Raw genomic sequence first — 72,089 nt, 5'->3', positions numbered from 1 at the left:
TCTCTGAGTCAGAAGATCCTTCCTCAGAGGAATGGGCCAGGGAGGGACTGTCACAAGGAGCATGAGTTCTGGGAACCAAGTTCAGGTGGGCCAATATGGAGCCAACAGAAGGACCTGCTCCTTGTCCTTCCTGATTTTGCACAGTGTCTGCGCAAGTAGGCTCATTGGGGGAAATACATATTTGTGGAGACCCCGGGGCCAGCTGTTTGCCAGTGTGTCCTTGCTGAGTGTTCCCTCGGTCAGGGAGTAAAACAGCTGGCAGTGGGAGGTCTATAAGGAGGCAAACAGATCTACCTGAGCCTCCCCAAACTCTCTCCGGATCAGCTGAACCTGGGGGTGGAGTCGCCATTCTCCCTGAAGCACAGCTTGTGATAGCTCTTCGGCCATCCGGTGGAGCATGCCAGGACAGACTTGGCTCGAAGCGTCCTCAGATGCTTCTGACTCTAGAGGAGGAGATGGCGGGCGAGATGCAACATGCGACGGGAGCGTAGACCACCTTGTCGTTTGATGTACGCAACGGTCGCTGTGTTGCACTTAAAAGCACGGACCAGCACGTTCCTGCCCTGTAGCTGCTTTATTAAGAGGCTCAGAGCGAGATGTACTGCTAGCAACTCAAGGCAATTGATGTGCCAATGAAGTTGGGGGTCCGTCCACACCCCTGACACTGTATGCCCGTTGTATGTGGCACCCCAGCCGGTGGCAGAGGCATCTGTGAATAACACAGCATGCCTGGATACCTATTCCAAGGGTACTCCTGCTCGCAAGAATGAGGGATCTGACCACGGGCTGAAGGTCTGGCGGCACGCCGGTATGATTGCCACCCCGTGAGTTATTTCACCCATCTCGGGACTCGACCGTAAAGCCAGTGCTGAAGCGGTCTCATATGAAGCAGGCTGAGCGGGGTTACCGCTGCTGCCACTGCCATATGCCCCGGGAGCCTCTGAAAGAATTTCAGTGGGACCGCCGTCCTGCCTTTGAACGTGTTCAAGCAGTTCAGCATCGACTGAGGCGACTGCTCTGTGAGGCGCGCTGTCTGTGCGACCGAATCCAACTCCATACTGAGAAAAAAGATTGTCTGCATAGGGGAGAGTTTGCTCTTTTCCCAGTTGACCTGAAGACCCAACTGGCTGAGGTGCCTGAGCACAAGGTCCCTGTGATCCCCAGTCATCGAGATAGTTGAGGATGCGAATGCCCTGTTCTCTCATGGGAACAAGGACTTGTCCGTGACTTTCGTGAAGACACAGGGGGACAGGGACAGCCCGAAAGGTAGGACTTTGTACTGAGATGCTCGACCCTCAAATGCAAAGCACAGTGGTGTGGTGTGGAACACAGCCTGTGGCACAGCCTGTGGTGAGGAAGAATCGAGACATGACAGTACGCGTCCTTCAGGTCGATCGCTGCAAACCAATCTCGGGGACGGATGCATTCGAAAATGCGTCTCTGCGTGAGCATTTTGAACTGTAGCTTGTGGAGGCTCCGTTTCAAAACTTGCAGGTCCAAGATTGGTCGTAACCCACCATCTTTCTTTGGTACAATGAAGTAGGGACTGTAGTGCCCTGACCTCATATCGGCTGGAGGTCCGTTGCGGCACAAAGTTCTTGGAGAACTTGTGGATCATGACCACCCTCGTGCAGGTCCTTTAGTGCCTTGCCTGATGAACCTGCAGTAACGCCATGGCGTGCATGGCAGAAGCAGCTTCCCCACAGGCCTTTTATGCCTTGTCGAATAGGTCCGACGAGAACCTACAGGCCCGGGATGGAAGACACAGTTCTCCTGGCCAAGTGGAGTTAGGGCACAGCTGCACTGCAGCGGGCCGCATCACTGGCAGGATACGGGTGTATCCCTTAGCTGCCCCGCCATCAAGGGTGGTGAGGGAGGAAGAGCCACCGAGACGGTTTCTGGCAGTAAAAGTCCATGTCCCTGTGAGCTCCTCGTGCACTTCCGAAGAAAGGCACTGGGGTGGGTTTCTGAGAACCAACGCGTGGCACCCTGTGATACCAATCATCCAGCCTCAGGGGCTCAGGACATGGTGGAGAGTTCCACTCGAGCCCGATCCGGTTGGCGTCCCAGGAAAGCATGGCCATCATCTCTGAGTCCCACTCGGGCACCGCTGACACACCCGAAGGAGGCAGGGGTTCCGAGCCTTCGTCCACGGAGATGTCTGACCCACCCTTCGATGCAGCGATCGACATCTGTTCGTCGCGGGGAGTACCAAAGAAAACGACTGGTACACACCTCGAGGATGGTCCACCACGTTCGGTTGGTAACTCAACTGGCTGCGGAGCGTGAGAGGGATGAGGGTTCCTAGGGGGTTGGTTCCCCAAAGGAACCGTGCTCACCGTGATCCTCAGGTCTCCTGTGTTACTGCCCGAAGGCAGATGCACGGGGACTCCGCCCCTTTGCAGGAACGAGAGTCTCGACCGCAGCTCCGAGATGGCCATCTTCCCACAATGGGTACATGACTCATCCATAAACACTGCCTCAGCGTGTAAGAGGCCCAGACACATGAGGCAGCGATCGTGACCATCCCGTGACCCCAGGTAACGACCACATCCAGAAACACACAGATAGAACGTCATCTTGAAAAAGACACGAACTGTCTGTGTAAGCTCTTTTAGAGACTGCTCTCCTTGGTGCTGAAGCACGTAGGGAAACGGTCACCGCGAACACAGACAGGAATGTGCACCTGTCTGTGCGCTGTTCCCTCTCGCTGGTCTTACCAGGCGTGAAAACGGCTGTTGGACGCTCTCACCACGCAACTTACCAGCTGTGAAAACAGCCTTTTTTGTTTTTGCTCAGTTTTTAAAACAAATAAAACAAAAAAGAGAAGAGAGAAGAGAAGACCGCTCACGCTGCCGTGCTCTCACGCCTGCACCAAAGTGGAGAGATCCAGAAGAGGTTGGCAGATTCACTCTGTGTAGTCAGCATACAAAGTACTTGGCTCCGAAGAAAAAAGCTGAAGTGAAATTGCAGCAGCTGCTCATTATATACCCGCGCTTGCGAGGCCACACAGCTGATGCAAATGATTGCACGCCAATGTGTATTGGCTTGTTTAGTTCCACTCGAAGTAAATTGACCTCTCTAGCGAGATTCCTATTGGTCAGTCATGACCTACGTAGTAGGGAACCTTAGTTTTACTGTGATAGGTGTAGTAAAAGGATAGTAACCACAAAACCTACCATGCTTTTACCTCAGTATTTGTAGTTTTAAAGTAATATTTGTTGTAAATGCATGGTAACCATAACACTTACCATGCTTTTAATGCCTAATTTAAAATCACAAAATTGTAAGGTAAATCTGTACTTTTTCCTTTAAATAATCCTATATGTTATACATAATGATATTTTCTTTTCTCTTTTTTCTGCTGAAAAGAGCAAAAGGGCCTTTCGGACTCAGTCAGCCTATTATTGTTTGAGGAGAAGTAAACGGAGGAGACGGAAAGCTGCAAAGGCAAATATTCGCAATGGTATGTATGTGTTGGTTTTAACCCTTAATCAAACATTTTATCAAGCTAACCCTTAATCAAACATGTTATCAAGCATTTGTTGTTGTCTTACAAAACCCATAGCCCAAACAGTACAAACATAGTCTCAAAGTCTTAATAATTCACAAGATTTAACAAGTTGTCAAATTCGTACGATACTCATACATAATCCTGCAGCTTTTACTCCTACTGCTGTCATTGGCTACTGCCTCAATTCCTGTACATATTTATCGCGATATTTGTAAATCAGTTGCGCCCCTTCTTGGAAAGTAGTCGGATATCCTACACACTGTCAGAAAGTTTATATTAATCGCATTGTATTCTTTAAAATTATTACAATTTGGACCCTGTCTGTTCATGTTCCAATGATACACGATGTCTCTCCACACTTCATAACCTACCTCTGTTTGCAAGAGTGGAAAAGCTCATTTGACTTCTCACATGGCATCAGATACTCAATTATTTTGTCATGATCAGATCAGTTACACTGCTGATAACTGTCCAGTTTGCATTTAAACCGTGTTATTTTTAAACAAGTTCATTATTGCTTGCTATTAAAGACATACTTTTAATCATGCCCACATATCAGTGAACTTATTGCATAAATGCATTTAACATTTAATTATGCAAGACTCTTTACAGAAAAATATCCCAAAGTTATGGATAAACTCACAACATCATCATCAAGTCCTGTGCTGGGCACATTGGGTAACAAGTGTCCTCCAACGTACTCGATCCGTGGCCAAGTTTTTCCACATCTTCCCATGGGTCACTGACATTCTTCAGGTCTTCGTGAAACATCTGTCTCCATGTCTTCCTTGGTCTTCCCTGTCTCCTGTATCCTCCTGGTGGTGTCCACATCATAACTGTCTTTGGGTGTTGTTGTTTGGGCATGCGTAGTATGTGTCCTTTGCTCTGTCTCAGTTTCTGAAAGTCTTCATGTGGAGTCCCACTCTTATGATCTCTTTGATATATGCAGAACAAATATTTAAAATAGCAATATATCTTTTTCCATATTGTTAAAGCATTTTGTTTTCTCTTTTCAGTTTCATAAACTGTACTTGATGTCTGCCTAATGCCTTTATCAAAAAAGTGTCAGTGCTCATCAGGAGTTTTGGTAAAAGATATATTCATTGCCATCCATTAGTTCTAGACATGCAGGGACTTCATGATGCAATAGTCAAATGTATATTTCTGCAAGCGTATATAGCAGGTGTTTGTCCGAACAATTGAAGATAAAGAGAGTGTTCAGGAAAACCTTTTGTTACCTTAACATTTAGATGGACTTAATGTCTTGCATTTAGCTTCATTAAACCTTTTATTAGAGTGGTCACTATAGTACACCATAACTACATCTATGGAATCATTATATCACTGCCTGGTTAATGTAAATGTAATATACCCGTGAATGTATTTTGTAGAAGCATGTTGAACGTGCTTGTTGTCATTTATAATCATTAACTATTTTAAGTTGCCTTTCATTTAGTTACAATAAAAGTGAACAATAATCACAAGGATATAGAATTAAAGTTAATATTTTAAAATGTTGTGCTTAAGTTTTTGACAATTTGTTCTTTAAAGGGAGGAAGAAACAAATATATTTTCATATAACAAAGCTGAATCTCATCTTTTAATTTGTAAAATTATTACTGTGAGTAATTTATTTAAAAAAACGTATTACTACATCATACCAATTTTTTTTAACGTCACTATAATATATTGCCTCTGTATCTGGCTATTTTTTTTATATAATTAACTGTTTTTTACACTGTTGTACAGTAGTTTTGGGACTACATTTGTCTTTAAACAGTTTGACATTAAATATTAGAATATGCTTTCAAAATGGTGTGCATTCATTATGCTTGTGTTACATTTCTTTGAATTCCAAGAGTTCAAATGGTGGAGAATGGCATAAAGAAGTGATTACATTTATACCTTTGATATACTATACATACACTGTAAATGTTAGAAGCACGTTAGTACATGTAATTATCTTTAATTAAAATGTTGCAAAACTACCCCTGCTGTAGGCCATAGCTTAGAAAAAAGTTTATCTTTCAAATTTATTTATGCATCAGTCTAATCAAATAAACAAATTTGTGTCATTGATCATGTGAACCTCGTTTCTGGATGGTAACCACACAAAGGAGTCTTTTGTTTTTAAATGGGAGTTTTATTATTTAATTGGAAGGAATACATATTTCACAGCTCAAATATTAAATATTTAAGGAATCTATCCATGCAGCCGGAATCAGAAGAGATCTGTCTTCATTTACCATAAATGGGCAAGTAAGTGTGATGCATCTGTTCAGCTGGGTTGTCACTGGCTGTGACTTTATCGCAGAACTTGCTGTGATTGGACTATCTTTTAACCCATATAAAACGGCGCTTCAAAGTATGTTTTGGTGTTATTATTACGTTAGTTATACATTAAGTTAACTGTAAAGTGTCTCTATGTTGTGAGAAATTACTCCTTTACCGAGATCCCAACCCTAACCCTAAGCATTTCTGCACATTTCAATGAACTACAGGACCATGTTTCCTGTTCCATTGATAGAATGTCAGAGAAAAGTGGGTACGTTTAGCAATGAAACAATAAATGTTAAATAAATAATATATTTAATTGACAACTGGATATCTAAATATGTTCAAATCTTTATGACATATATGAGGGACAGGCTGACATTAGATATTTTACTGTGAGCACTTAAAAAAAAAAACATTATGCCTGCTTTCCACATATGTCTGAAAACTATGCCCAACATTATTTAGTAAACATAGCATAATCAGATGTCCTGCATATTTTCTCTTTGATACACTCACCGGACTTTGAGTTACAGCCATTTGAAATGTATATTTGTTTGCTCTTCCGGGGGCCATTGCTGGGCCCCTGAGGGTGGAAGGGCAGTACAATCTACACAGATCTATTCTCCTCATCATGGACAACAAACATTGTTGAGTCACATTTAAATACCAGAGTATTTTATCTTTCCCCCCTTTTTCTATTCCAACATCATGCTTGTATTATGTTTTAATGCGTATTGTGAGACCTTCAGATATGGAAATGTTTTAAAGAAATGCTGTAATATACAACAACAATAATAATTATTATTTCTTTTCATTTTTTAAATGAACACCAATAAATATAATGGATGAACCTGCAACAACTTGCCATTATCCAATTTCCAGTGTTGGCAGTAAACAAAAATCAATATTTTTACATTTCACTATTTTCACATTACACAAGGATAATGCACCATTCAGTAAAACAACAAAGAAACAGTACCAAACTTTCCTTTTCATCCCCTCTGATAGCTTCTTATATGCCTGACACTAGTAATGTCTATGCTTTCATTTTAAATGCAGTAGTAGATGTTCTAGAATGATCAACATGGATCATCTTCAATTATGCTTGAAGTGTTTGTAGCAATATAGCCCACTGCAGCCTCTCATAATTCACATACCTTCCCGTTATTTCACTAAAAACGGGCATACTTCTCACAACATGCAAGTATGTGCAACTTTTGGTGCATTGTTGTCCCAAATATCATTAACCAGATCAAAAAGGTTTATGTCCTAAGTAAAAGAATAATGGTAATTAAGTATATGTAGTTATTTTTAAATTATGAACTAAACTAAGAAATAAGAAATTAATAAGAAATAATAATTAATAAGAATTAATTTCTCATAAGAAATAAAAATTTCTCAAATAAAATTGTATATTTATTGTACCAAACACCACTTTCAATACACAATATTCACCATACTTTATTACACAACTCGTTATTGGAGGACACAGCATAAAGTAGCATAAAGACAAATGCGATTCAAGATAAATACAAAATGGGTCTTCAAAAATACATTAACATCATATTAATCAATTCACAGCTGCTGAAGCAACAAAAATGAGTGCCACAGAATCCTATTCAGTCACTTATGATACAGAAAACAAAAATGTAGTATTGTGTAGGAAAATAATGATTCATTATTTTGAACTGCGCATGCGCGTGCGATCTGTGTTTGTGTTTGGAGCTCCGTCGAATTGATTCATTAATCCCTGATTTTCTTCTTTACCACTCATTTATAAACAAGCACTTTCTATTTTTATATCATGTGAACTTATCCTCGACACTATTCCTTATAAATATAGATATCGCTACTTAGATCCAACTTTCCGAATCTCGGCTACTAGCCTTTAGCCCGCTAGCATTTCACGCGTGGCCTCGCGCCTATCGACCCTCTCATTTTACACCCGTTTCACTGAAAGGATACGGGTTATATCCATCATTTCAGTCCTAAATTAGTAGTGATATTGGTAGTATCACTACTAATTTACTGTTCATCTGTTATAATGGCGAACATATCGGATGTGTGTCTAACGTTACATCTGAGTGCAGGTGAGGACACATTCGAGCTGTTTTCGGTACGATTGGAGCTGGAGTCGGTGGAGAAGCAGATCCGTGTTCTGCTGGTGAAGCAAGCCGAGCTGCGAGATCGGCGATCAGCGCTTGAAACATCACGCGCCGATGCTCACAAGTCAGTGGTTAGTAACTTTTTGACTCCGACTTCGTCTACTCCGTGCGTTTCTCTGCCCAGGAGGACGCGATCATCTCTGCCTTCATTCACTCCGGCACCGAGGCAACACCATGGACCCTGGGTGATCCCACAGCGGAAGACACGAGCCAGGACCAGACCAAGGACTTCCCCGCCCCTCCCGGTCTTCGAGATCTCCACCCGGAACCGCTTCTCCCCTCTTCGCGAGCCGGAACGTGACGCCGCCGTGATCATCGGCACTTCCATGGTCCGTCATATCCGTGCTACCTCAGGTAAGCGTAAGGTGCGCACTCACTGCTTTCCTGGTGCTCGTGTTCTTGATGTCGCTGCACAGATTCCCGAGATCCTGAACGGTGACGAGCACGTCGGAGCTGTGGTGCTACACGCGGGGACGAACGACATCAGGCTGCGGCAGACGGAGGTTCTGAAGAAGGACTACAGAAGCCTGATCGAGACGGTTCGCAGCACATCACCTGAAGCAACGATCATCGTGTCTGGACCGCTTCCCACGTACCGACTAGGACAAGAAAGGTTCAGTAGATTATTTGCTCTAAATGAATGGTTAATGTCATGGTGTAATGAACAGAAACTGCTCTTTGTAAATAATTGGAATCTGTTCTGGGAGCGACCTAGGCTCTACCGTGCTGATGGCCTGCACCCCAGCAGAATCGGAGCGGCTGTTCTGTCGGACAACATCTCCAAGACGTTACACACCATATGACTAGTAAGTCAAAGTCCAAATCACAGTCTTTGCTGTCCCAACTTAATTGATATAAGTAGTGTAGAACATTATATAGAAACTGTGTCTATTCCTCGCTTAGTGAGGCCAAACAATAAATCTAGTGTAGGATCTAGCAAAAATCTTATTGTAATTAAACCAGAAAATCTAAATATCAGTGAACAAAAACAATTTCTAAAGCTAGGTCTTCTAAACATTAGATCGCTCACACCTAAGGCGGTTATTGTAAATGAAATGGTCACAGATAATAGTTTCGATGTACTTTGCCTTACTGAAACCTGGCTTAAACCAAATGATTATTTCGGTCTAAATGAGTCTACTCCACCAGGATACTGTTATAAGCATGAGCCCCGTCTGATCGGTCGTGGCGGCGGTGTTGCAACAATCTATAGAGATATTCTTAATGTTACTCAGAAAACAGGTCACAGGTTTAATTCGTTTGAAGTACTTGTGCTAAATGTTACGCTCTTAGATTTAAAAAACAAATCCATATTATCTCTAGCCTTGGCTACCCTATATAGACCTCCAGGGCCCTATGCTGACTTCCTAAAAGAGTTTGCATACTTTCTCTCAGATCTATTGGTCAATGTCGATAAAGCAATAATTGTTGGAGACTTTAACATACACGTAGATAATACAAATGATGCGTTAGGGACTGCGTTTACAGATTTATTAAACTCCTTTGGGGTCACGCAAAACGTCAGTGGTCCCACTCATCGTCTAAATCATACACTAGATTTAATTTTATCATATGGAACCAATCCAACTGATATAAATATTATACCGCAAAGTGATGATCTCACTGATCATTACATGGTATCTTGCGTAATACGTACTGCTGAAATTTGTCAAGTTGCGCCACGTTATCGACCAGGCAGAACAATCCTTCCAACCACTATAGATAGATTCTCAAATAGCTTACCTGATCTATCTCAGCTGCGCAGTGCACCCAAACAAACAGATGAACTAGAGGCACGAAACACAATTGTAAATATACAATCCTCTATGATGTCTTATGATTCAGCCTCAGTTATGGCCCTTCTAGAACAACTACACCGCTTTACAACTATAGGACAGGAAGAGCTAAATAAACTTATCATTGCATCTAAACCAACAACATGTTTATTAGATCCAATACCCACTAAACTACTGAAAGAAGTGTTACCTGTAGTGGAAGAGCCTCTCCTTAATATTATTAACTCGTCTTTATCTTTAGGTCATGTTCCAAAAATATTCAAGCTGGCAGTAATACAACCTCTCATTAAGAAACCGCAATTAGATCCAAATAACTTAGCAAAATACAGACCCATCTCAAATCTTCCATTTATGTTTAAAATACTAGAAAAAGTTGTGTCCGCTCAATTGTGCTCTTTCTTGCAAGAAAATGATATCTATGAAAAATTCCAGTCGGGATTCAGACCGCATCATAGCACAGAAACTGCGCTAGTTAAAATAACAAATGATTTACTTTTAGCTTCTGACCAAGGCTGTATCTCAATACTAGTTCTACTCGATCTTAGCGCTGCGTTCGACACTATCGATCATAAAATACTCTTGGATCGACTACAAAACTACACTGGTGTTCAGGGACAGGCATTAAGCTGGTTTAGATCGTACTTATCAGACCGTTACCATTTTGTCTGTTTAAATGGGGAAAAATCAAAGATAACGCCAGTAGACTATGGAGTGCCGCAAGGATCGGTGTTAGGCCCTCTGCTATTCTCAATATACATGCTGCCACTTGGTAATATTATAAGAAAACATGGAATTAATTTCCACTGTTATGCTGATGACACTCAATTATATATCTCATCACGACCAGATGAAAACACTAACTTATCTAAATTGACAGAGTGTCTAAATGATATAAAATGCTGGATGACGTGTAATTTCCTGCTATTAAATTCAGATAAAACGGAGGTACTACTTATTGGTCCAAAAAACTACCCACAAAATCCCTTACAATACAACTTTAATTTAGAAGGATGTCCTGTTACTTTATCCACTACAGTAAAAGACCTGGGTGTTATACTAGACCGCAACTTGACTTTCGAAAATCATATTTCATATATTACAAGAACAGCCTTTTTCCACCTTAGAAACATTGCTAAGCTACGTAACATGCTATCTGTTTCTGATGCAGAAAAGCTAGTTCATGCATTCATGACATCGAGAATAGATTACTGTAATGCTTTATTAGCTGGTTGTCCTGCATCATCAATAAACAAGCTACAGTTAGTGCAAAATGCAGCCGCTAGAGTTCTTACTAGATCAAGAAAATATGATCATATAACACCTATTTTATCATCTCTACACTGGTTACCTATTAAGTTACGTATCAATTACAAAGTATTCCTACTGACCTATAAAGCCCTAAATGGTTTAGCTCCTGTGTATTTAACAGACCTTCTATCGCCATACAATCCATCGCGCTCTTTAAGATCACTAAATTCGAGGCTTCTGGTCATTCCTAGGATATCTAAGTCCACTAAAGGAGGGAGGGCGTTCTCGCATTTAGCTCCTAAACTCTGGAATAGCCTTCCTGATATTGTTCGAGACTCAGACTCGCTGTCCCAGTTTAAAACTAGATTAAAGACGCATCTCTTTAACCAAGCATTCACTTAATGCTTAACCTTTAATACTACTGCTGAATCAGTTCGAATGCATTAACATTATGAACATCAGCTATGCTAATTATTTCCCATCTGCCTTTCTGCTGTTATCTCGGGACGCTAGTCCCGAGGTAAATAGCGTTCGTCAGCTCCAGTTTGTATCCAGCCTCTCACGGAGACTTCAGATGCCCCAACGCCTGTGAAGAGACGACTCGACGCCTGTCAAGAGACGACTCAAAGCCGGCGATATGTTATGCCATAAATTAATACATGATTAACTAACTGTATTTTTCTATGTACATTTCCGAAATGCACTTTCTGTAAAGCTGCTTTGAGACAATGTGTATTGTGAAAAGCGCTATACAAATAAATTTGAATTGAATTGAATTGAATTATCACAGCTAAACTGGTTTCTTGCTCTTCCCTGTACATGTCTCTATCATGTTCATATTCTTCTTAAACAGTTTGTTTCAGTTGTATCCTACAGTACAACTGATGAACAAAAGATGTGATCACTGATGTGGTGTAGCTTTTTCTCAACCAGTTGTCTCAACATCCCATTGTCAGGTGTTCCCCAGTCCTGGTCTGAAAGTAAAAAAAAACACAATCAATTAAAATTAGGTTGTTTAATGGACAGTCAGGTCAGCTTATGTTCTGCATTATTTAAAGCAGTTATGGTATACTCTGGCCCTCAGCGTCCACTGTCCTGCAGATTTAGCTCCAACCTCAAACCCACCTGCCTATTGTCTACAAGTAAACCTGAAGACTTTGGTTAAAATGTTCATGTGTGCTTCGGTTAAACTCTCCACCTCAAAAAGGAGAATACAAAAGGGCCAGAGTTGCCCGTTCCAGATTAAAATTTACAAAGCAGCAGTCAGTACATTATATAATATACAAATTTAAGTATTATATATATAAAACTGCAGCACAAAATATAAGCTAAGTACTGAACACAAACTGCTTTACGCATATCAACAGCAACCGGTTTTAAAAGATCTTTTAGAAAGGCATGGTCTCTTTTGAGCCTTCACCAGTGATGCTCGATTTCTTTCTAAAACAATACTCTTCTGCCACTTGTTTCAAGAGCTTCACAAGTGATAACCTTTTCAATGTAACATTATCAACATCAAATTATGTACTACATATTGCAGCAATGTTTCAATACAAGACATACCAACGGACTCACTCAGCTTTCTGTCTTTGGGAACCAGATGTTCCTTCCTCACCCAAAACAAAGGACTTATTCGATTAGCTTGTTTTGATATAAGGGCTGGTCTTCCTTCTCTGCCGTAAAACAAGAAAGTCTTTACTTACTCTATGTGCAATTACTATTGTTCTTGAAACATATAAATTAAGACAGTTATAAATAAGTTAATTTACGATACGATTCAGGAGAGAGCATTTGATGAGTAAATACTGATTGAAATATTCTAGAAACTTTACCTGGGAAGAGCTGACCACGGCAAGATTCACTGTGACTCACTAGTAGCTCTTGTGAGGGTTGGTTCTTAAAAGAGCTGTTGAGTTTGATGTGGTAGAGATCTTAAAAGAAGGACTAAGTAATCCTGCAAGACAGAAAGGAAGGTAATTTTATTACATTTTATGCAAGTAGAAAGTTTATATATATATAACTTTATTTCTGTAAAGAGTGTTGCATAATTAAATGTAAAATGCAATTTTATGTAATAAGTTTACTGATATAATGGCATTTCAATCAATAAATGGACTGCATTTATATAGCACTTTAACAGACCCAATGGCCACCAAAGCACTTTACATATTGCCTCACATTCACCCATTCACTCACTCATTCATACACCGACGGCGGTGTCAGCCATGCAAGGCGCCATCCAGCTCGTCAGGAGCAGCTGGGGTTAGGTGTTTTGCTCATTGAGACAACTCAACACTTGGTCAGCTGGAACCGGGGATCGAACGACCAACCTTTCAGTTTGTAGACAACCTACATGAACCACTGAGCCACTGCCGCAATAAAAGTATGCTTTTAATAGCAAGCAATATTCATATGAATTTGTTTAATAATAACACTATTTACATCCAAACGGGAAAGTTATCAGCAGTGTAACCGATCTGATCATGACAAAATAATAGAGTATCTGATGTAATGTGACAAGTCAAATTAGCATTTCCACTCTTGCAAACAGAGGTAGGTTATGAGGTGTAGAGAGACATCAGGTATCATTGGAATATGAACAGACAGGGTCCAATTTGTAATAATTTTAAAGAATACAATGCAATTAATATAAACTTTCTGACAGTGTGTGGGACATCCGAATACTTTCCAAGAAGGGGCGCAACTGATTTACAAATATCGCGATAAATATGTACAGGAATTGAGGCAGTAGCCAATGACAGCAGTAGGAGTAAAAGTTGCAGGATTATGTACGAGTATACAATTATATACGAGTATCGTACGAATTTGACAACTTGTTAAATCTTGTGAATTATTAAGACTTTGAGACTATGTTTGTACTGATTGGGCTATGGGTTTAGTAAGAAAGGGTTTAAGAAAGAACAAATCCTTGATAAAATGTTTGATTAAGGGTTAAAACCAACACATACATACCACTGCGAATATTTGCCATTGCAGCTTCCTGTGTCCTCCGTTTACTTCTCCTCAAACAATAATGGGCTGACTGAGTCCGATCGGCCCTTTTGGTCTTTTCAGCTGAAAAAAGAGAAAAGAAAATATCATTATGTTTAAAATATAGGATTATTTAAAGGAAAAAGTACAGATTTACCTTACAATTTTTGGATTGGAAATTAGGCATTAAAAGCATGGTTAAATGTTGTGGTTACAATGCATTTACAACAAATATTACTTTAAAACTACCAATACTGAGGTAAAAGCATGGTAAGTTTTGTAGTTATTATACTTTTACTACACCTATCTCAGTAAAACTAAGGTTACTGTGGTAAAAGCATGGTAAGTGTTGTGGTTACTGTCCTTTTACTACACCTATCACAGTAAGACTAAGGTTACTGTGGTAAAAGCATGGTAAGTGTTTTTACTGTGCTTCTACTGCAAATACCACTTTGGAACTAACTGTACTACTTCGAACCTGATATGAACATGATTAACTGGTCTAGGCCTTGTAGCGTCTGGACCAATCACACACACAAATTATTCATTATATTTATTGAATAGTCCGGCAAACTCACTCTCCCCAAAAAATATCTGTGTAACTTCCCCCGAAGCTAACACCACTGGCAGAACCCGGACACTCACAGTGTCCTGTTACATGGATAAGAAGCTTTTTACGACCTCAAAAAGGGAATTCCTGAGAGATGTGACTCTTAATGAATTCTTACTGAGTAGGAGAAATAAACCCTGCTAATCCTATATATTCCATATAACCACTTGAGAAATGTATAAACATGTATCTTATTTTCCCCCGTCTCATGATTTTCCTCTTATGTGTTTTTTTTCTTGTAAACTCTAATGGGTTAATGTTTCAGACTTTGCATATTATGGAAACCAAAATCATACATGTGGCATATTTGGTCTCTATAAACTCCAATCTTCGTTCCCCATTTGTTCGTTTACATTACATTTTGCTAACTTTGTGACGCATGGGTATTATAAGAATCTTGAAGATTATTTTTCTTAAACACCCAATGAAATTACAGATTTAAATGCCTTGCTCGAACACAAAGAGCCGTAAAATCTCCCTCCAAAGGGACAACTTCGTATTGGCTCACACACCCCCAGAGGGTTTGACATCTTCACCCTTTTAAAAATCACTGATCAAGATCAGCCTCTCTTTCTCTCTCTGGACTCTCCCCTCTCTCTGGAAGCTCTTGGCTTTTTGACTCCCTTGAGTCTCTTAGTCCTTGTGGCGGTTCTACCAACCGCCAACACCTAAAGTGGCGGTAATGCATTTATTTTTCTTTGCAAATAAATCACAAACACATTTTTTTCTAGATATTTTTATTCCTTTCACAATGATGCTAGTTCCCAATCTGAGTGCACACATTTTGGTTAATAGTATTCATTTGAGAAGAATTGTTTAAGGATTTATACCTGTCTTTTGTTTCTCCACATGCGGCTGCTGAGTCATCTGCCAAAGGGGGTGCTGGACTTTGAGAGCACTTTTATACTCCACCACAGGAAGTGGAAGGAACCAACTCCTCGCCGTGGGCAGAGGGACTCTGAACTACAAAGTTTTTAATAGCACAGCAGCATGTGGATATTTTGTTTGTTAGGTTAATATTGGGTTTCAGTAGTGTTTGTTTGTACAGTATATTCTTATGGTTGCTGGTTGGATTTATTTTGGGTCTTTTTAATTGTAGTCAATTAAGTTTCCCCCCTTTGTGTTTGGTGTAGGTTAGCCTGTGTGTATATATACCCCCATTTTGTGTCATTCATTAGGTCAGATTTGTTACGTTCCGACTTATGTTGTGGTTCTGTTATGTTGACCTCAGTTTAGTTGAGACCTGCTTTGATTAATTCTGTTGTTACTTTTTTTTTTTTCCTAATGATTTGAAACTTTGTTTGATTTGTAGGCTAAATAAAGACATTTTTTTTGCAAATCCTTGACCTTGTGCCTTGGCTTTACTGCTTGTCCGTGACAGTCCTGATGTGAAGATGATGCTAAACTAGAAGTTTTCTAAGGACCCTAAGCTTGTGCCAGGCTGTGGCCTTGTCTTTCCATTCACCAAAGATCCTCTGACTTCAACTGGTTCTCTCTCATCAAAACAACATCAGCAAAGATCAACTGGAGCCTCAACAAATTGCATCAGGACAGTTTAATTCAAATGGCCGAGACATGCAAGTATCAAACCTAGTCTCATTATTTGATACATTAAGTATCCTTACACCTTAAAGGATGTGTTGGAACTAAACTGGTTTGCTCAAGGCTGTTGATCTGCAGAATTTCAAACAATGCTATAACTTCTTGTTTTCCTGTATTCTTCAGCTCTCTTTCCCTTGGTAAACTGTATGTATGTGCAATAAAGTCTTGCTCCTATCACACATAAAGTTGTCCGTGCCTCAAGCTCATATTTGGAGTCACTAATCATATAAGATCTTGACTATTTGCTCTTAGTAGTACTTAGTAAGAAAAACATTTCCCATGCCCCGGAAATTTTACATTTCTATTAATTAATAACCAATATTGAGGGTCCACAGAATGAACTGAGTAATTGGTTGTAATGTTAATGTAGCTACATCAAGTTAACCCGATTAACTGACCCAAATATTCATAATCAATTATAACAAGTTATGATTGGTTATTAATAATTGATAGAGCTAATTCGCTACAGCCTATAGCACGTCACGTGACAGACAGTGTTTAATCACGTTAGTTTAGTTAGATGTTTTGACTTAGAAAGCAATGAAACGCAAAGCCTCCGTGGAGATGACGGATATAATGCAGTGACTGAACTTGAGAGCTAATCTGATTAATATCGACAAACAGAAAAGACATTATAACAAACATTATTTGGACAGCGTATTAACGACTATTTACCAACATCGGCACACGTGAACCGATGCCAAATATCGCAATGTGTCCGGCATGAGACTTCTTCAGCGCAATTTCCTGCTGATAAAATTCATGTCTGTTGTTGACGCCACAGTTTTCCCATTGAAAGCAATGGAGTTCCTAATTCGTCCAGAGTTACGCCGAGGGGCGCCTTTGGCATCTTCATTGTGACGCTTGACCATGCTTCAGTTTTTGACGCCTTGGGAGTGAGAATGGGTTGTTTGTTAATAGTAAAAATCAACATAAAAATAAATATTAGATAAACCTATTACAGACACAGTTGAACAGTTGTTAAACAGTTGTCAATTAACACAGCAAATTGTTTGGTCCATTTACATAGAATTCAGCTCAAGTACATTAAAGTCACAAATCACTTAGTGTGCTGAATGGATCCAAATTGTGTCATTAATTGCACATCACAAACAGTTAATTAATGCTATATGTATTCATAGCAGCATTGGTTTAAATGAAGTTTGTGTCAAGACACATTGCTAAAGACAAAATGAATCATTAATCTAGGAGGGAATTACCATGAGAGATATCAGCAGTGTTACTGAAGGGCATGGTTAGTAGAAAAGGAATTTTGAGCACTTTTTCTGTTCATAGTTCTTGGTAATAACACTGAGGTATTTTTGCACCTGTATTAAATTTGGAAGTGCATAACCTCTCAGGTTAAGCAAGATTAGTGTCTTGCTCCAGCAGAAAACAGCGCAAAGCTAAATCTTTTCCTAGAAGCTAGCTTCAGCTTTTGACCTGGTGTACGCTAATGACAATCATTGAACAGGCCATGGGACGATAATCTCTGCTTATTATATGAGCTGCTCGAAATACTTGACATAAGCTCATAGCATGCTTAACCTGCACAGAACTGTCGATCTGTTGGTAACAGAATAAAACGATATGGGGCCTCATTTATAAAACAGATTTTAACAGATTTGAATGGATGGTAAAATCCACGGCAACGTCATATTTATAAAAATGGTCTTTGACATGGAAAAATGCTTAGCACCACATTAGAGTCTAACCAGATGTACACACCTTTCCTTTATAAATTGATAAAATGATCTTGAAATAAAATTATCTTGAAATTGTGCGCAGCTGAATGGTTTCAGATCTCGGCCTAATTAATGTCACTAACATAAAAAAAATCCAAATCCTTTACTTTACTTTTACGTTGACAGGTGCTCTTCATTATGTTAATGACATGAATTAGGATGTGTTTACAAGGCGGATATCTGAAACCATTGCCACATTTTCAAGATCATTTTATAAATTTCACATCTGGAAGAGTATGCACGTTTTTTGTGCGTACATTCGTTCTCTGAGTCACACACGCATTTGAGAAATGATCATACGATCAAAAGTAGGACGGTTATTATGCAACATTTTATAAATGAGGCCCCATATGTGTCAAGTTTTCATTTACATATGGTTTTGGCATATATTTAGATAGTTTGCTATTAATTCACCTGTTTATTATAGTAAAGACTTTGGGTTAATTCACACAAATGTACTTTCTTTTTTTACACACAGACACACACACGGTGAAATGTTGAAGAATGTACTGACTGTTCTGTTACATACAATTAAAGTAAATGGAGTCTTTGGCTATGAGTTCTAAAATTACAAAAAATCACTGTAAAAGTATCATAAATGTTGTGTGCTATTTTCCAAATCTTCTGAAGCTAAACACACTTTTTTTCTCTCTCATAAAGTTATCATATACCGTCAGACCACTTGTAATTATAAGTCATAGCAAGTCATATAGACTACTTTTATGGTACTTTTTCTGCCACCCTTTAATCACTTTCATTAAAAAACTGCAGCAAGGTCTAAATATGTTTTTCATACTGTTTTAAAATTACACTGAGTGTGCGTATATGTTGGCTAAAATTCCTTTACTGTATTTTTGCTCATTAACCCCTAAGTAGACTCAAAAGTTTATTGCTTCATCCTTTCCATAAGGGATTTTTAGTAGATATTTGTTCTTATAGATATAGGAGCAGCACTCAAATATCATAGATATGCCTGGCAAACCATTAACAGCTTATTGCATAAGAGTACACTAATGGTCTGAGCTGTTTAAAGTGCACTTTGAACCTTTATCTTATCTTCATACCACACATCGGAACCTCAGGACCCTCAGTTGAGTCAAAAGCACCCAATCCATTCAATGCCAGTGGGAGTCAATATTAAAATGCTGGCAAAAAAGTCTAGAAACTGATACATCTTGGCAAATGAAATGAAATTACTTTTGATTTTACTTTTTTGCTGAATTACGCTTGATTTCCAAACTGTGAATTGCTTTTTGAAACCGAAAGATTGTTATAAATGCTTTTCTCAGCATTCAAATCAGACTTTTTTGTGAACCCATTCTAGTCTAGTTACTGCCAAGTAAATTCCTTGTTCTTCATTAACAAAATTCGGCTGGGACAATGGTCAGGCATCATAACACATACATAAGACACATGGGCCTCATCCTTTATCACACAAACCAGTGTCAGTATTGCTTAGTTTTTACATATCCATTTATCCATTCTCTTAACTGCTTGTGCAAGGGTTGCCGGGATGCTGGAGCCCATTTATTATAATAAATCAATCAATTCGGTAAGACTTTCTATGAAGACCATGTTTATAATATATTTTAGCTCCATTTATACTTATAAGTATTACTATTTTATAAATATATTTATAAAGACACATTAAGCCCTATACTGCATTATAAGAACAGTTATAGTTCTAGTTATATTTATATTTTATAATTATAAGGCATGCATTTGCTTTTTAAATGCGCGTGCTCATAATCCATTATACACTGATTTATAAGTATTAATTAGTCTTATGGTTCCATGAATGTATTTATAAAGATGCAGCCTTCATTGCTATAATGTTATTATATTATAGTTACAATGACTTTTTAGTAATTCAGATTTATTTCTGTACAATAAGTGAATGTACAACTTGATCTCACGGCAATTCATACATTTACAAGGTGGCTAATTCGTACAAATTCATATGACCCCACTTGTACGAATTTGTAAGATTTTTGTAAAATCGTACATAATTTACGAGTTGCCCAATTCATAAGAATTTGAACGAATGACCTAATCCTGACCCCGCCCCTAAACTTACCCAACACGTGCGTTTAGACAAATCGTGCGAATTCGTATTAGTGAGGTCGCACGAATTCGTAAAAATTAGCCAACTTTTAATCACTGGTACGAATTCATACGAATTATATATATACAGTAAAAAAAGAGTTTGTGGGTGGGCAGCGTGGTGTGTACTACCTATATTTCCCAATCGATAAACCTCTTATCCGTGTCCAGCTCCTTCAACACTCCCTCTGGCACAGATGTTGCCGGCTCACACATCTGGTCAGACTCACTGTGGGGCTTCGGCTCCAGGCACATCCTGCTGTCCTGCTGTCCTTCGGCTGCTGTCCTCATCACAAGCACATCCATTGCGGCAGGCATTATCTCCCCGTCTGTGGTGGGCTCTGACTTATCTTTGGTGCAGGGTGAAGGCTGACTGGGCTCTGGGCTTGGTGCAGCAACTGGTCCATGACTGGTCCAGGTGGGTTGGCATATATGAATTCCACATACTGGAGAATTGCCTCTCTCCAATTACCTTCTGTCATATTAGGTAAGTCCAAAGGAAAATAATAGTTAGCTCCAATCCAGTAAAGGGATTTGAGATCTTCATTATTCAAAAAGAAGTTTGCTAGGCAATTTGGCAAAAATGACAGGCGTATTCCACAAAAGGAAGTTGGAAAATGCCACAGCAATCTCCATATTTGTCTTATCTTTGTGGATTCGGTTCTTCTGTAATACCTCCAAACGTGGTATAGAAGGCAGGACGAAGAAGATTTATTCAAATAGACTTTATCAACAGAACGGAAACCTTAACCAAACTCAGAGTAAAAGTTAATGAGAACAAACGATACAAACAATACAAATTCGGGAACTGATGAGTTACCATAGAGACTAACTAGAAAATAATGAGTAACCAAGGAGACAAACTAGTGGCTGGAAACTGAGAAGAAGGAGACAGGAAACTGATGAGTGCAAACTAAAAGTCCATGAAAATGAAACTAACTGAACATGATGGTGACAAATCAATGGCACAGTCATTGCACCTAAAATATACGCTGCGCCTTTTTTAATGTTAAAAAATGTACATGCTATTTGTCAACAACCTTTGCACAGTGTGCTTATTTTTAGTGATTCATTTTCCAGTACATCTGTCATGTTTGTGGTTATATATACTGTAGAAGTATCAGTATCAGTAAAAGTATTTTCCTGATCTTGCCTAGGGCCCCACACATCAATGGGCCCTGCGAACATCAATGCTATTATAGCAGAATGGCAGAAGCCCAAAGCAAAATTACAAAATGCATTGTGCCAGTGCTGCTTGATTTGTCAAAAGAGCATTTCAACCAGCAATCACTGGCATAGCAAGTCAACCCCCCCCCCCCCCCCCCCCCAAGTCAACACACACACACACACACACACACACACACACACACACACACACACACACACACACACACACACACACACACAAACACACACACACACACACACACGCACACGCACACACACACACACACACACACACACGTGTTGGCTGACACTGGATGATGTGCTGCTGAATTCAAGTTGGTGTTAAAAGCTTTTATATGCTTTGGATTGATCAGGTTTTTTCAGGCTATAAGTGGAGAGTCTGCCCTCTGAAAGTAGGTTGAGAGCTACCAGGAAGTGCAAGTCTCTAATGAAAATTTAACAGTAAGAGATTACAGCTCGACACACTGACGTTTATGAAGCTCATGTAGATCTGAGCCTCTCAGCTTTACTAACAGATCAGCCGCTTAGTCGAAGATACATTACAGCAACCAAACCGTTAAAATGAGATGTAGAATGAGCTCCAAATGTTGAGACCTCCTGTTTAAATTTGTCTGTTTTGTATTAACTAATTTAGTACAAATTCTTTCAGAAATACAATTTAAGTTTTGAATTAAGAAAATTAACATGGATGTCTCTTTTGCTTTAATGAAAGCAGCACTCAACTGCATGAACTTTGTGTACAAACCTGATCATCATGTTCTCAGGCATGATTTGAGAATGATCCAAAGAACATCTTGTGCTTCAATGGAAGTAAGAACATTTGGCCATCTGTTCAAAGTTCACATGGTCAATACCACAAATTTGATCTAGAAATTATGCATTGAGTATATATCATATTTTGTAAATTTTTTTACATCATAACATTTTTTTAATTTTAAAGTGTTCTATTTACAAATCAAATTCGATTTTAGAACCCTGTTTTGTTCATAAAAAGTACAAAGAACTGAGAAGGACGATGCTTTTAAAAAAAAAAGTTTTTCTGTGAAGATTTATCGCAAATGACCTTACAAAATACTTAATGGGCCTAATTTTTTTCTTCTTTTTTTATGCATTACAGATGTTGTGGAAGGACTAGTTACACTATAAGTTGATGTTTATGCCTGTCATAAGCTCCATATTCCATAAATCTCAGTTATAAATCACTTTATGTAGATTAGAAACATTAATCTTAAATATGCAAACTGTTATCATCTGTAATCCCATGTACAATCTATACACTATCTACAAACCATGTAGCCAAAAGTATGCGTTGGCACCTTAACACCACAAATGTTTGTTTGTTGATTGCATTAAAAGTAAGCTAACGGCATCCACTCTTATAGGAAGTCTTACCACTAGACTTTGGAAGGAATATGGATGCAGCGATTTGTTCCCATTCAGAACCAAATGCATCATGGAGGTCAGTATTTGGCATTGGGCTTGACTCACTTAATTCATATCAAATGTATTCAGGTCTGGGCCTTTGTTTAGGCTAGTTCATCTACAACAGACTCAATAAACCATTTCTATATGGACCTAGTTTTGTGCACGTGTATTAATGTTGTTGTAAAGGTTGCGAAAAGAAAGAGGAACGTCTAGGTTACTATTGTAACCCCCGTTCTCTGAAGGAGGAGCAGGCGGGGGCGCTGCAGCCGGTGGCAGGGTGCAGACAGAAGCCTGTCAGGATGTGCCAGATCGCCTAAGTCTGCTTCTGTGCAGCCAAGAACTGCTAGGAGAAGTTCTCTCCCGCATCGCCTGGGAGATTGAGGAGTCGAGAAATTTGTATTTGTCGGTCTCCCTCCTATCAACCAGGTTAAGCCATAGGTGGCGTTCCTGGACCAAAAGTGTGGGCATCGTCTAACCCAGAGACCACCCGGTGATTTTCGTCGCACGTAGAGCGAGGTCCGTCGCTGTGGGCAGTTCCTGCATCCAACCCTGGTCAGAACTACCCTTGTGCAGCTCTTTGAGTGCCTTGGCCTGATAGACTTGCAGGAGGACCATGGCGTCCATCAACACTTGCCTAGACGAGCTTCTTACTCGTAGCACACTCTTGATGATTGTAGAGCAGAATAAACGCTCGGCTCTGAAGCGAAAGCTTGAACGTGCGATTGCACGCACTCTTTCTTAAATACCCGCTTCGCAAGGAAGGATGCGCAATGCAAATCTCGCCTGCCAATGTGCATTGGCTTGCTTAGTTACACTCGGAAGTGATTGGGCTCAGGTGAGATCACAATTCGTCAGTCATTCTGACGTAACGTCGAACGTGACTGACTGAAAGGGAACTACATATCACCTCAAACCCAATATATTGACGAACACAATCAGACTGCAACTTTACGTGTTAGACAAGTGATGCAATCTCAGTCTGTCATATCTCAGAGTCATACTCCAGATATCTTTTCTGCATGCCATTCCGCACCTGCAATGTTGCTGTGATGAATCTTTTAAGAGCTTTAGCAATTTGCAACAACAAAAAAGACCATAGCCATAAACAGGGAGCAAAATGGTCTTCAGTTGTGACAGTCTTTGTTGAATCTTGCTTAAGCAAGCAAAAAAAGTGATCTCAAGCCTCATTAGAGGATAAATAAATTGTAACAGATAAAAAAAATCAAGAATCATATTCCATTCAGGTTAAATAATGGGAAATAGTAAGCATTCCTAGAGACATCATGCTTGAGCCTCTCAAACTGACAGAGGACCAAAAACAACACCACACTTCCTGGGTACAATAAGAAACAAGAAACTCACTAGACAAGACATACACTGAATTAATAGGAGGTGGCAAGCACCATCAAAAACAAAAAAGAGAAACAAAACCATACAAATTATGACAACAATAACAACACAAAGCCTGGAATGGACATGGATACATTTTAGTGAACGCAAAAATAATTCTAACAGACGAAAGTCACATTGATCAAGACATCACATTTTCCTATGTCCCTCTAATACATCAAAGTTGGTACATTGTAACTTCCTTTAGAATTCCCATAAGAACAGTTCCATTTCCTATTTGAACCTCTTTGTCACTAGGCTGGTCCGTTTCTTCAACACAGGTACCAAACATTTCAAGTCATCTTAATTAAATATTTAATTTTTAACAATGTTAGTTATGTTTTTAATATTACATTTTAGCCAAAGAGGACTTTTAACTGGTTTTAGTGTTTAACCTTAATTTATTTAAAAATGTTGACTTTTGCTTACAAGGCACTATTTGGTCTCGCACCCAAATATATTAGTGACCTTTTACACTCTTACTCTCCAACTAGAGCAGTCTTCTGACCAACTGCTATTGACGATTCCTCGTTGCCGTTATAAATCTAAGGGTGACCGTGCCTTTTCTGTGAAGGGTCTGAAATTATGGAATAGTCTTCCTTTCCCTGTGAGGTCATCTTCATTGCTAGCCATTTGTAAGTTTTCTTTAAAAACATATGTTTTCTTTGACTTTTGAATAGATCATGAAATGGGTTTTTGAAGCTGATAGAATGAATGATGTTGTATTTAAATGTGTTTATGTATTCTTGCTTGATCTGTGAAGCACTTTAGGTCAACTTCAGTTGTTATTAAATGTGCTATAAAAATAAAGGTTGACTTGACTTGACTTAAGCCAAATAACCAAACCCGTGCACTGACTTAGTACAATGATAAATAAAAATATTAAAACAAAACAATGCAGTAATGTTTTTTTTTTTTCATTTATTGATCAATGCAAAGATTAATGTATAAGAATCATGTGTGACATCATGGTGGAAAATGCATGGCATGCATCTATATCAGAATATTTGTTTTAATGTGAGAGTACGGGTGTACACTCTTCTCTTTTTTCTGAGAACAGTGAATTTGACGCTGCTCATGTCTGTGGTTTACTGTTTCCGTCTCACAAACTCTTGCTACAGAGTGCCTTTGTAAAGAACTGCATGGTCAACCAGATCCTATAGTACAACAGAAAATGGGTCACAACTTTCAAAGCCACTTCTCACATCTTGCAATATCAAAGTTTTTTTTTTTTCTTGAGCAATTCAAAGGGTAAGAGCTGCAGTAATTGTTGCTGTTGAGATGTCAATCACATTTGAAAACATCTGACATCCGGTTTTAGAAGGTACTATTGTACACACTATTGTAAGAGGGGGACACGAATGCAGCGTGTGCTATTTAAATCTCTTTCTCAAAATTATTCCCTTTCAGCAGTTCATCAATATGACTTTGGAGTATTTCAGGGACACAAGAAGTTGCCAGACCGTTTCTTCCCTTATGCACATGTGGCAGATTAAATGTCTTTTGTATGCATACTGTATTTTTTTTTTCATATCAGAACAGTAAAAACAAAACAAAAAACAGTATGCATACAAAAGACATTTAACCATTTGTATTTTTTATAGAAATGTATATTACATTTGTTGTTTAAAGAAATTGTATTTTTTTTCTTCATTTTATCAGTTTATAGAAAATATTGTCTTTGTATGTTAAGTGTCTTTACTATGTACCAATATTTAAATTAATAAAAGTATACAATGTGCTTATTGTGTACAAAAAAATACCCTCATGTAATTATAGCCATAATTAATTTCTGTAATTACCTCTATAATTACACTGTTGACCCTTCCCTTTCACCTTAACCTACCCTTAAACCAACCATAAATTAAACCTGTCCCTAACTGCAGAATAGTTTAACATAACTAATATAAAGTGTTACTGAAAATACTTCAACCCAGTGAGTTTCAATTGGAGGGTCACATGTAGCAAGGAAAAATATAAATATAAATATATGCTAAATATAAAATAAAATGTACAATTACGTTTGTTCAATATATTGGTCATCTGCCAATAGTATACATATTTTATGTTTCCCCATTGGTCAATATCGGTGTATTCCTAAAGTCAATTTAGTTGTGCCACTTCTTTACATTTCAAATTAAGCATTTGGTAGAATGTACTTGTCACTTGTTTGAAGCTAAGTCACATTGTTCATTTTCCTATTCATCTTGTCATGTCAATACTTTTGCATTATTGGGCCAATGTGGGTCATGGTAATAACAACACTTTGTGTTTCGAAAATCAAACCATGTTTGTTGTTGGATTGTCACCTTTGAAAATCTCGGAAGAACCAGTTAGGCCCTTTAGTGAAATAACTTCACGAATTTCTTGGCCAGGAAAGAACTGAAAAAAGTAAAAAGCAACTGTGAGAACAAAATGTTCTATAACCTTCAGCCCATTTAGTGACTGGTGACATCAATGTCGTGCATCATATCACACCACAACATTTGCATAACCTCAAGTCTCTGAAACAGTAAATGGAGTTCAACAGTCAAATGCTAGACATCTATAGAACAGACTAGAAATTATCATAAAACACCAAAGACTTTTTTTCTAAAACAAATTTATTTATCTTAAAAAAGCCAATACAGATCTGAATTTTTTTTTTAGAACTGTAACACACTGGTTAATCTCAATTTCAACATTGTGTTAACAATGACTGTAAATCAATACAATACAATAAAAAAAAAAAAAAAAAACTGGATTCACAAAATTCTTAGAACAGGGCCAGCAAACTGTCGCGGTAATGTGAAAAATGGAAGTTTGTTGGCTTTAGCGAGAGTTGAAAAAAAAAAAAAAACATTAAACATTGAACAGAAAAATGGGAGACAGAAAAGAAAAAAGCCCCAGATAAGATACCATGAAAGACTCTTTTTTTCATGGAAATTGAGTGTAGGTTTAGAGGGACATTTGCAGAGATTCAACTGAAATAAATTCGTAGAATTCGATTCTTAGATTTTAAAAAACACAAGCTGTAAAAGTTTGAAAAGAATTGGCATGTGAAGTTCAAATATTTACCTCAAACATCAATGTAGTTTACTTGGTCTAATAACCTTATCATTTGAGAACTCGTTGGGCAAATCATAATAGTATATGACAATTGTGCATATAGACGTGCTTTAAAAAAGCATTATCATTCCATCCATTATTCAAGAAACTCAAAATGGTGGAGTCAACAGCATTGTCTGCTTAAACATATAACTGAATAATTTTAAGGCAATCGGGCCTAGTTAAAACAAGGAGTCAAACGATTTCAAAATATATTAATGAAAGTAATTACTGATGTCAAATTGATGTTTAGTTAAACATCAAATGGATTTGCCAAGTGAGACGAGAGCAGAAGACAAAAGCAATAATGACGTCGCTGATAATAAAGTGGAAATATTGCAGCTAGCTGTAAATATCAAGCTGGTAGGCTCCCCTGACTTTGTAGCAAAATTTTGCGTTTTAGAGAATGTGGCACAAACTATAACGTTGGGTACTAGTCGAACTGAGCTGATCCATCTTTGTAAACACTATTAAGGATTTTCTGATACAGAAAAAAATACTGTTGACAAGATATAAGAGAGGGTCATGTCTATCACCTAAATGATAGTCCCCCCCCCCCCATCACTCCAGAGGATCAAATCAATACGCTGTTGATTATGGGAAGAATATCACAAAATAAACGTCTATATTTGATTGAGAACCTGCAGTATTGTGTTGTTGTGACATTGATCATTCAGTTGCAGTTATTTCAAAAGTCATGGTTTATTCATTAATGTTTGCTCTAGTTCAGATATATATCACTATTAATGAAGACAGAAGCAGCACTAATGTCCTCCAGGATCTGCCCAAGAGAAAATCAGCTCCAAGTGAAAAAGACTAATAAAATACTCTCTCTTTAATTTTACCAGCGGCTGATAAAGAAATATGTAATAAAGTACTTTTTTCCTCACTCCTTCTGTAAAACTGAAGTCACCTTTCTTGGCATTTTGAGACTTAAAATATCATCTTAGATGCATACAAAAAGACTTTAAGCAATAAAAACAAGTTTATATTATGGATAGCAACATGTAAAATAAAATCACAACTCTGCAGAGAAGACAGAAAATACAGAATTTGCATAGCAGATTAGAATACAACTGAGAAAGAACTGCATTTTTGGTACAATATGGTGTCGTCACGTAGCTTTTGATGTATGTACAGCATAAAATCCGTTTCAGTTCCTTTCGTGCCAATCCATAAAAGCAGAAATGGATTTAGAGTCCGTCAATATAATGCTTGCAAAGGAAATGCCAAGCATCTCATTCGCTTCTCGTCGCGCTGTTACAGGCGAGACGTGTCATTTCAAAGTTTGAGTAGGAGTCTCTTACAGGAAAACTAGTAGATACTGTTTCGAAAGTGCCATCTTGCTACATTTGATCAGCTGATTCCATGGTCTGTTCGTGAAAGTTTAACACCAACATGTTGAACATCCCGATAGCTTTCAGATACTGTGAGTTTTGGTCATATCACATTCTCTCGTACACACACAAACACATACATACACACAAAAAGGGGACCTGAACTGAGCAGGTAGGGTGTAGAAGAGGTAAAAAAAAAAAAAAAAATTTTACTCAAGGTTTAATCAATGTTCCACATTCCAGCAGCTGGTAAAGCTTTGAAATGAACAAGCACCATTTGGAAAAGGCCTCCGAACTCCAAAGTCCTCCATTTTTGGAGAGTTAGTTTAAAACTACATTCAGACTGGCAAAAAGTCTCATTGGCTGTAATGTTCATTTTGTGTTTTGCTTTCTTGTCTTTCTGACAAGCCGTTTCAAGGCAAAAAGCAGCCCTAGGTAGCAGCCTTACTGTAGGCATCTCCATTTGAAGGGGAGGCCCTTCCTCAACTCCCGTGTTTGTAACGAGTCCCAAGGGTGTGTTCACAAGTCCTCACCGCCTCTGGTGTGCGTAGACAGGGTATGCTAACGTGACATTCAAAGAGTCATTGTGCTGAACAAGGGATGTGTGCTGGTAGTGCAAGACCAGTTCTTTTAGAGAGCTGTAAAGGTTGTAGGGCTCAGCGAAGCCATATCCTGTTGGTGTCTTGTTGATGACGCAGTGCTTGACCTCACCATCCACACTGTGAGAAGACAAAGAGATGGTTTTAGTCATCATTGCCTTTTGAAATGTCCCTTTTCAACATGCACTCTTAGAGTCTCAACTTAGTAGTCAATGAATTGCAAAAAATGTCAATAGATGTCGGTAATAACAACCAACATATGAACTAAAAAAACGCACAAAAAAGTGATACATACACAACACTGCAGGCGTAACATCCAGGTTTGCTGCTGTCCCTGACCAGGAATGTTCCATCTCTCTTGCCCCGAAGAAGAGCCTCAGCCTGGTTGCGGTTAATGTTACCCAGCTTCCAGGCACGTTCATCATGGTGTGGCAAATCCTCATCGTCATCCACCATTGAGTACTGACTGTAGTAAAGAAGTGATGAGTTAAATTTTGAAAGTAGGAAGACTTTATATCAAACAGCTATAATCTGATAAGAATACTCACTCGTCCTGGTTTTCATTTTTGATTCCCAACCATTCGTTGAGTTTCTTCTGTCTGACCCCTTTCTGTGTCAACCACCTGTGCAGCAACAGAAATCATTATGTTGCTCTCCATGTAGTCGTTTCTGAATGCAAGATTGTGTCCTGTGTGTTATATTTGAAGTGCAGAAACTATAGATGAGCTACTTACATGAGGTACTGATCCCTGGTCTTTCTGAGCTGGATGAGATCAGGCTTAATGCTGTTCATCCGCTTGTCAATCTCTCTGTAGTCCGCTGCCTGCTTCTTCAGATCTTCCTCGAGACGTCGTTTGCTGTCCACAATTTCACTGATGCGCGATTTTAACTTCTCATAGTTGACCATGATCCTGCAATGAAACATTGCAATGGTGTTGAATTAAACTTCTGAAATGTTCTCCAAAACACTATTTTAGAGGTTTTCAGCTTCAGGACTCACCTTTGGATTTCCTTCTCGTTGCCTTCTCTTCTAAACTTCTCAATATATTCTTTGCTGTATCGTTCTTGTGTCTGGCACTGCTCTTCAAATATTTTTATGGTCTCATTAAAAGCTTCAATAGCAGTCCTTTTCATTTGTATTTCCTAGTGAGTAGACAAAAACCATGTCAGAATGAACGCACTTTATCGAGCTCTGAGATTGCTTTACTGAAATACTTATAGTCAAATCATCAAATATATTTAGGGAGAGCAAACCTGTGATGTTCTAGTGTATTCCTCATAGAGTCGGTCATACTCTTTGTTCTTTTCTTGGAACTGCTGGTGGTATTCGTGCAATTTTTTCCCAACAGCTTCAATGTTATCCTCCTTTACCACTTGATCCTATAAATAAATAAAAAAAACATATCCAATAAAATGTTTCTGTTATAAACTAGATGATCCAGAGTAAAGTTCTGCAGGAGGACACTCCATATCCCATTACCTGTTGGTGCTTAGATACAGGATACAGTAGTTTCACATCTAGTTTGGGGTTGTACTGGGCGAGAGACTCGTGCCGATAGTGGTTGATCAACTCAACCACAGAGTTGAAAGTCAGGGGGTCTGAGAAGCCGTACTTCCCATCCCGGTGGAAGATTTTGATTAGCTTGTTGTTGCCTCCCTTCCTGTATGGTCAATGAAAATTAGGATTTAGAGCAATCCTTGAAGTTGGCAACGTCAAGGCAAGCACCCTAAATAAAAAAGAATTCAGACACACACTTGGGTTTACAAAGAAGAAATGTACCTCAGTGTGAGCGTGTAATCCCCATGCATTTTAGTGGAGGCATCTCGAACCAAAAAAGTACCATCAGCAGTGTCCCTAAGCTTTTCGTTGACCTCCTCCCTGCAACAGAAAGAGGTTCAAACTTTTACAAGAAGCAAAATTAATAATAATAATAAATAAAAAAGCATGCTTCTGACCAATCACTAGGTTTGATGACTACTTGCCTGGAGATGTCCCCCCAGTACCATTCAGCATCTTGCAGAGCCATGTTGTTGTTCATACCGTTGTTAGTGACAGACGTTGGTTTGGGTGGCTTGGGAGGTAGTGCTGTAAAGAGAAATGAGAGAAACTGATTGAGAACTTAACTGCTGATGAACTAGCAGCACTCAAGGTCATTTACATATAAAACATGTGCAGGCATGCCCAAATCTATGCGTCCTGACATATCGGTGTTTTCAATATGAAACAACAGTCCAACCTAAGAATGCTAATCTTGTGAAGAAAAATGAAAACCCTCAAAACATCCTTTTGCTGTCAAGTAAATGATGCAGGTTTCCTTCCAATGCGACAGTCATGTTTTAAAAGCATGCAACGGTTACTGCAGTTTCCCAGATCTCTTACCTCCTCCCCTCCCAGTGTCTTCCATTTCATTAAATGCAGCTGAGCACATGCCTCCTGAGCGCTCAGCAGGGAGTCGGATTCTTGACTCAGGGAGAATGCATTTCATTGCCCCTTCCAAAAAACCTAATTTAATCATCATTTCCTGATCTGGTCAACATTATACCACATAATCTATTCGTGAGATGCACCGATCACAATACTGAGTCATGGAGATACAAAACAGGGAATAATGTAGATTTTAAACAAGTTATTTGATGCGTCCTTTCAACAAGTGTTTCTGAACAGAATTAACACGGTTTCTAGAAGTAATGACATTGGACAGCAGGCATATACCCACCAATGGGTTTTTCAAAGCAATGCATTGTGCACAATCATGCAAGAATCCTCAACCATTGAGAACATGTTGCTTCGCTGGATAGAGGCAGAGAATGCATTTGATTGGCTGCTGGGCCATGTGACGGGAAGCAGCGGGGGCAGTGCAGTCTCCGTGGAGCATGAGGCAGAGCTGAAGTGGTGGGCTATTTTTAGCCCCCCCCCATCATCTCATGCACACTCACTGTCTCTTCTTTTGTTCACTTCAGTCACCATCATCGCTAAGCATTTTCTGCCTCGTGCAATCACAGGGTATAAAACTCACAGACAAAGATATTAAATCAGATAAATAAAATAAAAGAATCGAACCAACAAATCATCCCATGCTTTTTGTGGTACCTCCATTAAAACATACACAATATTCCACACAACGATTAATGTATCTGTTACCATAAGAAAACATCAATGGCAAAATGTTAAACCCATTTTGAGACCAACAAATGCATCCAAGACCACAGACAGAGCTGTCACCCATCAAATTTAGACGTACGAATGACATGTTTGTAATGCACCAACGTCAACAGTTACCTGGCACATCTATTTCTATGTAAAACAGGAGGTCTTATCCAGATCCTGATCCAGTGTCAAGTTGTGGACTCTCTAAATTCGCCATGCCTAAAGATGTGTTGCGTATCTGGAAGGATACGCATGCAGTTTCTTTGCAAACCTCCTCCGAATGTATATTATAAATCCAGGTTCTTTACACTCATCAGTTTGAGACCAATTTTTGAAAAGCCTAGGAAAGTGGGGTCAGTGAAAGCCATTACATCACTTACCCCAGCCAATGGTGCTGCAGGACTGTTGCTGGCCACTCCTGCCACATCACCTGCCTCTATTTCTTCCAAGTCCGAAGTGCAATGATGTCATTGCAACAGTGCTCTTTGTCCATTCAAAAGTCGACAATGAAAAGTGCATCAAAAGAAAAATGTATCTGCTCTTATTTGTGTGATCCAGGGATATCCTTTATCCGTGTGGAACACAAGCGTTCTCAAAGCCGTTTTGATGCTGCCAGTTGTATCACAGACAAGGTGCACTGCAGCACAGCGTCTTTCGAATGAGAAAAAGAACTGAAGCTTTACGGTCTTTCTCTGTCACCCCCTCCCTTCCTGTATCTGTGATGCAGATTTGCTAAGCCCCGCCTCACTGAGCATAAGCATTCAGCACAACCTCTCTGCTGGTAGGCAGACAAAATCGCTGCTGCAGCGGCACGTAGGCAGTCCCTACGTCAAAGACAAGGCCAGGTCAGGAGGCAGGCACAGCTTGCAAATACTTCTTATAATCCCCACATGCGACTCACAGAGGACTGTAGGAGGGTAGAGCTCAGCTATACATGCTTGAGAGGGTACCTGAAATAGCCGCATTTCTCAGTAGGGTTAAAATGGTCACAGGAACCTGGGCTATTGTCATGCTTGGCACTCTAATGACAGGTCAGAAAGGCACTTCAGCTGGGGTGCTTAACAGTCATGCAGTAAGTCAAATGTAACTGACTGCCACTGGAACATCAAAGAAGTGTGTAAAAAAAAAAAAAGGAAGTGTGAAATTTTCAAAAACTTAAATTTAGAATTTTAGTGGACTCCTTGCATTTTAAAGAAATTCTATACCCTAACTTTTATTGGAGCCGATGAATAATGCAACACATTCATCTCGCATGCTCAGACATGCCGGTGTCAGTCAAACAAGTTAACCCACTTTTCGTAGCAGGTCTCACTTGGAGTGCTAGTCTTGATACACACAAGTATCAAGTACACACTCATACAGAAGAGTAGCACTGATATTCAAGGCTGTCAGAGCTTTAGTGAAAGAGCTAGATCATGACACAAAATAGGACCTTCTAAAAGAACCACTATCATGCGCTATGAAAAACCAGGTAACTCCCAGAAGTGATGACATGCTGCTTTACTTTGATACATTTTCCATCTACCTAACTGCTTTTGATAAAAGTAACCCAATCATTACACCAAACTTCCTAAGACACCAAAACCACACACTTACATTGCAAGTTGTGCATGTTCAGCAGAAGTCAAGAAGCCTTTCGTTCAGCAAGTCTTTCCGGTAAGCATTACTCGTGATTCTTGGTAAATCCAAAAAGATGGTACTCTTGTTGTCTTGAAAAATGTTCAAACTTGACTGGTGCAGGAGTCTCAAAATCACTGCAGCAGTCTGAAGAAATCATGCAAAATCCGAGTTGAGAAAGAAAATAATTGGTGCGACGGGTTGAGTCCAGAGAACTAAAGGAGGTCTGAGAGGGGTGGAGAATGAAGCCTGCTCCGGGACGGCTAGGTAAATGATTGCTGGAATCGCACTGCTGCTAGCCGACTCTCTCTCTCTCTGCTCATTCACTCTCCCTGGCTCCAAGGGTTCAGTCTCATGATTAACTCGCTCAGGTTCAAATATTTGCTGAGCTATGCAACCTTATGTTTTGGGAGGGGAACGTGGCACAGGCAGGAGGGGGCCAGGGGGTGGAGTAAAGTGCTCGGAAGTGATCGTTGAAAGTGTGTGTGTGTTAGAATGCATGCAAGACAGAACAGCCGCCGCTGCAAGCTAACAAGTGAGCTCTGTGGAGCAGACCGCACTTGAAGCCAATTCCAAGTGGGCCTTTTGCCACCTGCTTAAATTAGCCACCTAGTAACTAGGAACATGTGCACACACGCATCCGCACGCTCAAATTAACACGCATATCAACAGCTACACAATGCCACATGTGCAGGAATCAAGTATGGGCAGGTCGGTAAGGCAACAAGAAACAGTAAAAGGTGGCACTTGTGTGACCCACGCTTTAGTAAAAGTTTGTACAGGAAGAAACTGAGTTGCCCAAGCAGTAAGGAGGCAAGTGTGCTTTTGAGTCTGGACTTGTCTTGCCCAACCCAGCCTCCTGCAGGTGCAAATTACTGACAGCTGAGCTTGCTCCATGCCAGGGTAAGGTATAAATAGGCCCTAACAGGTAATAAAACATTTAAACTGTCACACAGCCAGACTTGGGAGAGAGTTAGACGGATAAAGACAGGGAGAGAGACTTTACTAGTGCTATAAAAGCCCAACTACACAACAGGTCTGTGTTCAGGGCAGCGTGGCGCACGCACGCACGCACCATGCACGCACGCACGTTGTAAAATGTATGTTGTAAAAGTATGAACATCAGTTGGAGCTGTGGCCTAGTGGCTAGCACTTACCAGTAAGCCAAGGTGTCTCATGCAGCAAACCCAGGTGCCAGCCCATTACACAAATTTAAATTCCATGTACCTTTCCCTATCTTCTCCCCATTGTTGCAACCTACTCCAATGCATAATTAAATGTGCATGTTTGACAATGGTGCTTATTTTGACAACACTGGTTTGAATCCAGTAAGCCATCACCATCCCATTGCCTAGACTGTATGCAAAGCTTTAGAGAAATGTTTCTCAACCCTTTTGACTCCATGACATGGCATTATTCAAATAAGACATCAGTTAAATGTTGTACTTCTGTGGGGTTTTTTTCTCCAGCATTTATTAAGATTCTTAAGATAACTAAATTTAAATAATTTAAAGGTTGGTTCACTAAATGGTTGATAAACCATTGTCTTAAAGTGGTTTGTTATCATCGTTATAGTGTATTTACCTGGAGCTGCCTGACTGTCACTCCATTCGCTGGTCACCAAGACTTCAATTATCCTGATGTGTGCCTCTGGGCTGGGCTCACAACTGGGAAGGAAAAAAGAAACATCCGTTTTTTTTGCTAGCAGGCTAGCTGGCAACAACATGATTCATTAGCATATGTGTCAGGATGTACCTGGTGGGCTGATGTCTGAAGAGTGCCGGACTGAAGATCTCAGCGAGGGCACGAGCACTGAGCAGGTTAGCTGCTGAGGCCTGACATATACGAGAGAAGTGGCGGAGCAAACTCTGCAGGGTCAGCCAGTACTGCGGGGGAAGTGCAGACGAGCTGGTCACCAGCCGCAGGTGATGTGCGCATTCGTCTGCACCCTGCACTTCTGAAGAGACAGAAAGACAGAAGAGTGTAAAACAAGGGCTTTCTAACACCCAACTACAAACATTGAAAGTGGCATCATGTGATGTATATTTAAAGTGAGCTAAACATACCAATAATCAGTGAGGCCATATGCAAAAAAGTGTGGAAAATTGCACTTGGTGTGCAGCTAACCACACAAGATCTTAAGCGAGACAATGACAGAGTGAGTAAGGTACTCTGAGAGATAATTGGTTGACAGCGCTGATGTAGCAGATAAGTTTTCAGGTTTGCTTTAGGTCTATTAACCACAGATATCCTGTTTCCAGCCACGTGACTTTACACTACCCAAAAGAGAAGTGCAAAGCAAAAAAACGAAGAACAAAACAACCAACAACACTGTTCTCTCTCAAATTGGATACGTGCAAGTTTACACTGCCAAAAGTTTATTCTGCATATGTACAGAATGTTCAGTCACACAGCGAGGGCAGATAAATTCAACGGCCAATACAACACCTGGAATACTTTTCGCAGTTGAATTGGCTGGGGTTAGTATACACAAAATCAGATAAGTGTTGGAACATGTGTACTAATAAAAGTATGCGCTGTGATGATTCAACCACACAACCTTAACAGATGAGCCTGGTATGGTGCTTTTAGAAGGTCACGGGACTGTGACACCTTGCGTTACTTTACTACCATTGTAAGAGGCTCACCATCTGGCTAACAAAAATCTTGAGAACAATAGCACCATCCTGTGGCTCTTATAATGAAATGAGATCAATGAAAAAAGATCTGATTATTCCAGAAAAAAATTATTCAGTTGAATTGAATTTGTCTGTTGGGTAGGCTGTGTCATGAGCATCGCTCTGCGATGATGTTATTCCAAACACATTTTTTGTGTATGTGAATGCTGTTTTAAGTGGATATTGGGACAAAAGAGAAGTACAAAGACTTTTTTACATAATAAATAATACTTTAGTAGTTATAGTAATAACAGTTTAATAACGATTCATTCATGGAAACAATTCATGTCGAATGAGATGTGAGTGAGCCGTAGGGTTCAGTTTCACTTTAAATAAGTTTGTTATAGGCTTGGCATTTAAAATAAATGTTGTTTGTAATTCATTAATATGAATATGAATATAATTTATTTTTATTTTATACATATATTTTTCATTTTTGTTTTGTTCTGAATAGGCTAACATTAAATTTAAAGAATTTGGAATGAGGGGAAGTAATGCATGTTTATAGTCTTATAATGTTTGTTATCATTGCATTATATTTACCAGTATTTTACATAATTTTTTAATGTAATAATAAAATGTGACACGCACCACTGCAAATTATCTGTATTTTTTTTTCTCTCAACAACGCAAGTTTGACCTGCTGCTACTTATAGGTGTGACTTATTTTCCGGAAAATAATATAATTGTGCTGTGTTATTAAAAAAACCTTTAGCACCAATAAAACAAACATATTATGTTCATTACTCCCACCCACATTAACTTTGGTCACTGTTATAATTATGAGGGTGTCCTTGGAAATGTATCTCCCCTGTAAGGGATCCCAGGCTCCAAAAAGTTTGAAAACCCCTTACTAAGATGACCACTGAATGAAACGATTTAAAACAAAAGAAAAGAAAAAAGACTTAAGAAACAGCATTTCATATCAGTTTAAACAGTTTAGGAGCAAAATGAGAATGGGAAACTCATCCCGTGTAAATCCAATGATTCACATGGCAGTACTAACATGGTTTAATACTATGTCATAGAAATCCCATGAGAGTTTCAGGGCTGTTGACCAGGGAACTACACTAACATTTTCCACTGGTGGCACTTGCGCTACTAACTTTTTCAGTTACTAGCGCAAAACATGATTTGGTCGCACAAATTATTTATATAGTAAGCCGCTCTGGATAATAATGACCAATAGTGAAACTGCATTGCATACAGATGTGCTTTTTATTTTACTCTCCATCTTTTAAAACACATGCCTTTTTGTTTTCTTTAAAAATGGTTGGGATAGATTTACTGCAATAGAAAATACAGTAGCCTACACAATAAAGTGCTAAATTAATTTCTTTTGGATTTCACCATGCTATGGTTGGCACAGATGGGCAGACTTCTGAACTCTTAAGGAAAAGTAAAATAAATATAATATGTCATTGTGAAGCTTCAATGATTCGTGTTTGAATTGTTTTGACGCAGTTACAAATTTGGACAGTCCTGCAATTGAAGGCCCACAGAATTTACAGTAGGGCTGCACGATATTGGTAAAAAAATGACATTGCGATATTTGATTTTTCTGCGATATATATTGCGATATAAAAACAATTTCACCAGATGACTTGAATAGCTCTACTTGGAAAGAATGAATCATTCTAGAATGACTCTTGAGTTCAGTGTTGGACAGATCAGTTGTTATTTTAACCATTCATTAAAGTGAATCGGTTCAAAGGAGTCAGTTCGCGAATCGGACGTGTCATTAACGGACCACGGCACACGTTGTGTGATTATCCAGGCAGTTTAGGACATCGCACAAGATTTGTCTCAACACAGAAAACATTTCATCACCAGATAGATTTTTTGTTTTGTTTATTGAAAGAGTGGTTTATGCCATCTGAATGTGTGGAAAGCTTTTCAGAGAAGATGAGGCAACGTTATTTTAGCACAATTCACAACCAGTGGTAGTTCAGAAAAAAAAAAACTTCGGTCTTCCGACCTTTTACCATCGTGTATTCTCAAAGATATTCAGTCAACTCAATTCATTATTATGAGCGAGGGAGGGAGAGAGAGCGCGCGCGCGACTGGGGCTTTCACTCTCTCTGCTCGTTCTCTCAGTTAAACAAGCGCGAATCCGCGAAGCCAACTTGATGTGTTGAATCCTCAGAGCGCGTTATAAAACGTATTCTTAAAATACACATTTCTGTTTTAATAAATGCTCATAGTAAATCATAGCATATTGCCTAAAACATTAGGTAGGTACAAAAATAATCAAACGGTGATACATTTGCGACCAATTAAAAATTAGGGTCGCAATGGCATTTCAAAAGGTCGCATATGCGACCATTTTGGTCGCAGTGTAGTTCCCTGCTGTTGACCTAATGTTGATGTGCAATAATCCTATGGAAACTCACCTTGAGCGATGCGCATCATCTCAGTGTAAATCATAGAGGGGATGACAGGCTGAGGTAGATCTTGAAGATACCTCCTCAGACCATCACACAACATCTGAAGGTCCATCTGCTCAAGATCCACCAAGGCAGGGTCTGATTCATAGAACACAAGCATCAGTGGGACAGGAAGGAATGAAGCTAGCACTTTTAACACTTTGGGTTGGAGTGTTTGGAAAATTAGTACAATAGGGATATCCAGGCATGCTGGATAAGGCTGTGATTTGGTTGCATTTCACACTCAGCATGGACAGAACAGTTAACAGTGGCTACAGCTAATGGAATGTGTCACTTACCATTATCAAAGCATTGTCTGACATCCAGCCCTCCTCCAGCAGTGAAATTTCTATAGAGAGTAGGGTTGTCTAGACCTGTACAGAATTTATATGCGAGTTAATACATGAGCACAAAAAATAAATAAGTAATAATTACAAAAAAAAAATATGCATAATGGTTTTACCTTTCTTTTCGATGGCCTCAAGGAGCTTGAGGAGCATGAGTGGTGCCATCTCTGGAGGAGTAAACTGCTCCGTCAGGTCTAACAGAGTGCTTGAGCCTAAAGGAGAGAAAGTTAAACAATCATACCAAAAAGCCGCCAGGTACCTTTGAACAACTCTACTAGCTTTTCATTAAGCACCAAACACCATAATTTCAAAGCCTCCAAGGAAAACAAGAACTTTAAAGCATGACCCATAGTCACAGGACGCATAGATCAATAGTCATCATCATGTATTTATGTGGTGCAGCAAGGAGCACGTTTGGACGGCACATCTAAGTGTGTTTAAGGCTGGTGCTGACCGGTAGGATATGATTAAGTGTGCAGTGGAGGTGGACGAGAAGGATAAAGTAAACAGACCGTAATATGCAGTCTCTGGTGTTGGGTTGAGGGTTAGAGATCTACAAGTCCAGGTGTGAGCATGAAAGGGCTGCGGGACTGGCGTAAAATGCACAGCATTTTAAAAGGCTTGGATTTCTAAAAGGCTTGACTGTTAGTAGCGTCCCAGGCCACAGATCCAAACACAGCATATTATGAATGGATTCCCTTTACAGAGTTTTTTTTAATAGAGGTATCAAGAGGATCTTTACAGTTTGCAGAGTTTCTTAGAAGGAATGACTCAAATTAAAAGCTTGGAGGCTGCCTAAATGGAAAAAACAACCACACATGAGGAAATGGGCGTTTAAGCCATTAGAAATAATAGTCTTGTTTAGTCCAAGGGATCTGGGACTTTTTTTTCTCTTTTGCTAGCCTGGGAGATAAGTAAAAAAAGTTATATTGCTCATATCAGACCCCTTCTCTTGAACTCAACTTTGAAAGGCAACAGCCATCTGGAGTCCATTACTGGCAAAGCGACATCGAGCATAAGGAGTTATTCATTTTCTGAGAACTGCTGAACTCGAGGCAGGGGAAGTGAACGACAGATTCCTCATATAGAAATTTAGAGAGTAGTGCGACTTTGGTACGCCACACTGAGGGGTAACCTTGTGCCCAGACAGACACCTTATCCAGCCTGCTACTTCTTAGAATTCAGATTCAAAGCGCTGGGCTAATTTTACATTAGCTCAAAATGTTCTGGTCAAAAGTGACAAACATGGTTCTGGAATATAACAGATTTAGGGCTGAAACGATTCCTCGAGTTACTCGATTACAAAAATTCCTCGAGGCAAAAACTCTCCCTCGAAGCCTCGTTAAATTCCTATGACGCATACTATACGCCCGGCGCAGGGATTTGATTGTTTCACACGGACCGTTTATTCACACGGACCTGTTCAGGAAGCATATTTTGAATTTAGTTGGCGCAATGGCGGAGAATAAATATGTAAATAAACGGCAGAAATTGTCTAAAGTTTGGTATCATTACACACTTAATAAAGAAGACAACAAGGTGCAGTGTCTCTACTGCAAAATAGAGCTGGCATACCACAACAGCACATCTTCCATGATTAAGCATCTGAACAGGAGGAATCCATTCCATGCTGTTTCACCAAGCATCGGTGAAACAAGGTAACGTAGTCTAAGCCTATTGATGTTCGCTGATTTTAATCCAATACTGTAGGCTATTTGTTGCGATGTCGTGATGCGGTTTGACTAGATATGATTTTTTGCTTTGATGACATTTTTAAGTAGTAAACGTAACTATCACATTCAATTGCAAGAGAGTATAGCCTAAAAAAAGAACCCCTTCACTCACACTCACACTCACACTCACACACACACACACACACACACACACACACACACACACACACACACACACACACACACACACACACACACACACACTTTTTTCAGACCTACCAGACCTACCAATTTTCAGACCAATTTTTTGTTCTCAGGTTAACTAAACTAAATTTACAGAAGGTGCAATCCTTTTTTGTTATATTGTGTATTAAGAAGGCAAAAAACTAAGTTTATATTCATATTAAGTTTGTTTTCATACATGTTACAGTAAGTTCACTTAACTGTATGTTGTAATATAATTGTTGGCAATGCCAACTTGGCACTTGAATTTTGGAGCCAAACTTTTGGACTTGGAAATAAATACCTCTGTTGAGAAATAAAAAGCCAAATGCTTGATCATTTTACAGCCATATAATTTTTGTTATGCATAATTTGTTTTTTTTGTTCAAAAACACACACAAAAAAAATTATCCGGTTACTCGATTAATCGATCGATTAAGTGCTAGATTAATCGATTACAAAAAGAATCGATAGCTGCAGCCCTAAACAGATTCTTCACATTTACCATTCAAGTTTGGTGAATTAGCTTAAGTCACTATGCTGTCTTGCAGTTGAGACTGGCTCAGTTTAAGGCCTCGTTCACACTGCAGGGGCTTAATGCTCAATTCCGATTTTTTGAAAAAATCTGATTTTTTTGCAAGGCCGTTCACATTTCCAATTAAATGCGACCTTTTGTGATCTCCTGTGTGAACGTGAAATGACCCAGAAGTGACCCGCATGCACAGAAGAGTACTCAACGGTCAACGACGTCACTTGTTGTTTGCGGAAGTAGCTAAACATAGCCTAAATGCAGCTGTCCCCCCAAATATTAATTAAATCAGAAACCTCGCTTCCCTTCCATGACTGGTCTTAGCATCGTCCACCATAGTTGTTGTTTATCTTCTCATTCCCGCCTACTTCAACGCAGAATTATGACGTTTGTCGCATATCAATGACGTGCGGGTCGGATACAAGTGACCTGGTTGTTCAGATTGAAGTCGCATTTCAAAAGTTTGGATACATATCGGATTTGGACCACATCCCCAAGTGGCCTGGGTCGCATTTGAAAAGATCGGATCTGTGTCGTTCAGACTGTCATGAAAAGATCAGATACAGGTCGCATGGGGCAAAAAAAATCGGAATTGGGTCATTTCAGCCTGCAGTGTGAACGTAGCCTAAGAGTCCAGTACACTATGGTGGTCTTTAATTACAAAATATTTAAACAATTACATCATAAGTCATAATGCACACCGCATTTCATCATAGAATTGTATATTCCAAGAGTCTTGTGTATATTTACATGCATTGGATGGGCATTTCCACAGAGGGTGGGAGGCTGGCAGGGGAGGGGGGGATTGAGTTGCTTCTAAGTAACTCAGGGTGACTTGATAGCACTGGCCTTCCATGGGGCTAGATTGAATGACATTCAGGATTGATGATAGTGGAATAGTTCAAATGTTTTGGTTCAATGTTCCACTATGTCTCTGAGACACCGTCTCTAGGATCTTGAGTAAATAAAGAAGAACTAGACTAACTTCCCTAGGTGTACGATAGAGGTGCACGATATTGAAAAAAAATGTATATTGCGATATCGATATTAATTTCGATATTTTTAAAAGTACGTAAATTTACAAAAGTTATAGGAAAACACATCAAAAATAGATTCATAACAAATAAAACAAATTCTTACAACACAGGGTCTCTAGGATCTTGAGTAAATAAAGAAGAACTAGACTAACTTCCCTAGGTGTACGATAGAGGTGCACGATATTGAAAAAAAATGTATATTGCGATATCGATATTAATTTCGATATTTTTAAACGTACGTAAATTTACAAAAGTTATAGGAAAACACATCAAAAATAGATTCATAACAAATAAAACAAATTCTTACAACACAGGGTTTATTGTTAAGGTTTATTATCAACAGACAGTCATATTGGACTGGTACAACATGAATAAATAAATAACCATGTCTACTACAGAACAGGACATGTTTTATTGTTGTACAGTATAAAAATAAACAAATGAGCATGTCTAAAAAACAGGAAATGTTAGAAACAATAAAATGAATCTAAAAAAAACAAGTAAAAAGAAAATGTTAGGAGAAACAGGGCCCATCAACAACAGTGCAACTGCCTTTAGAAGGCAATTGGCACTTTCCCCGGCACCTGGCCACTTCATGCGTTTTCTCAGACCAGATAGCTGATCTGATATCTGATTTATCAAAACGATTCCATTTACACCTGGTCACATAAATGTGTTTTCGCAAAACGGATATAGATCCGATCTTCAATTCCCGCACAACATCCAGATTTAATAGAGTTCACGTCACCGAAAGCAACAGATAAGAGCTGCATTTTATTGATCATCAGCTAAAATCAAAGACCGCAATAAGAGATAGCGGCAACAGCACTGGTAAGATCATTACGTTTCTTTACTTTTAATGATGATGATGATTGTGTGTTAAGCGTCTGCGACTTACTTTCACTTTGATTTGCGATAGTTTGCTCGTTGGCTTGAAGAATAGATGCTCAGCTTCTCATCTGAGGTGATGCCTGTTGCACCGGCTCAGACCTGCACTTCACACATTCACCATCCCCTCCTGTACTCCCATTCCTCCCCCCTCTTGCCATCCAACCTCAGCTTAAGGTCTGTGTGGAGGACGTGAGCAGAGTCTTCAAAAAACAGAAGACTAGGAAAGCCTCAGGCCCAGACTGCATCTCATCTGCTTGTCTAAAAGCCTGCGCTAACCAACTGGCCCCGGTCTTCACGCAGATCTTCAACAGATCATTGGAGCAGTGTGAAGTTCCCTGCTGCTTAAAGCGCTCCACTATCATTCCGGTCCCCAAAAAACCCAAAATCACTGGAATTAATGACGAAAGACCTGTCGCTCTCACGTCTGTGGTCATGAAGTCGTTTGAAAGACTGGTGTTGGCCCACCTGAAGGACATCACTGGACCCCTGCTGGATCCCTTTCAGTTTGCTCACAGAGCAAACAGGTCTGTGGATGATGCAGTCAACATGGGACTGCATTATATCCTGCAACATCTCGACAGACCTGGGACTTATGCAAGGATCTTATTTGTGGACTTCAGTTCGGCCTACAATACCATCATGCCTGATCTTCTCACAGCCAAACTGACCCAGCTCTCCATACCATCCTCGATCTGTCAGTGGATCACCAGCTTCCTGACGGACCGGCAGCAGTGAGTGAGACTGGGGAAACACACATCCAAGACTCTCACAATCAGCACTGGTGGCCCCCAAGGGTGCGTTCTCTCCCCACTGCTCTTCTCCCTGTACACTAATGACTAAGGGTGTCACGATCTCGATTTTAAATCGAAATCGATCGAAATTAATTCACAATCTCAAAAATCTAAATAAAAAATGGAATCGTCGATGCTGCCATGTCCCCATGTCGCGCCCGTGATGGAAAGTTCGGATCGTTTTACTGACTCTATTGTTCAATCTCGTTCATCAAAATTAACTAATCTTTTTTCTAGTCATTTCAGCTTTAAATGTTATACTTTTAACAGGCAAATTCCCCGAACACATCCACCTACGCAATCTTGATCATATTCTGAATTAAGAAATCATTATGCAGTCAAAAATAATTTACAGGGAACATTAATAATTAATTGACCTTCCGAGTCTTTTGTTCATTTGTGGCATAACAGAGGCAATGAACGGATCGTTCATGAACGACTCATCACGGCGCGGAAAAAAAACACACGTTGAAATGCTGTGAGTCCTCTAACTTAGATTCTATGTCCGAGCCCGATTTTGGCCCCGACCCGGGCCTATATTTCCCGTCACTATCCTCGGGCCGGGCTCTTGATCTATAGACGTGCAGTCCCAACGCAATAGAGTGCGGTGCGGGACTAGATTTGATGGCCGAGTGCTAGCGCGGGCGGTAATGCACTCACTCTGTGTGTGCGGGAGAATAAAACGATTTGCGGGACTCCCGCAAACTAGAAATATCTACGAATAAAACATATAAAAACTAATACATTTTTATTTATCTGTTACAGAAAAGCAACAAGAACAACTAAAACAAAATAGAAACGATTGACAGGCCAGAGTTTCTATTCATAACATATTTGCAGCGTTGATCGATTTAGCCAATATGTGTTGATTTCTTGAACGCAATGGCCAATCAGAAGCATTTAAGATAGGGATTCTCCTCACCGCTCAAAACCGACTTTTTGTTCAGTGCGGAATTCTGTAAGCTGGCAAATCCTCTAATTATAACAAAGTGTAGGCTATATATTATGAAAGATTCATTGCGCAAGTCAGCTTCATTGGTAATAACAGAGATGTGTGAGATTGCGATGAACTGATGTCCGCTTTTTAGGAGCAACAGCAACCTGTGCTTAAATTTAAAAAAAAGTAAAAATCGAGAATTGAATCGAACCTTGACCTTAGAATCGAAAATGTAATCGAATCGAGGATTTGGAGAATCGTGACACCCCTACCAATGACTGCACTTCTAAAGACCCCACTGTCAAGCTCCTGAAATTTGCAGACGACACCACTGTCATTGGTCTCATCCAAAACGGTGACGAGTCTGCTTACAGACTGGAGGTTGAACAGCTGGCTGTCTGGTCTGCTGCAGTTATAACAACCTTGAGGTGAACACTCTCAAAACAGTGGAGATGATCGTGGATTTCAGGAGGAACAGCCCAGCACTCCCTCCACTCACCATCAATGACACCCCTGTTGAAGCAGTGGAGTCATTCAGGTTCCTGGGCACTACCATCTCTCAGGACCTGAAGTGGGACAATCACATTGACTCCGTTGTGAAAAAAGCCCAGCAGAGACTGTACTTCCTTCGCCAGCTGAGGAAGTTCAACCTGCCACAGGAGCTGCTGATTCAGTTCTACTCAGCCGTCATTGAGTCTGTCTTATGCACATCCATCACTGTCTGGTTTGGTTCGGCTACCAAATCAGACATCAGGAGACTACAATGGACAGTCCGGACTGCGGAGAGGATCATTGGTGCCCCCCTGCCAAACCTCCAGGACCTGTACTCTTCCAGAGTGAGGAAGAGAGCAGGTAAAATCATCACAGACTCTACTCACCCTGGACACCTCCTGTTTGAACTGTTTCCGTCAAGACGGCGACTCGTTATCAATGGCACTGGATCACTTGTGGATCACTGGCCACAAGAACATCTCGGCACAGGAACAGTTTCTTCCCACAGGCTATTTCCCTCCTGAACAGTTAACACGCCACCCAAGGCATATGCCTTTAAGTGCAATACTCCCACTGTTTAGTGCAATATCCTACAACTCAGGAGATACTTATATGTAGATTTATTTATTTATAATATTCAAAACACTGTAAATATGTTCATAATCTGTAAATGTCTATTCTGACTAAACCCAACTGTGATACTTTTATTCTCACATATTTTTATTTTTTATTCTTATAATTTGTAGTATTATGTTTCTTGTTGTATTTGTATATGTCCACTGGAAGCCTCAGTACCAAAACAAATTCCTTGTGTGTGCAAGCACACTTGGCAATAAAGCTCTTTCTCTTTCTGATTAGCGCTGTCATATCTGGCTATAACATTACATATAGCCTATAACACGCTCCCACATGTTTATTTTAGGGGTCGACCGATTATCGGCCTGGCCGATTATCGGCGCCGATATTGAGCATTTATTGTTATCGGTCTCGGCCATTTTCAAAACGATTTGCCGATAAAATAATTTAATTTTGAAATGCGCTATATTTGGCTCTGACGCAGCCACCTCTGTCGGAACACACCACTCTGTAGACTAGACCAATGCAATGTCCCGCACATCTGATTTGTTAGGAGTCACGAGTCCAGCCAATCAACGCGGAAAGCTGAAGGCACTGAAAGTTTTGCACTCTCACACCGAAAGCACTTGCAGACTGAAGCTGCTTCACTGATCACGCATCAGTTGTTTCTCAAAGTTAAGGCAGCAGCAGACTTTGCTGAAGAAGCAGTACATTACTACACTCAAGTTGCAAAACACCTCAATATAACAGAGCCTGTGATCTCCGCGATGCAGAAAACACAGACGGAATCGCGGAAACCAGTCATAAAAATGGAATTTACTGTATAAAGCGGAATGTCACGGAACTTTTAGATGAATTAACAAAAAGCAGGTCAGTACAAATCAAATCGAATTTCAAACCGCGTTCATGAATCCTGCGTGTCTCTAAATGAATGGAGCAGACGCGTGATTTCATTTACCACACACACACACACACACACACACACACACACACACACACACACACACACACACACACACACACACACACACACACACACACACACAGGAGCACGCGTGACACTTGCGCTGTTTTCAGTCTCAGCCGCATCATTATATGAGGACATGATTGCATAAACATCATCACCAGAGCCGCTTAGTCACTTCATGAGCTTTTTAATGCTTCAACTGAGAAAAGCTATCGTCATATCATAAACGCACAGAAACTCAAAGATCTCTACAGCAACCCGTCAAAATAAAAGTTTGTCTTTTCTTAGGGCCCTAAAATTTTTATTTTTGTTAAACTGTAAACAAATTGAATAAGTTTGATTTCAATTAATTAGAAATACTTTTTGATTACAAAAATTTTATTTAAACAGTAAAATAGAGTTTTACAAAATATTTACAGAATGCTGCTGGGTGCTTCCTGCACTTTTTAAGTTATTATTATCAATAACAGTTCTCAGATTCAAAGGTATGTTTAAAATCATTTAAAGAAAGTATTTGTCAAAACCCTTTGTTATTATTAATTTTGACATTAATTTAAATTTTTACATCAGACATAGGCTATATATCGGTTCTCGGTCTACTTAATCGGTTTACGATTATTACTGTAATAATCGGTATCTGCATCGGTCGACCCCTAGTTTATTTTTTAGCATTTTTGGGAAGAGTAAAATTTACATATGTGGTTTCAACAACCAGATGCATTTACACTTGTCCAGTTTCATCTGGAACTAAAGTTTCCTCTTTAATCTCTGTTATTTCGTCTTGTTATTTCATCTTCTCCCTGAGCAACACACATTTTCTTACTTTTGTGTTCTTTCTTTTGCTCCCTTTGCTCTCTCTTTAGGTCCTTTCTTTTCTTTCGCTTCGTTTTGTTGTCTCGGTCTATTTCTTCTAGTGTTGTCACGATACTAGAATTTCTAACTTCGATACGATACCTTGAAAAATATCGATATTCTATACCATTTTCGATACCACAGAAAAAAAAATGCCACAATGTTAAAGGGGTCTTTTTTTTTTATTTAAAGCTAAATATAACAAGTCTAGAACATGACAATGAGGTATATTTTACATGGACAAAAATGTCCTGAGTTTTATCTGTTAATATTTTTTCATTGGACCAGAGCTAACTGATCTGTTGTTTTTATCACCTACTGTTATCAAAGATTAAAATATACTGTAACAAATGCATTGTTCATTGGTCATAAATGCTGGTTTATACATTAACGTAATTTGATGAACAGATTTAAACTCAAATGTGCGTGCATCACACGCGGAAACAATGCTCACTGGATCGGCATGAAGTCAAGTCACCTTTATTTATATATTGCTTTGAACAATACAGATTGTGTCAAAGCACTTAACAGTATCAAATTGGAGGATAGAGTGTCAGTAGTGTATAATAATAAGATTAAACATTCCAGTTAAAGGCATTTCATTATTGAATGAGTTTAATTAGTATCTGTGTAATCAAATTGATGATAATCGCTAATGAAGGCAAATTGCAGAATTAAATTTTTGAATAAAGTTATCCCTCCCTAGTTATCCCGCGCTACCGAAGCGCCACCTAGTGGCTGTTACCAAAAAAGCATCAGAGTTTCGCCTCTTGTTCTTCTATACTCTTTGGTATACAGGACGCATAAAACAACAACAAAAAAACCCGCATAATTATCGCGAGACTTTCGATAATGATATCGGGCATCGTGAAATAGCGATATTGATTCGATATATCGTGCACCAAGGGTTCTAAATTAACTAATTAATAAAAACTTACTAGCCAGTTTGGCCGGTGATGCATAAGCTCTGTTCTCTGTCATTTCTCCCCTGGCAGTTCCTACATGTCCCATGAACACTGTGCCGTAATGCTACGTGATGACGTTTCATACGCCCATTGGTTGCGCGCAGTTTGCAGTGAAGCCAGCGCGAGAAATGATCATGGAAACGAACGGAGCGTCCACCAGAAAACACAAGGAAGATGAAGAACGAACGGAGCCAGAGCAGGGAGCATAGACTGAAAGAGGAGGGAGTTAGCTAGTAAAGTAAGGTAAAAAAGTTAAGATTAAACTAAAGGCGGCGGTGGTTGGGACTAGAGGATGGATACCCGACCCGAGCCCGACGGGACCCGTCGGTACCAGACGGGCCGGGCCGGGTTCGGACAGATATTTAGAAATTATGTTCGGCTTCGGGTCGGGCTCGGTCACATCAGCGCGATATGGCATTGAACATTTTAAATTTAAAACAGCTTATTATGTTGGTAGCCAATGTGCCTGATGCTTTCACGTGATGCAAACGTTCGTTTTTGTGATTAAAATACATGTAAAATATTACCATAACATCTGTCTTCCTGTGTGCGGAAATTTGTTTATGTAGCCGTGACAACGAAACACGTGAATGCGCGCCTGCGTTAAGTGCGCTTGTTTCTCCGTGCGCGCTGATGCACTCATCCTGCTGACATTTCCGAATGTCTTCCTACAGTTGCTTAATAAAAGCAGGCTTTCCACACAAACAAACGCACATGTGTCATTAGCATGAGAAAAAAAATGGGATTTTAACTGTCGGTCTCGGGTCGGGCTCGGACATAAATATCTTTATGCCTGTCGGGCTCGGGTCGGGTTATGTTACTGCTCTGTCGGACGCGGGCCGGGCTTGGACAAAAAAATTCGGCCCGATCCGCACTCTAGTTGGGACAGACTTCTGGGTTTAAATGGAAGCATATGTCTCAAAATCATTTTGCTACTAGTCCAGAAGATATCATCTCGGATCATGATTCCCTTGGAGTACAGCTGCTGACCTGCAGTCGTTAATGCAGTGATGGACAGCTGAAATGAAATGTTTGCACTTTCTGTGTTGTATTGTACTTTGTATGTGTTATTCATGCAAACAATGTTAATAAAATGATCAAATGCATTCAGTGGCACTCATAATTTCTCGTATTTTCACCGGAAAAATTTGGCTAGTGGAAATTCTGATTGGCTGGTAACTTTAGAAAGTTACCAGCCACATTGGCTGGTGATCAAAAAAGTTAATTTAGAACCCTGCGTGCACCCCTACGACCATGCAAAATGCACTGCAATGGAAGGTTGCTTAAAGGTCTAGATCTTAAAGTCTTAAAGTTAAAAGAGCTAAGTAAGGCTATGTAAACACACTCCTAAAAAAGCTGTGTGACTGTCCAAGTATTAGCAAGCAACACTAACAACTGGGCAGTTCAGCAAGAGTGCCATGATCTCACACAATAGTATACTCGCGCAATGCTCAACCCACTGTGAGTAGCAATAGTAGTAACTTATTCAGTGTTATTGTGAACAATGCTGTAGAACAGGGGTTCTCAAAGTCTACATTCAAAGGTCCAAATCTGAATTTTCATCAATGTCAAAGGTCCGGAACTATTGTTAATTACAAAACTTATTTTTAATAAACATGCATAAATCAAAACACTCATTTTATGATTTTATTTTTTATTGTTTTCACTCTTCACAACTCCAACTGTCTCGTTACAAATCAAACAGAATGGCTTAGTGCTTGATTGGGGCAAAATGAACGCATACCTCTCTGTCCAATCATCTTTGAAGACTATTTTCTTCGTCAACTTTTCTTTTCCTGGACAATGACATCCTCCACACCCATTCAAACGCTTACTGCGGTGAAGTGTCGTGTCGCGTCACGCCCGATTACGTTTAAAGTCATACGCTCACTGGATGTCATGGCAACTAAATCACGGAGGAAAACTTTAAATATCTCGCCTTCGCTTTAATTTCGGACCATCTCAAAAAAGACATAAAAAAAATAAACAAATGATTTTAACATGCGTTTATCAAAGTAGGAAATCTACACTTTTAATCCCTTACACACAATTAGTGCTCTTGAAATACGAAATGGAGGCGGGTCCGGATTGAATTCCCTCCAGGTCCGGATCCAGACCGGAGTCCGGACTTTGAGAAGTACTGCTCTAGGAAGATCAACAAGAAAACACCTTCAGTTTCCAACTACTACGCTTAATTTATCCAAGCTGTGCAGTTCAGATCACACAATCAACCAGGCAATGGAAACGATTAAAGATGCATTCATGGTCAAGCTCAAGTGCAGTAAGACTTTATGGGTAAAGGGTAAACATTAACTATTTGAGCATGAAAAAAAGCTTTAAAAGCTTCTAGTTCTCTTCAAGAAAACTGAACAAACAGAAAACAGGCCAAAAAAAAATAAAAATGGCTCAGCTCAGATTCAGACAGCCAATCGGTGACTGCAGATTTTGGTTGCCACAGCAACTCTTGGAAGAGGAAGAGGGTCCATGTGCAAGTCTGAACATGCGTAAGGTCTGATATGTGTTGGTCCTGTTTTTTTTGTATGCCATAGGATGCAAGGAAAGGGACCACAGGTTAAGGAGGGAAAAGCAGCTGTCGGGGTTTTGTGGAACAATCTCAGCATGTCTGAACCACAGAGGAAGATCAGAGGAATTGCATATGGTGCTAAAGATAGTTTCCTCAGCAGTTAATTTTAGGGGTCTACTTGTGTATCTAGCATTTCCATCACAGACTAGTTCATCTTTGAAATGTCATTCTAGCAAACCACTAAGTGATCACATTTCCCCCAGAAATCAATAAAGGACTTTTTTTTTTAAGTGTTTAAACCTGCTTTTGAGGAACAAGTTTACCTGCTATTAATTGTCAAGGTGTAGCAGAAATCAGTGTTTCCATTAGAGTCATCAGCTGCTCTGGTTACTGTGAATATTTGTACTACATGTACATTTTCCTCTTGGTAGCTTGACAGATGGTCCCTTCAAACTTAAAATAAGAGAAAGACCTGTGTGAAGAATCTTTAAATGTTGGTGTTCCAATAAAATAAAATAAAACATTTTCAACTGACATTAGTTTTATGTTGGTGAACTATCCCTTTAAAACTGTGAAAATTGTTGCTATTAACACAAAAACGTTATTGATTCCTAAACGTAAATTCGGAGACTTGGAGCATAACCTTTTTCCCTGGCCACCTTTTAAAAGTTGCCATCCACCGCCAGCATTTTTGACCATTTTCACAATTTTCATGGCTCCCATAATATTTTGTTCTATGAATATCTGAACATGCAATATATGATATCCTGAAGTGCATGAATGCGTGTATTCTGTCTGTGTGAATTGAATGCAGACAGAAGCGTTTAGCTTCACTGGAGACTCACGATCGACATACTTCAAACCCTTGATTTCAAACTATGCTGCACTATATTCAGTTGCCCACTATGTCATATCCATGTCATTTTCACTGTGCTGTTAAAAAAGTTAAATTTTGTGTTACCTTGTCTTTATTTGCAAAAAAAATATGATTCCCAGTGCGCACAAACTTACTAGATTACGAGTCCCTTGTTGTTTAGTGTTTACTTCCTTTTTATTCATTTTTTTTTTTAAATTTTTTTACCTTTATTTGTGAAAAATACTGTAATCGGTTACAGAATCAAGAAGTTGCCATCTAAAGTAAGTCTGTTTAATTTAGAGATGTATTTTTTAATTCATTTTCAAATAATTTACAATTTATATAATATAATATATAGGCTTTACATATGCCATCCTGCTCTCTAAGATATGGGCAATAAAAAAATAAAATACAATAACAATTCAGTCGCCCCCACTAACCTGCTTACATGCTATCTCACTTGTTTGTTTCTTCACATGTCTTTTGATCAGGAGATTCAGTACTCTTTCAGAAGATGCCTAATAACGTCCCCTACAGTATAACAGTGAAAACAAGCGTTGTTTCAAATGACAGAAATCCCCATCAATCACGGGGAAAGAGTTAAATAAGTTAATGTCTACCGTTTATGCAATCAGTTGTATACATTAATTCTTCAGTAACATGCAAAGAAATAGGCTACCAAAACTTATTAAAATAGCCTAAATGAGTAAATTTCAGAGTTGCCCCCTATTTGTTACAAAATACAACACCTGAAATCAAAAGACGAAAGAGGTTTTCAAACAACCCACATTTCAACAGAGACTGTGACACTGAAGACAAAAAGGCACTGCTTTAGTGCTGATGGTTTGAAAAATGTACTGTATTGGCAATTTGACATTTTACAGTAATGAAACTGAAACATTCAATGTAAAAGAAGAGGAACAGAGTCTCCCCCAGGGCAGTGTGTGAAAATGCTTGATCTCAGACAGCACACACCAAACAATTACAGCACACATGACATATCTGAGGCTACTAATCCAGGGTTACATAGAGAAATAACGCAGGGACACGGATGGGTTAGGTTTTTAATCTTCATGTCCTAAAAAACAGCATGAAGATATTACATAAAGAAAACAGGCTCTATGTTTTTCCAGTTACTTTAAGAGCTGTGTTTATGGTTTAGTTTGCATGCATGGTTTACTTGCTCAGTGTCTGTGCACTGATGGCAAATCAATATTATATCAGTCAACACAACACACTCCTGCTGCTGCCAAAAGGGATGGGCATTTTCCATCCCAGGGCCACTGTCCTGCAGAGTTTAGCTACATGTAGCTTTCTATTAATCCTGAAGACATTGATTACAAACACACCTGAACAAGCTAATCAATGCCTTCAGGAATACTAGAATGCTTCAGGCAGGACCACAATTGCCAATCCCTGATCTAGAAGCTGTCCACACTGGATGCGACAAAGTGACCGTTGAAAATCGTTTGTCTGTGTCAGAAGTAGGGCTGGTCCGAGTACCATTTTTTGAGCTTCGAAGCTTCGGTAGTAATGAACATCGAATATTCAAAGCTTTGGAAACTCTATATGTCTCAGACATCCCAAGTCTCCCACATATTGATAGCAGCTCTCTGATGCCCGCAAATTAGTTCAAATCTCCCGGAATCTAGAGCTTGCGAACTCCAAACCGTGTAGCGCGTGCACGACAGAGAGGGAGAGAGTGAGAGACCTTGCGTGTGTGTGCAAATGTGTGTGTGTGCAAATGTGCGTGTGTGCAAATGTGCGTGTGTGCAAATGTGCGTGTGTCTGTCCGTCAATTTGCATTTTGATTATTTCGAGAACCGTTCATCCAAACGACTACACAAGGGAGTGCAGTGTCGTATTTGGTGCAATATAGATAAACAGGCAAGACGCGACACGTTCAGAATTAATAAACTATTAATAAACTACAGAACAGCGCGAGCGGGAAGCGGCGCGCCTCACGCGAGCAGAGCTTATAAGCTCCGAGAACGGACACTGCACTAGTGATATAAAACACACACAGGTCTGTTAAATCAATATTTTTAATAAGGTAGTCTTATATTTTTCTCACTAACAAATTACTGACAAAGTAGGGTAGATTTAAATAAAGATGCGACGGGCCTCACGCGAGCAGGGCTTATATGCTCCGAGAATGGACACTGTGATATAAAACAGACACACACACAGGTCTTTTAACTTAAGCAATATTTTTAATACGTCTTATAGTATTTTTCTAACTGACAAAGTAGGGTAGATTTAAATAAAAACGAAATTTAAATAAATAAAAACGAGTAGCGCAGGCATTTGGAGTATGTCAGAAATAGAATGGGGCATGATTTTATTGTTGGGAATTTGTGTTGTGCCGCATCCAGCGTAGCATCAGTGATTAGAATGGGTTCTATTTGCTATTGTCGAGTCGCTTCGTAAATCATTGTGCTGTAAGGGAGGACTTTGCTTTTAAGAAAGTATACAGTGTGTAATACGTCAGAGAGAGTTATAACCAACGCAAATTTTTCTTTAAAAAATCTGAAAAGAAAAACTGGTGTCCAGTCACAAGACACAAGATATAACTTTCCTTTAACATACTGTACATTTTAACCTAATAACTCTATCATTTTGATATAAGAGTATACGGACATGTCAACTACCCACTAAAAACCACATATTTAATTATTTTTAAAAAAGACAAAATACCATGTCTGACTTCTAGGAAAATCCAACCAATAACAAATTATTTTCCCCCCTATTTCAACAAACAATCCAAAGAAACAGAATTAAAGAAGTTGGACTGTGCTATATGGTCTAAAAAAAAAAAAAAGTGTTACATCTGATATGTTCTCTCTCCCACCGCTGGTATTGGGTTTGTAACTTATACAAACACTTCCATGTCTCCTCACATAACCAACTAGCACATCAACACTAAATGGGGTATAGGGGCAGTAACAAAACCGTGTGCATATTTCAATTCTGCTGCTCTTGCTCCACCACTTGCAATGTGTTGCTAATCCACCCAGCAGACATGCTTGTCCTTCAGTAAGAAGATTTGCCAATTCAGCCCTGTCTCTCTGGAGACATTAATGAAGACCACATGTACACTCTCACGCACATCTCAATAAACACCAGCTTTCACCACGGTACCACCTCCAGATCACATCAACTCTACTGAAGTCCAGTCCTTGCAGTTTGACAAAGGTTTTTTTTCAGGTTTTGCTCCACCTCAATGTCAGTGCACTCTTGACCCAGAGGCTTCTGAAATAGTTAGGCCTATCTGGGCTCAGAGAACGTCAATTTAAAACAGTGGATGTTTAATGGCTGCTCCATAACCTGGAAAACATGGTCAACTGGATCAGCATTCTTTTCGCTAGAGCACATTTCCGCTGCCTACTGCACCAGTACTTAAAGGCGATTGTACTGATTCGTCATGATGCTAAATACAGCGACCGGGAACAGGCTGTTCAATCTAAGCCACAGGAACGTGTACCATTACGCTAACGGCCACAAACCAGTTCTGCCCCGGTTATAACCACCACGATCTAATGAGCGCCTTTACCCTGCATGGGGATGAAGTCTTTAACAGGGCAATAAACCTGGCTGGGCTTTGTCTATCATTTGTTGTCCACCGAAGGAGTATATAATGAACTAGTCAAAATAAAGAATGACAAGAAAGAAGACATTTAATAAGGTTAGGAAAAACCTATAAAGGTAAAAAAAAAATATTTAATGTGGCAAATATATATTCTTTTTTTTTGGTACTTTGGCATTTATATTGGCTTACTGCTTGGTTAGGGCAAACGGCACATTCTTTACTAAACCCAGCAATAACTCCCTCAGAGAGCTGCTCCATGCAGCAGATGTTCCACCGAGTGCTGAAGAGGCCCCTCAAAAAGGAGAAAAGCACATTATCTCAAACACCAGCAATGCCTTCCCCCAACCACTTTCAGTTAACTGCCACAGCTCTCCTTGGCAGTTTTCACGTGCACTCTCTCGGATAACTTTTGTTGTTTGAAATTGTTTTATGGTTGATTCATTTGTTATGTCCTGCATTTAGTGCTGGTTTAAATTTTGTATGTACAAGATGTATTTTCCAAACACCTCCATACCAGTTCATAGCTAAAAAAAAAAATATAAAAAATCCTGCATCTATTCAACGGCCCTGAAGAGCGCAATGTAGTGTGTAGGAATGGACCAATCCGATATCCAGTATCGGTATCGGCTCTGCATTTTTTTCTGAATCCGATATCAGTCAGACGGGAACAATCCAAATCCAATACTCTGCGCACTCACGGTACTGTTAAGATCCGCAAAAGTCAAAAAGGCATAATTAAAGCTCCATACATATTTTTTAAATCTGCATGTTCTGCGTATCTGTGGATGAGAACCTCACAGTTTCGTCTGCTACACACATATACTAAAGCACGTGTGACGCTCATGGTTGTTTTTCTTTTTTTTAGCATCTGTCGTCTCATTATAAGGACACTCCACATGAACTTCGTCTCTAGAGTTGCTCTGAGAGTTCACTTTATAAACATTTTACCATTGCATTCAAGAAAATCTAATTACATAATACATTACTAAAAGGTCTTCATGACAACTCATCAAAATAAGTTTGGTTTAACTTGAAGAAATTATAACAGAAATGTATTACAATTGCACAGTATAATGTACTGTGTAATACTAATACAATTGATTAAAAATATATTTTTAAGGAATATCAAGTTCTTAAACATGTTTTAATAAAAACATTACATTTTAAAAGGTTAACCAAATTGTTTGTTTTATAAATTGTTTTGATTACCTCCATTTTTAAGTGTTTTTCTATTTTATGTACTCCTGACAGTAAAATAAGCCACTATAAACTTATATAAAGATCCAGTCATGAAAAAAACCCACTGATATACCGTGAAACCGCCAGAATCTTAAAAAGTAGCACGATACAGATTTTTGGTCATACCGCCCAGCACTACCAGTTTTATCTAAAAAAAATTCTAAAAAAAAAAAATACACGGACCTAGCAACAACCACAAGAGATCTGCATCTCAGATTGATATAAAGATAAAATAGCAGATAAGCATATAGCTTCTCTAAATTTAATGCATAGACTGCATCACCCCTGCAAACTGAATGCTAAAAGACTGCCATATCTGATGAAGTACAGGAATGTGGGCCTTGCATGGACTTGTGGTTGGATCAAAACTGGTTAGTCCATACAAGGTTTGATTGCATCATCTACTTTAATTAGCCATGGAAATTGTAAACAGAATCCTGAACTCCAGAATACCGAAACAAAGAACATTTAGTGGCTTTACTGAATGTTTTATATCTAAAGCAGGCAAATATTGAATGATCAGCCCCACATTTTGAACATATTCCTTAGTTATTCTGTCTAAATTTAGATCCCTAAATCTAAGTGATGCATACTTAGAAGAAAGGTTTAAATTTGAGGGATTTTAAACATGTAAGCCGCTTAATTGCTAAAAAAAAAACACACCAACTAAAGCACCACTACTAAAAATAATCAAACCTAAAAGGTTGGTTATCACTAGTTGGTTGTTGGATGACTTGACTTTCATGACCATTGTGGCCATAATTTATTTAGCTATTTTGTGTCTGTTCATATTTTTTATTATTGTATTATACTATACTGATCATTGAAAAAAACATTCAACCATTATTAAATTGGCTATGTTAGGAAAGAATTCATAAACAGTGTATGTTTACCAGCTCAACTTATTCTCCATGCAATAAAACAGAACAGTGTCAGATAAAGAGGAACTCTAATTTCCATAGTACAGAAGAAGTTAAAGCCATAAAAGATCACATTCCCTGTTTGGAGTCACGCACAGAAAAAGCCAACTTGGAACCGAAGAGAAGGAAAAACTGAGCAATACAATTTGCGGACCCAGAATGCAGTTGAAAGCTTTACCAAGAATGAGTAAACAATAAAACAAGAATTGTGCACAAAGCTGGCCTGGGCACATACGGATCCTCTCACTCTAGACTAGAGGCCCACAGAAAGGAACATGTTAGTGTTTATTATAAAAAATAAAAAAAAATAAAAAAGCCTGGGAGCCAAAACAGACAGAAATCCCACATCTGCTGTTCTCTTAAGTGAGTCTCAACTGCTCAGAGAGAGATAGAGAGCTAGAGAGAGAGAGCTAGAGAGAGAGCTAGAGAGAGAGAGAGAGAGAGAGAGAGAGAGAGAGAGAGAGAGAGATGCCCCATGCTAAACACCTCCCCCAATTGCTGAATTGGCGAAAATCTGTGAGATGCGCCTTTAAGACATTACAGATGTTTCTTATGCCGTTGAGTCTCTGCTTCAGGCACCACACATAAATGGTACTAATGGTTTACAGGAAAATGTCATACTGGAAAGCACTGTATTTTTGGCTATTAAATTCTTTTCTTTTTTCATTTTAATGTTTTAAAATAATTTTCTAAATGAGCTCAGCTAGCTCTGGAGATTCATCAGGAATAACATTTATGTCATAATAATAACACAATACCACACACACAATGCCACATAATACCTCAAGCATCACTATCGAGAATGAGGGGCATTTTCTAGCATTTCACTTCTCCCTACACTGATTCTTTATGCAACAGTTACACAAATAGGCTAAAAGGATTCAAGAGAAAAAAAAACATACGGTAGTCATTTCAAATGAGGAAGAGAAACCAGAGATTTTCAAGTAAGGCCGAAATAATCTCCCTACAGTGTAAAACAGCATCAGATGTCAATTATCTATGTCCTATGTAGGTAAGAAAAATAAATCACTGCTAAGTCAAAAGTGTTGAGTTTTTTTGTGGTTTTAGTGGTGGAGTGCGGTATTGGGTTTGAGTCCTGGTTCTAGCTGTGAGCAGCATAATGCCATGAGCTCTGGCAGTTTTCCAGATCTGCTTCTGGTTTACATTCCTTAAAAATGCATTCTCCAAGTCTCAATCCCTCTCCTGTGTAAGCACTTCCTCCCCCTTCCCTTAACATTGACACAAATCAGAATAGTCATTCAGAAAAATAGAGGCCATAGTAGGGCTGTGCTGGTAAACTTGACAACCACGCCACTGCGGTGGCTGAGTAGCACAGGCGGTGGTCGAGCAGCACAGGTGGTGGTCTGCCAAAACAAATTTTTTTGTATGTGAATGCTGTTTTACATGTAATATTATGACAGGAGTGAAGCACAAAGCTTTGTTTACAAAATAAATAATAGTTTAGCAATTAAATGTTACATCGCAGCCAAACATTTGGATTCGTGACGAATGAGAGTTGTGCGTGAGGCGTGAGCCCATAAATGTTTTGTGATCTGGTCACCCGATTATCAGCGGATTTAACACTATTCCATTAGTTATTCCACTATATAGAAATATACAAATATAGATCTCTGGTTTCTTTTCCCAAATCTTCACTCACGTCTTAGGTTTAAAGTAGGCCTATTGTATTCAGATTCTTTACTGTGGTAAAGTAGAAAAACGCTGTAGGAAAGATAGCCTACCTTTTAACTTGCTTGTCAAATTCTTTTTAACACAGTTTGTGCTTGTTATTAGACTTGGTAAGGCGCGTTTCACACGCGCGGGTGATTTTAGTTTCGCTTTCTCTGGCAGCGCAAAATCAAACATAGCCTAAATGTCTTGCCCTTGTGGAAGATAAAATTCACTCTTCAGACCTTTTACAGCAAGTAGAAAACATGAAGATATACAAAAAAAGAGATGGTCTTTCTGCTCGTGTCTCACATCCCTGATCCCTCTCAAAGCGCAGAACAGAAGGCTATAGCTATCACGCGTCTTTGTGAGTAACTAATGTTTTTTAAATATTTAACTTTATTATATTATTTAAGTTAATATCATTTACTGATATTTATTTCAATGCTTTACAGGCTTTAGTGTGATGTTTCATTGATGGAAGTGCTCAAATAAACACACATGTATGTTCCGAAATGGATGTTTGAGCCTTGTTTATTATCATTTTATTTAAAAATGTATTTAATTGAAGATATATATATATATATATATATATATATATATATATATGTATTTATATGTATTTATGTATTTAAGATATATATATATATGGTGGTCCATTACCACCGCGTTGGTGAAAAAACTGCCACCGTCACAGCCCTAGGTCATAGTGTCAATTTAGCCACAGTTATGGAGCTTAAGCAATCTTGATTCTTGACCAACAGGAAAAAGTTAGCTGGGTTTAAAATAAAAATAAAAATCAAAGATAAAAAGTTATGTACTAGTGTTTTTATGCATCAAACCACAAAGGACAAGGAAGTAGCACACAAGTTGGTTTTGAGAGCCGGATCTCACTTATGATCTATGTTTCATAACCTGACAACATGAAGAACACATCTCTAGTTTAGTTGTCACCATGACAACTGAGTTTGTCTTTCTGGTTCTTATTAAGAATCTAAGCCAAACAAGCCTCAAAAGCTATAGTGTGAAAGTGCCCTAACAATCTGTATTGTATCATTCACAATAAATATAGATCAAGCTTTTTTAGACACTAGAAAAGAAATGGCAAGAAATGGCACAAATAGACAGCATAGAGCAAAACTACAAATTAAGAGAGCTGGGTGATTTTAAAGGAGCCATAGGGGGCTCTAAGCACTCATACTGTGGTTGTGTGAAAGATGCAGCAATGCCAGACAATTAGACTACAAACTACTGTGTTGCAGGCCTCTATCCAAATCTGGGCTTCTTGCCATGTTTGCAATTACGAAACATAGCCCAGTGCAAACCTTAAACAGCCTTAAATATTCAGGCGACATTTGTGTGCTGCAGCTATAAATCAAATCTCTTGATGAAATGGTGGTATAAAATCTGGTCGCTAGTTACGAAAATGGAATAAGTGGTTAGTGGGTATTTTGAGAAAGGCACGTGGGTTTGGCATCAGCATGAATGGATCTAGTTAAGTGGGAAAAGGGTTCGTTAAAATTATGCACCAACCAAGCTAAAATGGTTGACAATTTTTTAATAATGCAAAAAAATGAAGATCTGCTTTGTGACCACGGGTTAAGGTCAACTCTGGTGACCAAATATTAATCAAAAGATTAACTATATACAACTTCTGTGGAATTGAGAAACTATCTAAGCAGCAGCTCAAAATGGTAAAAAAAATCTGAGGATTTAAGACACGAATACTTTGAATTCTAAAGCTAATTTGCATCATATGCAAGGCATGTTTGAGTCCAGTTAGCAACACTTCCAGATCCCTGGATGTGGCAAAAAAGCTGAAAATATAATTCAGCGGAATTTTTTTAGCTTACTCACTTTGCTCAGAGTCCGAGTCTGGCCTTGCAGTCCCCGGAGCCACAGGTAGAGGCCTTGGGGGCCTTGGTTTGGGAGTTGGTGGAGAAATCTTTTTCTTGCCGATGAACTCCACGTACGTACCAGGAAAGTCCCCCTTTTCTTGAGTGGTTTCATTAAAGCCAGGCAGCCATCCGATTTCTTCTGGTCTCTCCTCTATGCCCTCTACGTAGCCAACTGCAAGTAGTGCACCCTTGTTGACTGTAAGAATGTCCCCTACATGCAAGTTAATATCCTCCTCCCTTTCTTTCTTGTAGTCATACAGCGCTCTGTACTGATATCCTTCTGCACTCATTTTGATGGTAAAGTTTTGGTGTCACAAAATGATAATGACTGCTGACAAAGGTTCTTTAAACCAATATTTTTATGACAGGCAAGAGTTGAAGAAAACAAGGTTTTATCCAAAGACTTTACGCCTTTATTATCATTATCATCCACAATGGATAGTCTGTCTGGACAAGTGGATTATGTGAAACTAATAGTCCAATGATTGGGTGCACTTTCAAGGTGCTTCTTACAGACTCTTCCCATCTGCGTGAGGCCTGTTCCTCTGGATCTTACAGAGTAGGCTAACTCAAACCTGCAACACAAGAGAAGCCATTTTACACAAGCCACACAAAAAGCATTTCAAACAGCAACTCAACTTCCATGGTGAAACAAACTAGTAAATCTACTCTTGTTACACATTATTTGATAGAATACAGACATCCTACGTTCATATAATAGTAATACCAAAAGGCACAAAGAAGTGTTCTGTTTTATTGTTTTAGTAGTAACGTTAGACTAATTGCATAAACAGCAATAGGTTATAAATGTACTGCAAGTAAATACTTTTTATCGAATTAGAACTAAACTAGCAAAATATTGAGATTATTTAGGCTATGGCGAGATTATTTGTTCTTCTCTGTCTTCTAACGAGACATTTATTTTAAAATGTTATGCACGGTAACGTACCTAAATGAACTAAGAAAGCGTCAAATGAAGAGAAAAAACAACACTTTTTTAAAAAGTGAAAATAATAGAAAAAATGGCCCAAACGAAACTCCAAAGACTCAAAATGATGAAAGAAGAAAGCTCTCCTTTGAGATACATGTGACAGATTACAAATTTTAAGCTGCGCAACATTAAGAACGAATAAACTAAATTCATTCAAAAAGCAATTAAAGTTTACGGTTATACGTAATAGTAATATTAAAACCACAATCAAATCAGATAATTTTTTTTAAAAAAAAATCACACAGCAGATCCATAAAAAATCGAACTGACTGTTATTCCGAATGACGACTGAATGCATTTATGCGTTGATAGAAGACGCATGTAAATAGATTTATATTAATATTGCATGTTCGCGATTAGCTTATTGGCTAATGTTAGCCTTAAATAATATAAAGGATTATTATTAGTGAACCATATAAATGTACGTTCTACGCACAATAACATTAGAAAGATTACAACTTAATTTACGATGCTAAAAGCACAGTCGCTGTAGAAAATAAACTGCCAGTGTCAAGTAGTGAAGCAAAGTAAGTGGAGATTCAGTAATAGAATTCAATTTGGACACGCTGTACTGGAACAATCGACACAGTAAAGCGATCCTGCCAAACCTCCCAAAATCTCAACAATATAATACACACCCATCCTAAACACATTGCATACTTCATAAAACAAGCATACGTACCGAGCAATGGTTTAAAAAAAAAGAGAAACTGAAGTATATCTGCGAACTTTAGTAAGTTGTAAGGGGCCCGTTCATGAAAGCAGGGCCGAGAAAATCTCCTTCGCTTCCCGTAACTCCAGTTTAAGCAGCTCTCCAACAAATCCACCCACCACAACCGCTAAAAACACTCCACATACGACGCTTCTTCGAGGAAGTAACATACAGTAGTGGGGTAAATTTCAACCCGCTAATTGAGCTTTTTTTTTTTTTTTTTTTTTAATTCTTTAACTCAATGATCGAGTTCGTTTCCCGACAGCAAAGCCGACTCCGCCCGAGTCACCACACACTGAATCCCCTCAATGGCAGAAACACCAAACCCAAACCACGCCCTATGCTCTGCGTCAGCGCCAGTCCCCCTTCACGCCCCGCCCCTCCAGTTAGTGGTGCTTGCGAAGCAAAGCATTAATGGTTTTCTTCCATACTACCGGTACTTCTTCTTATGGACAAAACTTCGGCGCGTAACACGTCCCGCACCGCTATAGACCCATGAATGAGGCGTCAAATCGTGCGATCGTTATATAAGCGACCGGATGTACGCAGGGCAGGAGGCCGCAGGACTTAGGGGGCTGGGGGCCCCTGGGCTTGAGTTTAAGTTTGGGCCCTACTTACGCTACACACATCGTTATGGAGTAGCACAAATTGCACAAAAATTAAAATGTAGATGAAAATGAGGTTCCTAGAATAATTAATACAACATATAGTCAAAGTTTAGTGGTATAGGCTAATATTAAATAATCATTATAATTAGGGCTGGGCGATATGGCCAAAAAATCATATCTCTGTATTTTTTGGTTAAATGGCGATATACGATGTATATCTCGGTACTTTCTACATTTTTCCATTTGGATAAAGAAAATGTATTTATTTAAAAAAAAAAAATTATTTCACATTCTGCTCAATGATATCCAAACAATGTTGATATTGAAGGATATGGAAACAAATAGGGAATGTAATGTAGGCTATGCAATATATAATGTGCAAAAAGGTGGTTAAAATCACATTACATTCTAACATTGTAACACTACAAACTAAAAACAAAAATAATGCTTTTGTTTTAAAAATGACTAAAGGCTAAACTAAAAATGAAAGTAAAAACAAAAGCACGAACTTATTATATTAGCCTGCATTTGATTACAATGGTCACTTTCATAAAAATATACTTGTAGGTTTAAAATTCCACATATGGCACATTTATTGTCTCCAAACAAGAAATATTTTAGTAATATGTGTTTTAGTCAGAATTATTGCGCTACTGTTCTATTGTGCTCGTCTGTTTTGCGCACGTATCAAACTACTGTATCGATATAAACGGTATTGCCTCATTCCATATCGTGGGGGGAAAAAAATCGATATATTGTACAAACTCGATATATCGCCCAGCCTTAATTATAATACAATATAATGCAGGATGTGCTCTCTCGGTTGAGAGAAGATCAAAATTCTAATAATAAAGCCAAGAGAAAACAGTATTTTTAAATTCATTGTCATATCTATCCGTCTTCTTATGTCAGATTCTTCATTTTAGTCAACAAATCAGAATGCAAAGACACTGTGTATGGCTATTATGACCAAATAAAATGAAGGCTGTATAAAAAAAAAACAGTTTTTTGGATTGACACAGGCTGTTTAGACATGGCATGTATGGATTTACACAGCAAATTATAATTGCATAAATTATGTTAGCAGATTACTGTTTTAAATGTAAAAACTGTATGTAGAAAAAAAAAATGAAATAAGTCTACTTTTTAACTATGAAACTAACACCCCCAGTAGTGGCAAGTCTCCATCTTGACAAGGGAGTTGAATCCTTTATTCAACCGATTTGTTCAAAAATCCTAATTCATTTAACCTAGCAAACGACTGTATTTATGAATGGGTAGCGTAATTGAATAATTTACTGGTCTGATTCTGTCAAAAATGCAGATATTTTGAGGAACAAAAAATGTGTTGTTTGGGGGCACAGCGGTAGCCTATAGCTGTTTGTTTGCGATTGTGCAGGTGTTCGGAAAAACAGCACTCTTGCTGGTGTGATAACTCGCATATCATAGGCTTATGTTATAGCTAAATATGTAAAATGGGAACTCGTTAGGCCTAAATGTTTTTTTTATTTTTTTTTTAATCATTTTGATGACTTAGTAGCCAGTGTTGGGAGTAACGCGTTACAAACGTAATGCATTACAGTAACATATTACTTTTTGCTGTAACGCAGTAGTGTAAGGCATTACTAATCAATTTTCAGTAATATTTTATTCGGTACATGTTCAGTTACGCTTGCGTTACAACACACTTTTAGTTTTAATTGTAAAAAACAAAACAAAAAAAAAACACCAAGACCGCAAGACATTAACGAATGAAAAATGCAAGTAGGCTATTTCGTGGTCAGTCAATAGCCGCGTGTGTGGTGTCCAAGTTTGTAAATAAAGACTAAATGGCAGCGTGGCAGCGTCTGATATATTTGTATAGCTTTTCTTCATGATTTCGCCCTCTGTGCTGAGCTCGCACTAGCCAGTGGAAAAGCGGCTAATGGGTGAAGATGGCATGAAGAAGACTGTAGCCTACATTCGCGAGATGTATACGCACTAGCCTACTCTATTTGTTCTGTGTTTTCTTTATAAACAGTTAGGCTATGTTTAGGTTGATGATGTAAGGGCGTAACATGATGTAAGGGCGGCGGCGCTGCCGATAAAGCACCTAAAAGCTGTCACAAAGAACCAGCAAAAGCAATGATTATGAGTATGTGAAATATACAGTGTTGGGCAGTAGCGTCGCTACAAGTAGTGACGCTACTTTAACTACATTTCTCAGTAGCGTGGTGGTAGCGTCGCTGTTTTCTTAATCAAATAGCTTTTCAGTAGCGAAGCTCTTTTTTTGATCAAGTAGTGCGGTAGCGTCCACACAAGCTATCGTTACATTTTCCCAAGCATCTCTGTCTCTGTGAATGAATGGCTCAGACGAGCGGATTCATTTACCACACACTAAGCACCCATGACGCTTGCGATGTTTTCAGTTATGGATCGATGAACTTCATCTAGCCAGCCGCTCTGAGAGTCACTTTAGCAGCATTTTAGCTTGATTTGAGAAAAACTATCGTCATATAAAAAAAAAAAAAAAAACAGAGACTCAAAGGTCTAGCTACATGGCAACCTGTCAAAATAAAAGGTTGGTTTTAACCTTTGAAGAAAGTTTTGCTTAAATCATTAGGCCTACATTTTAAATAATTGGTCATTAAAATTTAAAACATTAAAAAAACGTCTCAGGTTACGTATGTAACCCTGGTTCCCTGATAGGGAACGAGACGCTGCGTTTGAGACGCGGTGGGAACGCTCTGCGTGATTACGTTGTGAAGCACGTGTAAAATCAGTCCAATGGAAGCCCGCTACGACATAGGTGACGTCATAGACCAGGAAACTATAAAGCAACCCTGAAATCAGACCGCGATAGCTTCTGAAAAACCTGAAGCAAGTCGATCAGGGCATGCAGGAAGTATGGCAGGCAAACGCAGCGTCTCGTTCCCTATCAGGGAACCAGGGTTACATACGTAACCTGAGACGTTCCCTTTCAAGGGAACTCGAGCTGCGTTTGAGACGCGGTGGGAACCCTATACCCACTACGCCATAATGACAAATGCCCGTTCTGTGTGAGGTCCTGCGCACACTAAGAAGCAAGCAACCTCGCCCCAGGAGTGGAGAGGTCAAGGTCATAAAACCTGACAAATGTATGCGGAGAGGACCATCCTGCCGCATTACATACGTCGAGAAGGGAAACTCCCGAAATTAAGGCCATAGAGGCCGCCACACTCCGAGTAGAATGGGCCCGCACAGCCATAGGTGAAGGCTGTCCGGCCGCTTCATAAGCCAATGAAATAGCCTCGACTATCCATTTACTCATAACCTGCTTAGATGCAGGGCATCCTCTCTTGAGTGACCCAAAACAAAAAAATAGTTGCTCAGATTTACGCCACAGGGCAGCTCTGTGAACGTAGGCATCTAAAGCCCGGACGGGACATAACAGGTTAAGCTGTTCCTGGTCAGGGGTATTAAAGGGTGGAGGATAAAAGGCCTGCAGCACTATTGGGCATCCAACATTTAGTGGGACCTTAGGAATATAACCCGGCCTGGGGTAGAGAAATGCCTTCACCATACCAGGTGCAAATTCCAGACATGAAGGAGCAACCGACAAAGCATGTAAATCACCAATTCTCTTGATAGATGAGATAGCAAGGATAAATAAAGTCTTTAGAGTGAGGAACTTTTCAGAAACCTCCTCGATGGGCTCAAAGGGAGCTAAAGCCAGACCCTCGAGTACAATGGCCAAGTCCCAAGCCGGTGCTCTAGAGTGCAGTGCAGGTCTCAACCTCAATGTACCACGGAGAAAGCGAGTAATTAGAGGGTTTCTCCCAATAGAAGTACCCCCCAGAGGGGTGTGGTAGGCAGATATAGCCGCCACGTAAACCTTTAGGGTGGAAGGAGATAACCTGGACGAGAAACGGTCTTGCAGAAAATCAAGAACTGAACCAACAGGGCAGTTAACAGGATCTAACTGACGTTCAACACACCACGTGGTGAAAAGTTTCCATTTTAGCGCATACACCCTTCTCGTGGAAGGAGCTCTGGATTGAAGAATGGTTTCTACAACATCGGTCGAAAGACCGGTCTCCCTGAGCCTGGCCCCCTCAGAGGCCAGGCCCACAGTTTCCACAACTCCGGCCGAGGGTGAAATATCGTGCCCCCGGCCTGAGACAGGAGGTCCACCCTGATTGGGATCTCCAAGGGGGAGCCGTCCAGAAGAGACATCAAGTCCGAGAACCAAACTCGGGTCGGCCAATAAGGGGCTACTAGTAGCAGACGAGCCCCTTCTCGGCGAACCCTCTCCAGAACCCCCGGAAGCAAAGATATCGGGGGAAAGGCGTACAGGTGCAGACTCGGCCACACCTGCACCATAGCATCCAGACCGGGAGGAGCTGGGTGCGTTAGAGAGAACCACATGGGACAATGGGTTGAATCTGATGATGCGAAAAGGTCTACCTGAGCACGCCCGAACTTTTCCCACAGGAACTCCACCACTTCTGGATGAAGTCTCCACTCCCCGGGCCTCAGCCCCTGTCTCGACAGAATATCTGCTCCCACATTCTGACGCCCCGGAATATATACCGCCTTGAGCGACAGTAACTTCCCCTGGGCCCATAGGAGGATCTGATGGGCCAATTTGCAAAGGTGACGTGACCTCAGACCCCCCTGATGGTTGATATAGGAGACTACCGAAGTGTTGTCTGTGCGGACCAACACGTGATGGCCTCTCAGGTCTGGCAGGAAATATTTGAGTGCTCGAAATACCGCCATCAACTCTAAACGATTTATGTGCCAGGAACATTGATGGTCCTGCCACAGACCTTGCGCCGAGCGGCCACTCATGACCGCCCCCCATCCCGTGAGGGAAGCATCCGTCGAAAGCGTGACGCGTCGACAAGGAGCCCCCAACACTGGGCCCTGGGCGAGGAACCAAGGTTTCTTCCACAAGGCCAAGGCACGAAGGCATAGCCGCGTGACCTTGATCTTGCGGAACGGATTTCCCCTCGGAGAAAACCCCTTGGTCCTGAGCCACCACTTGCGGGGTCTCATGTACAGAAGGCCAAAAGTAATAACGTTGGACGCAGCTGCCATGAGACCCAACAGTCTCTGAAACTGTTTCACAGTGAGTGACTGGCCTAGTTTCACATTCTTTGCGGCTGTGAGAATTGCAGAAATACGAGCAGGAGACAGGCGTGCCTGCATTGTGGTCGAATCCCAAATTACACCTAGAAAAGTGGTCCTCTGAGCAGGGAGGAGCACACTCTTTTTGGTGTTCGCCGCAACCCCAAACTCTTTATGTGGGACAGAACAGCATCTCGATGCTGAACCGCCACCTGCTCTGACTGAGCTAAAATCAACCAATCGTCGATGTAATTTAATACGCGGATGCCCTGGAGTCTCAACGGAGCCAGAGCTGCATCCACGCATTTGCGTATGCAACCCACCGTTCCCTGAAGGAGGGAACGGAGGACGTAGTCGACGTCGACTGAATGGGGATCACGCTAGGGAGCCTATCATCTTCGATTACTATTGAACGAGCCAATGGAATTTGGCGTGCGTGATTTGCATCACACACTCCGCCCCCGTGGCGCGGGTATAAATACGGAAGTGGATGCACGCACTAGTTGCTTTTCGCTGAGGAGCCGAGAGTAACCCGGGGTCAGCGGAGGTCCAGCGGTAGTGGCAAGGGGACTACGTCCTCCGTTCCCTCCTTCAGGGAACGGTGGGTTGCATACGCAACCAGGACGTTCCCTTTCAGTCGATAACGTCAGACGTAGTCGACGTCGACTGAATGGGGATAACCTTTGAAAACGCCACTAAAGCTGCCACCTTCCAGTGCCTAAACAAAAGCCTCCTGATGCCCCCGCAAATTTAAGGCGGGGAAGGACAGGGCTTAGGCCAGGGAAGTCACTGCTGTTCCTACAGGACCACTGGGAAAGCGTTCCCCGTACATTGGAAGGAAGGGACGCTGCGGAAGCCACGTCCAACCCAGAGGGAGGTAACGTGGAAACTACACATATGAACTGGGCGGAAACCGGGCAGTCTAACATATGGAATGTCACTGGGGTGGCTCCAGCCTAAGACGGGGGAGACACACGGGACAGTGACGGCAGAGAGACTCTGCCGAGGGAAGACACGGGCTCACCGCAGGGAGCCGTACCGTGGAAGAATACACATATGGGGTCGCCGAAGGGACCGCAACATATGGACCCAGCCTAACACAGGTTCCACACTGCTTACGAGTGGTAGGCCTAACACCAGACGTTCCGCACGTCCGACGTCGGAGGGGTGTGGAGGAACTCAACAGGGTTCAATTTTAAGGGAACTCAACTGAAGTAGAAGGGCGCACGCATCCAGTCCATAGGAGGGGAATGGCGCAGCAAGCAACACTTGAACCGGGCTCACGGTGAAACTGGCTTCATGAGAAGGGAGCCCACGGGAAGCAGCGGTTCAACTAGGTGTCGTCCAGCCCCCAACTCTAGAATCTGTTTTAGCAAAGCATATCGTCAACGCCCAGGCGGAGCACTTTACACTCATCATAGAGGAGCTCAACACCTTGGTGACCGTTGACCACCTTGACACCACAATACGTTGACCGAAAGCGAGCAAGTCCCTACCCTCTAGTAGAGACCACGCGAGCAGGAGAACTGATATAACAGATTTTTTAACTCACTGCCTGCAGTGGCTCAGGGGCGGTCTCTGCAGTGCAGTCGCACCAGGGACAAGGCCCAAGAGGATAAAGAGGGCCACAAGGATTTACAAGACCTTGCTCCCTCAGGAACCTGACGATCAGAACGTGCTTCTGCATACTTCTGCAACACGATGAGCGTCGTTTAAACACCGAGGCAACATCACCTTGAGGGTGAAGAAAAACAGCCTACTGCAACCCATTTTGCAGGAAAGAGAGCACTGAAGTGATCGAAAGCTTTCAGGATCTCCTCTGGAGAGAAGACGCACTCAACGACTAGGTTCCACTTCTAAAGGCGTAAGCACACTACCCAATTCTAGGGGGTGCTCGCAGAAGTGATGGTAACTATCACATGTTCTTGTGATAGCCACCTGAACCTCCGCGTTCAGATGTAAGACCGCCCGGAATCCCTGGGGGAAGAACGCGTGTGCCATCGTGCCCCGTCCCCGAAGAGTTTTCAGGGGAAGTCAGGAAGGCTGTTGATGGGAACCAGGTCTAGTTGGGCCAATAAGGGGCAACTATGAAGACCTGTTCCTCTCCTGACCTGGCACGTAGGTGCAAGTGACGGGCGCAAAAGACAGGAGCATTGCTCAACACAACATGTGAAGATCACTGGGCTTCAGGAGCGTTTTCTGCTCAGCACTTGGGTGTGACAAGTTCACTGAGCTTCAGGAGCATTCCTGCTCAACACCTGAGTGTGATAAACCCACCGAGCTTCAGGAGCATTTCTGCTCAACACTTGAGTGCGAAGAACCTCACTGAGCGACAGGAGCATTTCTGCTCAGCACTTGAGTGTGACAAGTTCACTGAGCTTCAGGAGCATTCCTGCTCAACACCTGAGTGTGATAAACTCACTGAGCTTCAGGAGCATTTCTGCTCAACACTTGAGTGCGAAGAACTTCACTGAGCGACAGGAGCATTTCTGCTCAGCACTTGAGTGTGCCAAGTTCACTGAGCTTCAGGAGCATTCTTGCTCAACACCTGAGTGTGATAAACTCACTGAGCTTCAGGAGCATTTCTGCTCAACACTTGAGTGCGAGGAACTTCACTGAGCACCAGGAGCATTTCTGCTCAGCACTGCGTGTGACGAATTCACTGAGCTACCTGTGATGAACTCACTGAGCTACAGGAGCATTGCTGCTCAACACCTGAGTGCGATGAACTTCACTGAGTTTCAGGAGCAACTCTGCTCAACATGAAGT

The 72,089-nt window shown here is 40.0% G+C and overlaps 1 protein-coding gene across 8 annotated transcripts; it reads right to left on the bottom strand.

Moving 5' to 3' along the window:
• Positions 1-27,823: 27,823 nt before the first annotated feature.
• Positions 27,824-64,122, bottom strand: pik3r1 (phosphoinositide-3-kinase, regulatory subunit 1 (alpha)). 8 transcript variants are annotated; one of them, XM_077206350.1, is made up of 16 exons: positions 63,592-64,122; positions 61,878-62,493; positions 39,409-39,504; positions 39,245-39,319; positions 38,913-39,044; positions 35,597-35,798; positions 35,426-35,508; positions 31,060-31,162; positions 30,857-30,955; positions 30,557-30,737; positions 30,331-30,456; positions 30,077-30,219; positions 29,811-29,987; positions 29,625-29,699; positions 29,372-29,542; positions 27,824-29,196 (listed from the first exon to the last, which is right to left on the bottom strand). In XM_077206350.1, the coding sequence occupies exons 2-16, from the start codon at positions 62,206-62,208 to the stop codon at positions 29,007-29,009; spliced, it is 2,184 nt and encodes a 727-aa protein (XP_077062465.1). In that variant the 5' UTR covers positions 62,209-62,493; positions 63,592-64,122; the 3' UTR covers positions 27,824-29,006. The 8 variants fall into 8 exon arrangements, with proteins under 8 accessions (XP_077062465.1, XP_077062466.1, XP_077062470.1 ...); XM_077206351.1 differs by having other exon boundaries at positions 30,857-30,951; positions 31,056-31,162; positions 63,592-63,934; XM_077206355.1 differs by lacking the exons at positions 35,426-35,508; positions 35,597-35,798; positions 38,913-39,044; ... (2 more) ...; positions 61,878-62,493; positions 63,592-64,122 and adding an exon at positions 33,821-34,234.
• Positions 64,123-72,089: the final 7,967 nt, after the last annotated feature.

The sequence above is a fragment of the Siphateles boraxobius genome, unplaced genomic scaffold, assembly GCF_051911475.1.
Source record: "Siphateles boraxobius isolate OS27281-9 unplaced genomic scaffold, OSU_SipBor_1 56, whole genome shotgun sequence".
Classification (NCBI taxonomy): domain Eukaryota; kingdom Metazoa; phylum Chordata; class Actinopteri; order Cypriniformes; family Leuciscidae; genus Siphateles; species Siphateles boraxobius.
The sequence above is the reverse complement of the archived record's forward strand: the minus strand, read 5'-3'. Positions and strand labels throughout refer to the sequence as shown.

What these genes read in the sequence shown, in the direction of transcription:
- pik3r1 (XM_077206350.1), bottom strand. Translation starts at nt 62,208, where the DNA reads ATGAGTGCAGAAGGATATCAGTACAGAGCGCTGTATGACTACAAGAAA. An exon ending in AGACTCGGACTCTGAGCAAA is followed by an intron (nt 39,505 to 61,877) that starts GTGAGTAAGCTA and finishes TCTCTCCTTTAG; the next exon opens with GCTCAAGCACTCTGTTAGAC. An exon ending in CAGACAATGCTTTGATAATG is followed by an intron (nt 39,045 to 39,244) that starts GTAAGTGACACA and finishes TCTATGAATCAG; the next exon opens with ACCCTGCCTTGGTGGATCTT.